Here is a 72,089-nt window from a genome sequence, read left to right on the forward strand (position 1 = left end):
GAGCTCACTGCAACACCTCACGCGAGGAGTTCCGCAGGGCAGCGTGATCAGCCCTCTACTCTTCTCGGCCGGGATGTCATCTGTTCCGGCGGCAGCCCATGCGGGGGGCACGGCGCGATACCCAGTCAACGTCGCCTTCTACGCGGACGACGTCGCGTTGCGGGTGATGGGCTTAGCGGCTGAGAGAGAATGAGGGCCGTGGCGGAGCTTCAGAGACGCTGGACAATGTCAACTTCCACCTCAGACAGCTCGGACTCGCAGTGTCGACCGACAAGACGATCGCAGTCATCAACGCTCCTCGCCCGAAAACATTCCGACCGGCACTGGTCATAGACAGGACACAAATAAGGCAAGAAAAGGAGATCATGTACCTGGGCCTCGTCCTCGACAGGAGGCTGACGTGGGGGCCAGCGGTGGCGAGCGTTATCCAGAGAATGCGGCGCCGCATAAACACCCTGCGGTCGCTCGCCGGCAGCACCTGGGGGGTATCCCAGAGCAAGATGCTCCAACTCCACCAGGGACTGGTGCTGTCGGTGCCACTGTACGCGCTGCCGCTGCTCAGCCTCGGCACCACAAGTAGCCAACCTCGAGACGGTCCACCGCATAGCACTCAGGATCTGCCTCGGGGTATCCAGGTCGACGGCGTCCATCCCGACGTACGCGGAAGCAGAAGGCAACACCGTCGGCAACCATCTCCAAATTCGCGCTCTCGGGCACCCCATCCGCATGTCCACCTGCGAGTCCGCGGCACTGCTGCTAGCTCGCATCGCAGAGAGGCCCGAGTCGCGCTTGGGGCAGCTCCTGTGCGTTCTGGGGACGTCGCCGGCCCCGCGCCGACGGTCACTCCCCTCCCTCCGCTGCAATCGGACCCCCACCAACTCACTGTCCAACTTCGGATCGACGGGCTGGGCACTCGGCGAAGAACGGCCGACGTCGCGGCAAAACAGCTGGCGGAGAACCACATCGAGTGACACTACCCCGGCTGGGCAAGAGTGTACAGTACACTGACGGCTCCGTGCGGCCGGGCGACGGTTCGTGGACGGCGGCCATCTTTGCGGAGAGAGCGGACCACGGCGCGGGCGAGCTGCTCACGTTCCACGCCACCAGCTCCACCACGGAGCTCGCGGCGCTCCTCCTCGCACTGCACCTGGTCCACCACAAAAGCCGAGGCCCGGACAGCTGGCTGCTGCGCTCCGACTCCCAGGCGGCCCTGGTGCAGCTGTACGGTCTCGAAGGGGCAAGTCCCCTCGCACGAAGGATCGCCGACGAAGCCCAGCTCCTCGGCAGCCTTGGCCACCGCTTGGCATTGCAATGGCAATTCACTGCGGGATTTCCGGAAACGAGCGCGCGGATGCCCTTGCGAAGCGGGTCCACGACGATCCCGAGTTTCTGGCCTCGGATGTGGGCCCCTTCGCCGACGCCAAGCTCCTCGTCGCACGGAAGGCCGCCACAAACCACGCGGACGAGAGGTACGCGGCCGGCGACCGTCCGGCGAAGCCCCCTCGGAACTGGGACCGCCCAACCGCCGCAGTCGTCCACAGGATTCGGACGAGATGCGCTCTGACACCGGCGAGAAAGCATCTCCTTCGCCCTGATGCCGACCCCGAATGCCCGACCTGCGGGATATGGTCGGACCTTGATCACCTCCTCCTGGACTGCCCGAAACATGCCGACGACCGGGCGGCCATGACAGCATCCTTCGCCGCGCTAGGTCAGTTCTGTAGTACAAGAGACGAAGTTATGCGACGCAGGAGCAACCGACGCGCAAAGATAGAGCACTCAGGGCCCTCCTTACCTTCCTGGAGGAGACAGGTCTTCTCTGGTCCCTATGGACCCAGCGCGACGATCAGCACCGCCCGACAAAGCTCGGCCAGGTAACCACGTCCACCTCGGCCATCATCCACCCAAAAAAAGTGAAAGATGGCCGGCGCGCGCGGCGGCGCGCCGCACGGCTTCTCTGTCACCTCCTCTCCCCTGGCGCGGCTGCCCCGTTGCTAGGGGACACTCGACGGGGCCGAACCGCCCGGGCGGAACGAGTGGTGTGCCCGCCATCCACCAGGTGGCGGCTTCTCCTTGGGAGACCTAGACATAGATTTAATAAAGTCATTGGGTTTTAGAGACAGCGAAGGGAGAGTGGATTTCAAGACTGTAGAGATTACCAAGCAAAGATTAAGGGAATGGTGGCAGAAATCGAGAGAAAACTAGGTATTTTCTTATTCACTGATGGCAAGGGGGTTTCATAGCCTCACTTTCTTTGCACTGCGGAGTGAATATAGATTTCACATTTAAATATTCTAAGCTTAAATGGTAAAACAAAATGGCTAGGTGGCGTAAGCTACCGCCCGATCCAAAGGGCTCAGCCGTTTTCATCCATCCATCCATCCAACCTCCCTTCGCTCTCACCAGGAAGCGCTGGCAGCGCCGACGCCCGCCGGGGTCTCGGCACGGCTGCGTATTTTCGGCACCGAATTGAATCACAAGGGGCGTGGCCAGTGATGTGACGGACCTCAAAATAATGTTATGTCAGGATTTTTGTTATTCTGACGTCCGTGACGTCAAAATGGTTTATATTTGTTGTTATTTTGACCAAAAAAAAATGGCGTGCTTTGCATGTTTCTGTACCGGCGGCTAGAGAGCTTCGTCGCGCACTTTATTATATAAAATTATGGAAATAGACGCGATCTCCTTAGTCCTGTGTTCAACGCCCGGAGAAGCATCGTGCCTCGCGTGCCGTCGTCGAACGAAAGCTGAGTGGTTTGCGTTTTGCTATGATGGTGATCTCTTCGTTCCACGCGTCCGAGCTATTTCTTCGTTTCAAATCTATTATTTGGCGCCGCTGCCTACATTGTTGAAGCCGGCTCTCACGATTAAAACACGCATCGCAGAAAGCTGAAAGCCCCCCGAAGGACCAGCTGGATGACTTGCGAGCTAAACCTAATTCAACAAAACCATTTGATCCGAGAGAATAATGTGTTTGATCTTACATCCCATGTCAACAAAGAACTGCGCTGTCTATCTTCGTCCCTACATGTTTTATTCTTTCGTGTTTTTCAAATCTTTACCAACCCGCGTCCGATCGAAGGCCCCGATCACAACAAATGGTTGGTCGTGCTCCGGTGGCCCTAAGTTACGTCAAGCAACGTCATATTCTGAAACTGTTAAATTCAATCTCCACCTCAAGTTTCACATTCTGGTGCACTTGCAGCTTCCTGCACCCCTGGAGGTTTCCTGCGATCGTACCCTGTATATCATGGATTTCTCGCCGTACGCGAGTGCTCTCAAAGGCGTGGGTTGTGTGGAGAAAAGGCACAGGCCCGAGCACATGACAGTGAAAAGCGGTGAAGCTTGCAATTTAAGGTTATTATTATAATGCAATTAAATGCAAAGGTGCAAGCGAGCTATAGAAGAATGACGAATATAATCCCAGGAGAAGGGGGACAAAGGACAAACACAAACACACGGTCGCGCGCCAGTCACCTAGCTGTGTTTGGAGATTTGTGTTTGTCCTTTGTCCCTCTTGTTCCCCTTCTCCAGGGAATATCTTCGTCATTCTTGTCCAGCTCGCTTGCACCTTTGCATTTTAAAAATGTTGGAAGACTCAATGATGTGGTCAGTCATTCATGTTACTTTTTCTACACGCACGTCCAGCCTAAGTTTACGTAAAGCCCCAATTGCCACTTAGCAACGGAAATAATTTGTGCGACAGACTAGGCGGCAGCATTGTGGAAGCAAACTACCTGATTATATATGCCATGCTTAGAGACTACATTTTATGACAGGTTATGAATTCAGTGGCAAATGCCCCCCAAAAGAATCTACATCAACACCGCCAGCCAATTGCTGCCGTCAGCTGTTGTGACGTCGCGTCCAGCAAAGAAACAACAAACTAGTATTTTTTTTTTTTTTTTTGAAATGGCAGGTCTTTGTTGTTGATGCCACATAGCACGTCGACGCTCAAAGCAATTCTTCCGCTCTTGACCTCTCCGGTTTCACCTTGCGAAGTCGTGATGGTGTCTGCTTTTGTTTGCGGTATTTCTCGTGTGTCGATGGAGAAGGCAGCGGTTGTATCGCCAAGGAAGTAGCAATCAATCTGTGCATTCGCTCCAGTGACACAGTGTTACAAACCGGACTTTGCCCTTCGCCAAGGGCAAAGTCTAATGACTGGCCCTACAGTTGCCAGCATCGTGCAGCCGTGAATGCGTAACTTTTCCGAATGCTTTCATGCTTTCGTCTGTATACAGTGACAAAATGACTCGCTGAATGCGAAACGCCATACAGCCAACTGCAGTAGGCTCATTAATTCAAACTGCAGGAAGTCACAGGTTTTAGTTTGAATTATCAGTAGTTTGAATTATCAGAAATTCATCTAAACATGATACTAGACGATATTATGATTTGTTACATGGATAGCTACTCATACAAAGCAGACTTTTGCCAGTTTCCTTTACATAGGCCTTATTATAAGCAAGTACAGGCATAACACATTGGTGAAAGAGCTGTGACGTTAAATTTATTTATCCGGCCAAAAAGTTGTCGATTGTGGACTGTTTAGACAGTACATTCGATCTCAAAACAAAATTTTCAATACCTGCCAATGCAAGTAGCTTTTTACGGGACTCTTCCTTTGCAGACAGAAACATCCGGAGCTGAGCGATGCGCTCAAAGCTGTGGCTGTGACAGTTGGTAGCAAGTCATCCCTTTCTTCATCGTCATCTTCACTCACTGCTGCACTGTGCTGGCATTACTTCCTGTACTATGTCATCTAATGAGTCATCACGACAAACACACGCATCGTCGTCAACACTAGCATGTTCCGCCAGCTCAGCGTTCACATTATGTGCTTGAAGGCCAGAAAGCATGACGCCATTGAGCTGGTCCTTATCCTCAATGTCGCCTTGGTCATCATTGCTAGTGTTGAAGCACATAATATGAACGCTGCTTTCCGCTAATGTGTTCCCGCTTGAGCCCCATTGAGTGCACTGCAGAGAAGCAACACTCGCAAAAGCAAGCTCCGCAGGTATCCCAGGCAGCACAAAATGAACGGACGGGCAATGGCTGAAGCATTTTGGCCAGTCACATTTCCTCCGGCCTAAGGCCGGTCAAACTACTATACCCGAACATGGCTGTGGGCCTTGGCCAAAGACTTGAGGGGACTGGCTGTTGGAGGGTGGCCGATGACCTATAACAGGACACAAGCCGAAGGCTAGCAAATAAAGACCGGCCAAAGACTTTGGTATGGACAGAGGCCAAAGGTTAGCATCCGTGCACTGGCCAATGCCATGTAGCTGAAAGCAAGCCGAAGTTGCGCAACAGGACATTGGCCAATCACCTGCGATTGAAAGCTGGCCGGAGTTTAGCAAATGGAGGCCGGCCGAAGACTTGTGTCAGGACACAGGCTGAAGGTTAGCATCTGGGCACTGGCCAATGCCGTGTGGCCGAAAGCAAGCCGAAGTTTAGCAACAGGGCATCGGCCGGTGTCCTGTGATCAGAGGCAGGCCGGAGTTAAGCAACTGGGCATTAGCCGTACATTAGATGTCAGGTGCTAGGCGAAGAAGTTTGACCGGGCACAGGCCGATGACATGCAGCTGGACTCAGACCGATCCCTCGCAACTAATCATAGGCCGTACCTTTGCGATTGGGTGCTGGCCCTACAGCCGAGGTCGCACATTAGTGAGCGACTTGCAGTTAGGTGTTAGCCTTGCAATTAACTCATGGACGCACTGCAGAACATGAGCCTGTGCCTGACATTTTGCCTGCACACTTTGCGGTAGCTGTGGATGCTGTATCAGTTAAGATCAACCACTTGAGATCAAACGTCGGGATGCACAAACTCACTGAGAACTGGTTTGTATTGTTAAAACAAAAAAGGCTGAGGATTTTCTGGGACTATTTTTATTTAACCTTTTCCATTTCTTCATCCTGCTTCTTGCTTCGCCCACCATCACGGTCGACAAATGACCACAGCCATCTCTTTGCGATATCTTGAACCGTCGCCTCGCTAAAGTCCGTATACTTCGCCTTGCTGGCAGCTGAGAAAATAAAAAGCATTGAGTTTAGACATAAAATTGCAGTCAACAACGTTTATTGAACTCGCAAAAACTCTCTACCAGTCTGACATACTAAGTAATTCGATATAGACCGACACAATGTTTACTAACAAGCCCGCGTTCGCCCACACCAGGTGTGGGCACTGCGCACGCGCAGCAACCGAATTCGAGTGAACTGAGGCTTCTGCGCATGCGCAGTGCCGTCGACAGCACCACCGCAGCTGCGTGACGTCAGGGAGGCGTGTGTGTCTATAAAAGTTCTAATGATTTTGACAACAAACAAGAACGCCACATTTAGGAAAGTTGTTTGCTCTCAAAGGAGCGTCTGTATGCCATAAGGGACGCGTCACGCGGATAGTCAGTGGCCGTTTCTTCATTTTTCAAGGTCTCACCCGCTCACCCTCTCCCCATACCCTTTACAGAAGAGAATTTTTTCTTCTCTTCCGGGTGGTCGACACGGCCTCTTGAAAGAGAAAAGCCAGCTTGCTCTACAAGCTGGCTTTTTTTTATTTCAAGCGGCCTCATAGCCAGCAGGCGCACTGGGGGAAAGCCAGCTCTGCAAGCTGGCTTTCCCTCAAGGGCTTGTCTGCATTGAGTGAAAGCCAGCTTGCAGAGCAAAACTGCGCTCTTGGTAGTTCAATCTACACATGGGTGGCACGCGACGTCATTCAAAAAGCGCTACAATGACCACCAGGGAGGAAGGCAAGAAGAAGCTCGCCTCTTATCAGGGCCCCCTTTTGTGCCTCCCAAATTTGCCCAGTCGTTCCTATTCTCCCCCCAGAAGATTATAGAAGATTAGCCCGTCACTCAAGATTCTTACAAAAGAAGCTTCCCTCTCCTCCTCTTACATAGAGGCCAAAAATATGTGACGTGACGTCAGTGTAACCCATGTATTGGGAGACACCGCAATTTTCGCCCGATGTAACCGCATTTCTCGCTATGCATTTTCATTGCAGCTACGAGTCTGTTCAGAAATAGTTTGATACAATTGATAGTTCGAATTAACTGGGTTTGATATAATCGAGTTTGACAGTAGTGAGAGACAATGTCATGGACAATCGTGTGATACAAAAACAGGCTGAAGTTGCTTCGCTTTGCTGGATATACATTGCAAGTAAAAAAATGAAATGGTGACCATTGTTATGTGCAATGTTCATGTGACCTTTCATAGGCGTGCATTATAATTCTAAACACTTGTATTAAAAATTTAATACGCAACCCCAATTTCGTTAGCCAGAATTGAACAAAATCTGCAGTTATTATCAACTGCAAGAAACTCCGTCAATGATCATTTCTGATCATTTCTAGATTTCTGAAAATTAACTCTCTCGTTCAGAAGAGCCTACCCTTGACTGAGTTTAATAGATTATTAACTTTTATACTGTTCAATGACCATGCAATGTGTGATGTAACTTCTGAAACTCGATCTTCAAAGCCACTTAACAGTGGGGCGAGGCTTTGAAAGTCATGCTGATAGAATGGGACTAGCATAAAATTGTCAGAAATAATAAGGCCTGTGAAATTTCCAAGAAATGTGGATATATTTTGGTTATGCATGATAAAATAAAACAGTGCAAGAAGATATAAAAGGAAGAGACACACCGGATAGAACAGAGCGCTCTGTTCTATTTGATCTTCCTTCCTTTTATAGCTTCTTGCACTGTTTCCAAACACAAAGAAATGCTACTTTTGACTTCTCAACTGTGTTGCCAAGATGTAAAAAAATATATAGTTATCAATCAATTGCATTACTAAAGTGGAGCCCACAAACATGCCACCATTTTTACACATGCACTTATTTGGCAGAAGGGAATGATCTTGTTCACTTGCATTTGGCAGCTTTAAAACAGGTAAAATTTGGTGGCTCTTCAAATAAGCCAAGGACAAGTGCAAAATATCGCACAATAATGGTGTGCTAGAAAGCATTTGAAAACAATGTCATTTTCCTCCGCCAAGAAAGCATGTATTCAAGATGGTGGCATGGCACCCGGCTGGTGCCCCTTGCACATGCAGAGGGCACCAGCACGAGCACCACACACATGAAGGTGACTTTGGCAGGTTTGCAATTGCACATGCTTGCTGGTAAGAGCGAAGAAATAATGGCGGCGAGTTGCCCTGCTTGCAATCGTCTACAGGTCAGCACAGTAGAACATGAGTAATGCGTCTTTCAGGGGACTGCGGTAAACGAAATGTATGCTCAGGGAAAACCCAACTAAGACTGTATCAATCCGGTTCTAATCTACCACACACCAATTAGTCTTAGCTTCTCACTTGTGGGAATAAGATGCAGAAAATTGGTTACTAAGTAGTTGCCAGGTCATTACTCACTCAGAAATTCTAGTTTTGCAGGCACCTCCTCTCTTATTCCCCCCCCTAAAGCATTTTGACCTGCTTCAAATATGCTGGCACATGGGCCAGCACAAGGCAGACAGACCACGAGTGCTGCATCAGCATTCGGCTGGGGTTCGTGTTCTCACTGATCAGACCAAGAACTAGAGATGAAGCAAACATTTTCCAAACCTGAGGTCTGAAGAATTCAAAGATGTTAAACCTTTCTAACTTTGGCACTAAAAAATATAACACTGAACCTATCATGTCGAAAAATTCGTCGAACTTCGAACCCGTGAAGTCCAAAAGTTTGACGAAGCTTAAACTTTTGATCTGAGGAACTTCTAACGAAACAGGATTCAATCGGTACCTACATGTTCAGAACACATAGCAATTGCTTCAACTGTGCAGATAACAATTGCTGTCGCAGGAGACTGACTCACAGCTCAAAGAGGCAAGCTAAGTGGCCGAGTGCCGACCTGCCCAGCAAATGCAGCAAGCTATCTGGTGGTAGCAACAGCTGTACCCATCTCTGTTTTCCGCAAGCTTTGTTTAAACTCAGTTAAACAGAGCTCACACATCAGAAAATTAAGAAATCACTCGAAACTGAAACTGGGACCCTCGTGCGATTTGAAGACTTCTAACTTTACAAACTTATACTTGGAACAAAACTCTTAATCTTCGAATAATTCTAACTTAAACCAAGAAATTTCAAATCTTCAAATATTTTAGAAACAAAATTGCAAAAAAGAAAGAGGAAACTGTTGAACTTTACTTTTATCAACATTGAAAGCAACTTTGCAAATTCAAACCATGGCAATGTTCGAAAGTTGTTCACTTTGCAACCCTTTCTAACTCTACCAAGGACCCTGCCGAATGCAGATGCGGCACTCGTGTTCAATTTGTGCACTGCACTGGTCTACCTATGCGCTGACAAATTTGAAGCATGCAGGCCTTGAGATTTCAGATGTTGTCTAGACCCCCTGGTGGCAACCAGTTCATCAAAGAATGTCTCACCGACAAATTGCTTTGTCGATGAAGACTGTCTGTTTCAGCAACACATCTTGCCACATTTCATAGATAGCTTCCTTTTCATGACAGCCTTGAAATTGATTTTTGTTAACATGAATATCGCCAGACCTCTTTAGGATCGAAGCTCGGCCAACAGCGCCCCATATCCGCCCTTTTGATTGCTAGCATAGCTTTCTAAAAAGGCTCACTGCAAGTTCAAGCCCAAGAATAGATTTATTATCCCCTTGCAAAGGAAGGGGTGACTGCACAAAGCGCGGCCTGTTTGGAATTGTAGCTTGCTGTCACGGTGCCAATCAAACATCGCAACAGTAAAGGTTGCGCAATGAGTGTTGATAAAATGTGCACTTATGAAAAAGTTGTTCATCAAACATGCATAGATAAAACGATAGCACCATGGGCTTCCTTCTGAAATTGCAAGGTATTAATATGAGGTTACTAATGTTGCTTCCTCCAAGAAAAGTTTGAACTAGTAGCTAGCCACGGCTGGCATTCCGCATCGACTGCTATCTGTGGACTGGATGCCGTGAAATTACAAAATTACCTATCTTTGGTGGTGCATGCAGAGTTGCAGAAATTATTAAAAAGCAAGCAACGACATCACACTTCAGCCAATCCCGATCCTCTGTTTACGTGCTCTTTAACAAGCCAAGATGTCATAAATGTTCTCACCCCTTCGGAGAATTTCCCTGTATCCAGGTTGTGGTAGACGCGGCTCTCTTCAGCCCTGTAGGGAGCAGAAAAAAAAGACGTCCTCAAGTAAGCAGGAGTGCACAAGAGATAAAACCAAGAGCAAAATTGAATGTGTTCTGAAAGTGGGACCAGCTGTATTAGCTTGAGATATTTCATAATGAGCCCGAACTAACCTGATACATGATAAGCTGGCAGGACTGAACCTGAAGTAGACGACATTCAAACACGAAAAAAGAGAGATGCTTAGACCGAATCAGAAAGAGTGAAACTGTTTTGTAGATAAAGAAAACAATGCTACAAAAACTATAGGTATGTTAGCAGTGTTTTTTACACTGTAGCCTTTGCAATGGCTCCCCGAAACAAAGGTAGGACTTATGAGATCTTACCCAGATTTCTGACACTTCTCTGGCAATCCATTAAAAGGAATGCAGGACTGACTCTCAATTCATGCAGACTGCTTTTGTAATATCCTACCGCAAGAATGCACAACTCTGATGACAAAAATGCTTATATTGAGGCCACATCTGTGGCCTCAGGCCTAGAGCCTAGAATAGGCCATATTGCTCAAACCAAAGCTAGAGCATATCTAAGCACCATGTTCCCAAATGTTCTCGTGTTAGAGGTATGGTGAACAACTAAGGCACTTTTTTTATTTCTTATTTCAGAGTGCCATTTTCCGAGCTACCTAGAACAGCGAACAAAAAGCTCAATCGCATGGTCGTCTGAAATAAAAGCTTTTATAAATTTGTTTTTAGAGCCTTTTCAAAAGTTTGTACCAACACCCGGCCACCATTGCTTGCTCACATACTCTGAGCATGTAATGGACACGGCAGTTGCGTCAGCGTTCGGCGTGAACTTAGGTCATATTGCAAATGAGCGCTCTGTCAGAGTTCGTCGAGGACTCGGATCCAATCACAGGCTTCGTGATTGGATTCGAGTCCTCGCCGTGTCGATTGTACCACGTAAGTGAAAATAGATTATGTATATAATATTTGAAAGTATGAAAGATTGAGCCCGACAAAGTCAGAAATCAAAGACCACCAACAAGGCATTATATACTACTGGCATTTCTTGGGGACCCCATGGTCAACACCTGTTCACTTCATGGCTGAGAGAACTACCCTGGGCGCAGGCTGGGGACATTTTTGTCTGGAAGCTTCGTTGGACAGCTAGTGCACTAGTACCCGAGTTACACGGGCGCTCTCAGCTGCCATTGAGTCCAACGACAGTCGAGTCCATCGCGATAAGCCAAAGTTACACGGCAGCGCCAACCGTCATTGAGCCGCTAATGACAGTTGAGTTCGACTGAGCTCCCCCACCTCAGTTCAACCGAACGGACTTCCCCAACGGAGGTAAATTGGCACCTGTTCGCGGGACCGCTGCCAGCAACCATTGTTTGTGAGGCACTTACTGTTTCGGAATTCAGGGGGAGGCGTCTAGAAAGAATCGTAGCAGCAAAATTCTCGGGAAGGAATAAATTTAGGCGTCCGAGCTGCCAGTGATAGCACCCGGCTAGCCGGCAAGATTCCAAACGAGCAAAAATGGCGGAGGAACCTGCTGCATAAATAGACAAATAGTAGTGGGGTACCCATCATAGCGGGCAGTAGCTTGTACCACCTAGCCTAAAATATGTGCAACCTAGCCCTGAATCTGTTTTGGTACTCGTGTAAATGCCGCTAAAAAGCAACAAGGTATCAAACATTTAGTATGATCTACTTAAAATAAATAAAACGTGTGTCTCCGAGTCAATTACTATAAAAATTTGACTGATCACACGGCTCAAGAACCAGTTTCGTGCTAGCTTTAACTGGGTTCTAGAGAGTTGAGTTGAGTTGAGTTGAGTTCAGTCAAAGGTAAGGCCGATAAATGTCTTAGACTCAACGATAGTTGAAAGTGTACGTGTAACTAGGGTAACTAGGGGACTGGCTTCCCTTAGAGAAAACTAATACGTTTGAAACACGTTCAAATGAATTTCGAATGCATTTAAGTGTATTTTTTATTTTCAAATACATTAAAATATACACTACAATATATTTTTAAAAATGTATTTATAAAAATACGTTAAAATATGCGTACTTAAATATACTCCAAGAACATTTAAATGCATTATTGAAGATGTTAGTATATTAGAAATGCATTTCAATATATTTTTTTCAACATGAATTAAAATCGCTCGGTATTAAAATATATTTCTGAAACTATATTTAAATATACTTATTAAAATGCATTTTTGTAAATGAGAACTAAATTTATGCAGATATGTTTTTATACCCCCCACCCCCCTTCCAAAAAAAAGTTTACTTACTTTTGCCATGTGCCCCAATCAAGTCGTGCTGTCTTAATTTAGCCTAAGGCAACAGCACGGACACCCTTCGGGTTTTAATGCGTGGCACCATAGCAATTGGTTAAATTTTTCTTCCGTCCTCTAATTGTATTTAAAATGCACATACTGTATAGTGGAACTATAAGTACCATTTATTTTGTGTCTAGCTCGAACATGAGTACAGGGATTATATATTGGAAAAACACTGACCATAAAATAGTGAATTTTGTGCTGCAAACATAGTACAAGACTTTTTTTTAAATCCTTAATTGGCTTGTGTTGTTTGAGCAATTACAATTATTTACAAGTAAAAATGCACACACCTTAATTTTTGGTTAAAGCGTAGTAGCATTTTTGAAAAAAAAAGAAGAAAAAATTAGTGTTCAAAAATAAATATCCAGGACAATTCTAAAGCTCTGATTTAGAATCAATAATCCCAACAACAAACAGTAATCATGAAATGTTTATTGAATCTTTGAAGGAAGACAATGATAGAGTAATGATATCAAATTTGAACACAAAAAACCACAATAGGCAGAAAATAACGCTTAGTGTACAAGACGGCATCTTTTTCCAATTATGTACAATGCAAAAGTTTCGTCACCAATAATCGAGCTGGCCAGTACACACAGGCACCACAGAACATAATAAACATATCAATTCACTCACAAGCAAAATTATTTGACACATGAAGGTACAAAGAGGAATCCACTTAGTCGATAACTGAAAACCTTATAAGTTGATAAGTATTATAAAATATTTACATACTTTTTAAAACTACAGTCATGATATACACACAAACAAGAAAGGCAACTACACAGTCACACTGTAAGTCTTCACGACCAGTTGTATAATTTCAACATGTAGAGCAAAAAGGAGGAAGGCAGACAAGCTCATTCCTTACAGACAGATGTTTGAGAAAACTGCGAGCGGGATATTGACACGAGCTCATGAGCTTTCTTACGACGCCTCTGATGAGAAAGCTGAAAAGATGCCTACACAGTAAAACCCCAAGTCCTAAATTCCTACGACTCTCGCACCAGTAGGAGGGTTTATATACTAGCCAAGGTGCTCGCAATATGACGGAAGCTTATAACAGCGAGGGTATTTGTGTGACCAGGATTTCGGTTGCACATCAAAATATTCTGTGGAGGGCTCCCATCAAACACAGCAAGTGCTTGAATAATTCCAACTGAGCCATCCTGCAGCTGAGCGGCACAGTTTACCCTTTTGGGCATCCTGTATGTTTCCGACAGAGAATTCCATTGTTCTGGAACCTGTTGTAAAAAGTAATATGTTGTGGTAGGAATCCCAGGTGGTCTTCTAATGTAACTTCCAGCCTGATATCGGTACCAAAGAAACTCTGTCGCCGGTATACGACTACCTCCCCAGAAAGCGCCACCCCAGTCCTATACCCACGGTCTGAAGGCGGACCATCCTCTGAAAAAAAGGCCCTTCCTTCTGGTGCCTGGATTCTGTCCGACCAGAGAGAAAGGGGCTACCACCAAGCAAAGGTACGAGCAATCTTCTCAGCGAAACACTGTGTGCCAGAGTAGTAGTTCAGTAGAACCGTGTTCCGCCCTTCAAAAGGAAAACAAGAGGTCGCCCACAGCGGGCCCCAGGCTTCCACCGAGTCAGTTAGGTGAAGCAGCTGGTGAACGTTGTACGACATGTTCGCCGTGCCATACAACGCACCCATCTGCAACACAAACTTCTCCAGCAGAGCCCATGCCTCGTGGAGGTTTCGGTCTGTGATTTCCTCTTGAAGTAGCATGACAAAACTGTAAAATGCTTAAAAAACTGGCGTGGTAAAATAGGCTTCAGTACAACATACACATAGAAGAGCAAGAGGGCTCGCAACTCTGATGCCTTCCAGTAGGCCCTGTCCTCGAACTCCCTCGGGGTGCGGGTGACTTCTGTCGGAGCAGAGACGGCTAGCAGCAAGCTCCTTAGTTGTGACACCTTTGTTCCAATGTACCAAGGACAGCCGTGATTCTCACTTTCAAGCCACAACCGAAGCAGCTGTCGCATGACGCCAAGGCAAGCGCAATGCTGGTAGTCCGGAATGAAGCCGTCAACTACATCAAACCGAGGAAGGGTCATTGCAACACAGGGGCCTTTCACTCCATTAACAGGCACTACAGAAGTGCCCTCTTTTGCCTCTCCTGAATGCTTCAGAGCAGTTCTCTGCTCTGGAACTGGATCTAAGTACCCATAAGTGGATCCTCCCGGGTGGTAGCACCAACCGCAGCCATGAAAACCGTTGAACTGTTTACAGTTTCGCACTGCACACCGAGCAACGGCGTCCACAGGGCATGCTGCTGCAAAGACTCTTACATTAACTGCCACTCCCTGCTTTATACAGCGAAATTCTGCAGAGAGCTCCTTCAGCTCCTCTGCAAAAGGTGTCTGAAAGGTGGTCATATTAGGTTTAGAAAAACCAAACCAGAGCGCAGGCATCAGCATGTTATGCTTACGCACTGCAGGGTCCAACTGCAGGATCTTGCATTGTACAGGCCAAATGTCGAAACTAGACTTTTCGAATACCCTGATCCCATCAGTGTTCCACAACAGAGAAATATCGTGACTGGAAAAATTAGATGAAATTCTTGCATGCTCAATGCCACCCGCCACGACTCTAATTGTGCCCCCTCTGGTGTTTTGTGGAAGCCACTTGAGGTTTTGCTGTGCAAGAATGCGCTCAATCTGCTCCTTTAAAGGCATCACGAGAAAAAAAGGGCAGGAAACCAAATCAACATCTCGCTCACAGTTTTCACAGCGAGCCTGACTCTCACAGTTTGCTTTTCCCAAGCACCCCAAACAAGTGAGGCAGTAGAAGTGCTTCTGTGCACCAGGCACGTCAGCCCCCAAAGCCTTTAAAAGTAGGTAGTTTGATCATACCTTTCCTGGGGTGATTACATTTTGCATATCCAGCAAATCTGCTATACCTTGATCGCTAACTTTGTGGCGCATCACGCAGGCCATCAGCAGGGCCGCAATCTCTGTCCTCTCATCAGCAAATGGCGAAGTTCATTGGAGCTCCATCAGGATGTGGGTCCTAAAAAAAGTATCAAAACAATCATCCACACACCTCCGCGACAAAAAAATTCTTGTTTGTATTGAATTTCAACAAAGTGCACCTATATGCCACCATGAAATAGCTTGATTAATTAAAACTGAATCACTGTGGCATTTATTTCCTAGTGATTTTCTATGTGTGAATAACCAAACATCTGCACTTTGGTTGCTACAGGCTACAGTCCAGGAAAAAGTCTAATATGCATGAATGCCCATTCAGATAGAATTAAGTGTATGGGTTATACTCACAGGGTAGGCTGATTGCATTGCCAATTAATCATGTCTGAGTAACAGGCTTAAGTTGAGCTAACAGAATACATGTCATTACAAAGAAGTCAGTTTGAACATGAGAAACAGAGAGAGGGAACATACGTATGTTAATTTCCTCTGTATGTGTTTGCCTCGTGTTCAAGCTGAAATTGTTGCAATGTCAGAGTAAATAATATTCTAGGTTTGCAGATCAGTGTAAATACTGTTTTGTCTTTGAAGGATATTCAGAAGTATTTCTTGCTGCTAAGGAAGCACAGATGTATCGGTGACTTGCAATTATATCTTAATGTAAACTTCCTCAAGACACATTTATTTAGGATTTAGTTTAAAGAGGGGGAGGAAGAGTTGGGAAGGGGGAGGGGCTCAATCCTTTTGCGTACTTTGGCCAGGCACTGTTCTGTTCCGGCATATTCGTTTGCCTCTGGGTTGTTACACTGCTTCTCAATCCGTCACGTTCCACCGACATACGCGTTTTGCTCAGCAGCGTGCTCTGCAGTGAGGGTGTTCACTAAAACGTGCCGACACGCGAAATGGTGACCATATCAAGAAATCGTTCCCATTTTTTTCTGTTATCTCTACTCAAAGCTTGACGAGCTTTAATTAGAGTGCTTAAAGCATGTAGAAAAAAACAAAAAAAAACACCTGCATTTATTGGTCGGACATGCCCTAACACTGAATGATACAGCAACGAGACCGCCTTAGCTAGCAGCGCGTCGCCGCGTAGTGAGTGAACGAACATGCCATAAAATTACCAGTGCCGGGCCAGAGCATGCAAAAGAAACTTGCCAGCACAGATGTCGGCAGCAGTTGCCACAGCAACGCGTTCCTGCTGGCCCACCCCTCCCATGGTATCCAAATTTTTGCTACCATTTGTATTATAGTCTGCATACCACCCTGTGCTGTTCCACACCTACTGGGTAAAAAATGTTGAACCGAAACCAGAGGAACAACACAGAGAAATCTGGTATCAAGTGTCTTTTAAACAAGAGTATTTTTTGTGTTTCTGTGGTTAAGACACGTGTTTTTGGACTTTGTGTTAATGAAAATGTCCCTTGGCCAGCTTATCGGTTCTCGAACATTTTAAATTATTTGTCATCATTGCACATGACTGAGAAAATGACAAGATGGGGAGCCGTAAAAGGTTTGTTCTAGAACAAAAAAAAGAAGTCGAATTGAAGTCCTAAATTTTTCTGACAGATGGGCCCTTATAAGATTGTTTCAATAAAATTTCTAGGCATCCAAAAAAAAAAAAACGCTTAGCAACCAATCAACAATGCTTACTTGGTTATCTCCCGTCTCTTCTCTTCTAAAGCGTCGGTGTCTGGATCACTTGCTACAGATGGAGGTCTTGAGACTTCTTCCTGATGTGATAAAATAGGAATTCATGAGACCAACAGACCTACATGGTTGAATACAATAGGGCATTCTTATAGTTTTTTTTCCTAGTTATTAAAGCAGGCCGCAATGTTACCACCCCAATAAAATTAGTAAAAAGCTTGTTGATAAAATGTGCTTTCAAAAGAAAAACTAAATGAGAAAAATGTAACATAATAAAACATTTTTTTCCCATTAATTTTTTTCTTCTGCCCTTTCTAGGCTTTATACCCCTGCTTCCCTTCTCTCCCCCTTATGTGGGTTCCCCTTTGCCTGCTACAAGTATTGAACAGGCAAAGAAGTGTCATTGAGATAAATGCTGCTGCGAGTTGAGAATTCTCATTCTATTTCATACTTTTCTTAAATTTTTTTTAGCTTTATTACCATTTTGGCTAGCTATTTTGTAACAGTTTATGATATTTAAAACACACATCATGATCTGTCACACTTCATGAAGACTAAACAGCAGTGAGTCCTCGCCACTACACAAGAGCACTCTTTTCTGCAGTGCATATTCCAAATGGACCGATGCTCACAAACCCAATATTCGCTGAGTATTACAATCACTCGTTTTTATGAAATGATCACTTGATGTTTCCTACTCCTGCACAGATTGCATTCCGACAAAAACAGTAGTTTTTGCACCAACACTAGAATGCATGAGTGGCGTCTGCTACAAAACAGGGAAACTGAGAGTGGCACAATAACTACTTGTAAGTCCTGCCTTCTATGCCAAATGAAATCATATGCAAACCATGTACACACATTTTTATGCATGTTCAGTATGATATGAGCTGATCTGTTCTTGTAAAATCCACAAAACTGAAGATATTCAGGTTTGCTATGCACAGAAGTGTGAAACACTTAAAACGTAGCCTCGAAGGATACACTATCCCTGTATACTTCTAAATCACAATATATGTAATCTAACCAGGTTTATACGAAAAATAAAACCGATCAAATCAATCTGTGTCAGTACAGTAGTCCCAAGGGTCACAATCTTACTTGTGCACCTCTCAGCTCTTCCACGGGACACCCATTCACATCTGTACCTATAGCCAAGGCACGCTCTGGTTCAACCTGGTTTTATAAAGGAAAAGCTGATCGGTTCAAGTTTTTCTTGTGAACATAACATGCGCATCCTGTGCTTTTGTATGTGACAGTTTTTGTGCAAGGACACTTAGGTTCAGAGGTTGCACTGCCTTTAAAGGGGCCCTGCAATCCTAATTAAGCGTCGACTTTTTTTGCAGTTTCCACATCTCTTGTGTTTCAAGCAACCCAGCAGGTACGGAGAGAGTAACTAAATATGAGTGCGTCATATTTTAACCGGACGACGCAGAAGCCTCCTTCACCTACGGGGGCACCCCGTGGTACTGAACGCGCGCAGCATGTGACAGCATCGCGACATTGTCGGTTTTGGACAGCTCCTGCCTTACGACCGGTCAGAGCCACTAAAAGCCGTTTATTTTTTTAGTCGAAATACAAAATATAAGTGGCGCGAACCATTTGAATTACTTACGGTCATCGACATACTTGCCAGCAAGCGGTGGAAAAGGCGGCGCATACTAGGAACTGGTAGTGGGATCGGGCACTGACGCGCACCACGCATTGCTGTGAGCGGTGAGCGTAGAAAGGTCCCGGATATATGCGGCGGCGTTGCAGTCGTATGGGCTTGAGGATCCAACCAGCCGAGCGTTCCAAAGGCCTGCAAGCAGGTTTGGTGGTTTGGCAGCGCGAAGTGGCTCCCTTTCTGAACTGATCTTTACCCCGTGTTTGTGGTCGTTTGTGGCCAATGAAGTATCATTCCGAATTAGCGTTTAGTCGCGCAGCAAATGCAATGCGAGCCGCCCCGGCCGCTCGTTTCATACAGCTATCCAGAGCATGCTTTAGTGGTACCCTCTCAAGCCGTCGACATGGAAGCCGGCAGCCGTGAGCACTCGCTGAGCTCACTACCCCTTCTCTAGTTCACGGCCACTCAAGCCAGAACCTACGAAGTCATGAAGGAAGTCATTTTTTGCTTCTTTTTGTAATTTTAATTTGCCTATAACTTTTAAAACAGGGTGTCCAACCAAAATGTTTTTCATTCCGGTTTTTGTTCCAGTTCAGGGAAAGCGGTTCAGCTCCGGTTCAACTCCGGATTGATAAAATAAAGGTTCAAACCGGTTTGAATCAGTTTGTACTCATATGCTACAAAAACATTTAACGACAGCTTGTTCGCATGCATAGTTTATCTTTTATCCCAAAAGATAAGCTATGCATGTTTTATACAAGTGTTACATATAAAAAGCAAAGGCTAACATTACTGTGTGGATCGAACGCGCTAGTGCTGGGGCATTTCGGGGTGTAGGTAAAAGCGCAGTTCAATGTCAGGCAACCGACCGAAGAAGCAGGACGTCGTCAAGCATATCCGGGGAAAGATGGCACCTTTGAGACGATAGAACAAACTTCAGTGCAGAAAACGCTCGCTCCACGCTGACCTGGGCAGCAGGCACTCTCAGGGCTACTTGCTCCAATCCGCAAAGTTCTGGATGGCGTTCCCGTCATTCCTTCCAAAACTGTAACACGTTAGCGCGCCTTGAAAGCCGCCGCTCCTTGTCTAGCATTTCCAGGAGCAATGCCATATCAAGTGGTTCACCTTAGTTAAACATATAAAATAACGCAAAAAAGACAAGAAGAAGTATACAGGACAAGAGCTATTAAGTGGGCTACTGGTACCGCGAATGTGCACACCAGCCTCAACCTTTCTTTCCTTGAGGAGCACTTCCGGTGTGTCTTCCGGATCTTCTGAAGCCGCTGCAGTTTTCAGAAGGAGTAGAACCTTGCTCGCATTGCAGAGCTGTGATCCGCCTCCAAGTCTTTGTCAAATGCAACGTGGCTTGGCACTTTTGCTCAGGGGGGAGAAGAAGGCGGTAGCGGGGATCCATGTACACTGCTCCACAGAAACATCCGTGTCAAGAAGTTGTCGCTCCCTCTTTTCTATTGACTGGACAAAGGCCTTGGCTAACGGCGAGGATATCTTGGAAGTGTCCATGAAATATGTCAGCCATGCTCCGTAGAAACCTCCTACAGTGATCTGTTCCTCCTGCAATGTCTTCGTCGCCACTTCTGCAAGCGAAGAGATACTGCGAGCATTTCAACTTCCGCCCAAACGTCTTCAGTCGACCCGGAGCTCTCTTCTTTTCAGAACAACCCTCCAGCGCTCTCTCTCTCTCTTGCTCCCCCTCGCTTGTGCAACGAAGGCCAGTTAACAATAATTGTGTAAATGTGCTATTTTTATTTTAAAAATAAGATGGATTGACATTGTGGTGCCCCTTAACTCTATACCACTTACTGAGTCACGTGCGTAGTGACGACCATTGACGGGCATTAGGGGACTCTGAGACATCTGGTCTTGTTTTGAAGATCGCTGTCGGCAGCAGCGGAGGAAGGGAAAGAATACTTTTGTTGACTTCGGGTAAATGGCACCACTAAAACTTGGAGTGATAAAAGTGAATTATACGAGACCTTTTTCTATTTATTTACGTTCAGACGACAACACTTATAAAAATTTAGCCCTTATAAAACAGATACTTGCTCAACTTGAGAATTCGATACACTGACACCTAAAGCGCGACACAACCGTAGTACCTGTGGTTGTCACACGCGGTTGCAGGTTGAAAATTTTTCCCCATTTTCCTTTGCAATTATTCAGCCCAGTCTCAACATTTCGAGAGAACACGGCCTGTTTTCTCTTACCTGTGCTAAGGTAAACAAAATAAAAGTAACACGCTGCAGATTCTTTCAATATTAAAATTGTTTCATGACCCCTTTAACTCGATGAGACAATGACCTGATGTCTGCCTGACCATTAATTTCCTTTTGACCTGTGATCATCACAGTAAAATCTTATGCAGTGCGTGAGACATATCTGAGCGGGCCCGATGTGCACCATCATTGCCGAGTTCCTGGCTTTCAAGTCAATAAATAAAAGATATTTACTGAAGTAATGCCCTCAAAGCAATATGTATTTGTGAAACTTGACACCCCTGCTAAGTCTTGTCGTCACGACCAGTCGCATAGTAGGACCGGTCTGCCCTGTCGTCACCCGCATGTTTTTGGGGCAGAAAATCTTCACCCCTGTTTTCTGTGTCATGCAATGGCAAACAAATATATTTGGTTTTATGTGACGTTGGCCACTGCTTGACAAGTGAGCACAGCTCCTGCCTGAAGTCGATGTTGCAAAGCAGACAACACACTATTTTCTCGACTGCGGGGTGACCCGAGGCGGGTGCAAAATGCTTGTGGGCGGAGCTTCTATTGTATTTTTAAGCTACACTCAACAGTTTCCTCCTCATGTCTATCTGTGTGTACATCTCTTTATAGGTGTTTTCAATGAAGTTGCCATACATCATCGCATTTCATTCAACAAGTGAATTCACAAATGCATGCAGTTCTGGGTCTGAAGGAATGTGTCCAAATTGAAGGAGGAAAGTTCTTAAGGCGGTGTTTTTACGCCCAACAGGGTGCCGAGAATAAATAAATTACCCATGTATAAGGGTAACGACAAACAGTGGTTTATATGTGTCAGTGCTGTTTTGGCATACATCTAAGCGTTCCAGTTTTTTTTTTCTATTGTAGCAATAACTCCTGCTTTTGTACCTGGCACGAGTCCTGAGCCTCTCCTGAGAGCATTTCCCAGTCAGTCCCGTGGGCACCCTTTAACTGAAGAAATCAAGCTTAGGCATCAGCCAACTTCACTAATATACAGTAAGCTGCAGCAGCGATCCATTCGCGAAGTGAGTTATTGTTACTTCGGTCAAGAGTCAGCGCATTTTCGTTTGCTTATTTGACATTATGCTAAAGTTCCGCAGAGAGACTTCTCGGCATTGAGAAATTTTTCATCAGCTTGTGAGTCCACGACTGGGCAATATTTTGGTGTTTTGCACCAACAAAAAAATAAAATATCTGCGGTCTGTTTTGTTTTTTTAGTACTTTTTTTTTATTTATTGGTAGATGTAATTTTGCTTGCGGCAGCAGAACGGGCTGAAATTTCAGAGAGTGCGGGTTGTCGATTCTTTAGTTTGTGAAAGAGCAAACACTTGCAACTTATGCCTGTGTTCCGAGCACTTTGCGCTACAAACTTATTATGTAGGAGACAATTTACACATTAACGGACTTCGTCTTTTTATATCGGCAAATTACATTTTGTAGCAGACGATTGTTCGTTGGTGTTAGCAAATAGATCCATCTCCTAACAATATTTCAGCTCGATCCGCGAGAGTCAGCTTGCGTTCACCAGGGAACCAGGGACGAAAACTGGATGTGCTGTCAGCTCGATTACTGATCCTATCAAAAGCTCTCGTAGTGCTGCAGATGTTGGTATCACAAGTGCTAGTTCCATTACGCACAGTGAGCTAACCGCAATGGTACGCGAATACCGGTCACACACACACACACAAATATTTACTTCTCTGGCGTGTAGTTCTCGGTCGCCGGCAAAAACAGTCTCTTCCGAAGCCTCGTCATATTCTGGGGAGTTGGCGACATCAGAAGTTCCAACCTCAGGAAAGGCTGCAGATGACCCAGCAGCGGACATTTGCATTCTTCGTCGCCGATATGGTTTTTTCGTGCAGAGCCACATCTTGCTCAAGGTCCCGTTTGTACCTGGAAGGCATGGTTGCGCGTCCTTCCCTCCGATACGGGATGCCAGGGCAGAGCGGCATCGTAAAAAGAAATTAGAGCGTCCCTATTGCACTGGCTGCACGCGCGAAAACGGACTATGCAGCAATTAACAACGGCATTTGCGGTGCTGGCACGTTACTTTGGTCTTTATATCTAGGCGGGGTGTCCAGAGACGACAGAGTCCAGAGCCATGGCCGGGTCTAGGCGTATATTAATCTGTGATACGCATAGCGCGACTACCTCCTATATTGTAACGGTAAATTGCGCCACGTGACGGGTGTGTTTTTTTTATAATTAAGAATATAACTTTTTGAAAAATTAAAGCAAGAGCGGAGACCAGGGGCTTTATCTAGACACTTGGAAAACACGTCGGCGAATAATTCGGCGGCATTGATTGGCCGGCACCGCGCTTGACCTTGGCTACGTCCAATCACAGTGGTGGTATTCTTCGCCGCCTTTTTCACCAAGTGATTAGAGCCCCAGCAAACAATAGTTTGTCTCACCTTTAACATGCATTTGCAATGGTTACGTCCGCATGCAACTGAAACATGGGCGTACCAACCGGGGGACAAGGAAGGCGCATGCCTCCCCCACCCAGTTCTCAGAGAGGGAGGGGGGGGGGGCAAGACACGTGTTTTGCCCCCCCTGAAACAGCCGCCACTGGGCAGGGCAAATACTGTCCGTCGGCGCCCAAGAGATACCACGGGCACCACCCCCCGACCCGGGGGTCTGGTTCGTCCTTCCCACTTAAAGACAGGTTGTTACGCCACTGAACCGAAACGACCGAACCGATCACAAAATAACAACAGCCGTGACTCATGGATTGCTTTGCGAAGCTACCCCTTGCGTCACTTGCCATGCTGTGTATATTATAGGGTCAACAGGATTTGGGGGGGGGGGGGGGGGCTGAAGCCCCAAAAGGGTGTCCTTTATGGAGACCTCATTGCTGCACTGCTGAAACATCCATTTCAGCGAAACCCCTTGTACGCCATTTTATCGACACCGGTTTAGCAAAACCCCTATTGAAGAAATGACGCCGACCTCGACGAACCTTCTTTTAGCTAACTTCCCCTGATGTTCGAAGTTAATCTGAGAAGGCAGGCAAGCGGTTAATGGAAGAACATGTACGTATACATCATAAACCTGTGAGCGTGGGTTGTTATGTCTACCCCGATATGCTTGTCTAGCTTCCTGAAACTAAGCCTGGCGGTTCCCACCAGGCTTGGTGCAATAGATTGAGCCTGAGGTTACAATCCGTTTTCCCCGAGCAGAAAAACCCAAGGTGTGATCGCGCTCAGCGCAGTTTGTTTTCGGCGTAGCTTGCCGAATCGTCAACTTCAGGGATTTTACGTAGTGTTGGCACGTTAGTATTAACCCATACCAATCCTGGGGGGCTATGTTGCACGTTTTGGACTCCCAGGCGACTAGGGAGAAGGAAGTGACGTAGGTGTGAATGAAAGTATCTTATACTTCGTTTCAGCTTCGGTCCAGACGCAGCCGATGCTACAAGCGCGAGCATGTGGCCCAGAACAGTGCTTGCACTGCACGACCGCGCGTGCTTGGCAGGGATGCTGAAAGCCCGGAGCTCGGGCTTGTAGCTTTGGCTGCGTCTGGACCGAAGCTGAAACGAAGTATAGCAGCACCACGCAACGCGTCATCAGCGACTCCACCAATCAACATCCAAAGAGCGTTGTTGACGACGTCACTTCCTTCCCCATAGTCTCCAAAACGTGCAACATAGCCCCTGGAGACTCATTCGCTAAAACGGCATTCAACCGAACTTCATGGACCAAGTTATATCTTGCGCGGTACATATTTCACGTGCACCTGGGTAATCCCTACTGAGTACAAATCACGTGGTATTATTACTAAATGTCTGTCGAGTTGGCAGCAACCCTATTTTGTGCACCTGTCTTTCTTCCCACGTTGCTGAAACAATTGTTTGGCGGCCTTCCTTGTACTTCAGGAAGGCTGTGAGCGTCTGGAAACTGTGCTACGCTACGCTTCGCAGAGATTTGTAGTAGTATGAGTTATTTTTTATCGTATGTTTATCGTCGTAAACAGCAAGGCGACTGTAGGTACTTGAAAAAAAGAAAACACAGAAAGAATAAACACTGAAGACAAGAAGAGTCTATTTTTATAAATCGTTATAAGCAAAAAATGTTGACCCATAACAAATTTTACGATTTTTAACGCAAATAAGTCGGATGGAGCCCAACGCCCAACCAACAACAATCTTGGTTGGGTTGATGGCAACGTTGGGTCGTGGCTAACGTTAAGAGCCAATCCAATCCACATCAATCCACAATCTCTGGTTGTGGGTCTTTTGTCTACCTCTGTTGCGTTCGTTTTTCGCTTGGGACGTTCGAACTTCGAAGTGTCCGCGTTACGATGGACAAGTTCGCCCTGTACAGGTTTCCGGACGAGAGCCTTTCAGTTGAGTCAGTAAAACTCATTCAAAACTTCGACCCAGTAGTGAAGCACAATTCAAAAACGTGGCCCACTTACACCGGGCCAACCCAGAAGAACAATTGGGTAAAAGTGAACTGGCCGAACGAAGACAAGAACAAACGGGCTACAGGGACAACGAAGCTGCTGGCAGCTCAGATCGTGAAGTTCAGCCGTAAGTATGGATTTCAAGTTAACTTTGTAATGTAGATATTACAGCGAAGGCTACGAACCCGTGCTAGCGCGTGCGCCGTGCACTGAAACGGGCATTTCTAGCGCGAGCGCTTTGTCAGCTAAAACTTTATCCAAGCTGCAACGGCCTCGTGCCTGTAGCCCTCGCTTCATATTCGGCTTAAAGGAATACTGAACCAAACAATTTAGTGTCCATAATAAGTGGCGCACGTTCTTTTCACGAGCCAGCAGCCTCCGATGTGCGCGAGTACACGCACCGAAATTGACATCATAGTCCCCCGTTCGCGCTTAAGATGACAGTGAAATGTATCGGCTTCTGGCCAAAGGAGAATAAAGACAGGCTTTCCATCTCTACGAGTGCAAGCTACATGGTTGTTAGATCAATTAATCGCTTACCATTTACACCAGACTCACTGGAGATGAAAAGCTAGTCTTTATTCTCCTTTTCCCTGGAGCCCACACATTTCACTGTCATCTTAAGCGTGAATGGGGGACTAGGACGTCAATTTCGTTGCGTGTGCTCGCGCACAGCGGGGGCTGCTGGCTTGTGGAAGGATCGTGCCCCACTTATTATAGACACTGAACTGATTGGTTCAGCATCCCTTTAAAGGCCTGCTGACATATATCACTGCGCTAAAGACAATTGCAAGCATGACTCGCCAACGGGTGCTCCATGTGTGCAAGCACATGCAGCTTGCGCGTAAACTTGGCTTTAGCAAGTTTGCAATTGAGCGGCCAGTCGTCGTGCGCTAGCAATTGTTTATAAACACTGCACTGACACTGCGCCAAGCTCATGCTGACAGGAGCGTTCCCGGTTTGTATGGCACTGTCAAATGTTTCCGATGGCAGATAGTAAACAGCTGACGACACGGGAACAGCGGTGTATCGGCATTCCACAGCATGTGGGAACCGAACTTAAAGACCGACGACCAGTTCGCGCTTTCCACTTTTCGCCCGCTTCCTCCTCTCCCTCCTACCCTTTCCACCCACGCCCGCCCCTCTTGGTCCCTTCTTTCCATCCTTCGCTTCCCTCGCCCGAATGCGTGGAGAGGAGGGTCTTCTGCCTTGCAGAATCTTGAGTCTGGTCGTCGGCCTTTAAGGGGGCCAATTCATGATTTATGATCTTCGCATGTTGGGGGTCCCCATCGTTTTGTCGCTCGTGGTCATCTTTTTATGGACATATGTTTCGTTGAAACTGCAATGTTCCTCGACACAGCAGCTCCTGCAACATTTCGTTGACAACAACCTTTTTTAAAATCAGATCTGGAAGTTGTTAAAGGCTAGTGTGTGATTCACTGAAACATGTTTACCAATCCTTCGAGACCCTCCTTTCTCTTGCCCTATAAACCAGACGAGATGCAAACAAAAAAAATTGTTGGGAAAACACAATGTTGTGTTCGACGAAACGTTGCATGGTGTGTCGACGAAATAAAGACGGAAAGACTTTCAATGAAACAAACTTTAGGCAAAGTGTCTCGTATTGATAAAACATTGTTTGACGAACAGATTGCCACCGGTCTTTAGCTTTACATATATGTAGAATGCACCAACCGACATATCTCACTGAAGTGTAGGTCAGGAACATCTGACCAATTCTTTTTTAGCATACATCGGACTTTGTTGTATTCATTTGCCTTTGCGAATTTACACGCTTCAGAGTTACACTTGAAAAAAAAATGCAAGACAAAAGCGGGGAAACCTGTCCGTACTGTCCATCAGTTCATCCATCCACCCGTCAATCAAACGAAGCTGCGAAAATTAAAGTTAAACTAAAAAAGAAATAAAGCTTTGAAGCGTTTTTTTAGATGTGTTGCTATATATCATTAGCTCGCTTGGGTAGACCGGAGTTACTTCATAGTTTACTCAGTCTATTGGGCAAGAGATCGAACTATGAGGGGGCGCTCTGGCCCGTTTGTTGTCTCCTCTCTCGGTGTTCACTCAACACAAGGCCTGTGCACATGCGCGCAGGCCTTATGGGCATGTCCGTGTCACCTTCTTCAATGGAGCGTGGGGCACGGTGTAATGTAAAAATACTAACAATAAACGAACTGACGTTAAGTGCCGGATATCTCGCGAATGCAGTCGTCAGAGAATGCGAGCTTGACCCACTTCGGCTTTTAGGCTGAGCTGGGGACCTGGGCATCGTGCATGCTGCGTTGTTCATGCAGCCCGGAGTGGTAACAAACGAGCCCGTCCTCCCCTTCACCGGAGAACACAAACTTCAGCCGAACGCTGGGTCATTGTATTTGTTGTCCCCATCTGTGTAGTTCTAAAGTTAACCGCTTGGGGCCTCATGGTCTGATCTCAATATACTTCGACAGGTTGTCATGTGGCATCTCAGAGCTGTTACCCAAAATATTGCAAGATTTTCTAGTCACAAGGTATGAAGCCTATACTGTGAAGCGAGATTGAGCATATTTCAGAACACTGCCCATATGATTGTGGGTCAGCCAGATCGAATGAAGTGTCGATGGTCAAACTTTCAGAATGTGTTGGGGCTTTTGTTTTGTTCCCTCATTGAGTTTATCTCAGGGCACTTGCTAAAGTCAAGGATGCTTGCAAGTATTTTTGAAGCTGCACACAACCGAGTTTTCATGCTTCGTCAAGTTGGAAAAAGCTGAAAAGTTTAGATTCTGTGCGACTTGCGCCTGTGATGTGAGCATGTCTCAAGAAAGCAAAAACGCAAGTACTAACACTACCTTAGTTCCGCCGAAAGGCAGAGAAACATAAAGTGTTGTCTTCAAACTAACTGTGGAGATAACATGATTTGTGTAGAAGGTTTTCTTTTGTTATTTTGTCTTCTCAATGTCTACATTGCAGGTGCATTCCAAAACATCACACACTCTGGAAGAACATGCCTGCTGCACCATGCATGCACAATGTATTGGAGTGTACTAAAGCGTCCAATATGAGCCGAAATGGCATGATGTGTGCTACGCGGTACGTTAGCGCCGCCCATCGCATTGCTCCGCAAACACTCACTCATGCACGCTAAGGCTGAGGTAAATACCCCTTAAGCTTGTTGCACTGCTTCACAGTTCTGGCTGTCTGCTACCAAAAATTGTGTGTCCACGAGACCGCCATCAAGGTGCATCAGGGTGTCATGTATTCCTCTGTGCACAGGATGCGACTAGTGAGGGTTCTAGTTTTGGTGTACTGCAGAGCTTGTTTCCAGAAAGCCTGCAATAGGTTTGTGTTGCATCATTTATAGCCTCTACGGTCCTAAAACGAAGGGTTGTGCTGATGTGCCCAGACTGTCTGGGTTTGATCACTGCTTTGCTAGTTTCAATTTGAACTGACATCATGCCGGTGTGCGGCAGTGTATCCTTGCGGTGTCATATATGTTAAAGTCCTCGGGCTATACCTCGTTACACCTTCCAATGAGTCTTGGCAGATGCTACAAGCTAGCCCAGTGAATCCAGCCCTACGAATATATCGCATTGCTATGCACCCCATGTGTTGTCGTGTCCTTCGAAGGTCACGTGACATTCACGAGGCGTGGGATTGGCTTCAACGGCTCATAGCATCCGCTGCGGTCTACCGGAAAGTTAAACGGAACGTGACAGTCCTACTACACTGGATATATGCGAGATGCAAGTAAAACAACTGATCTGATAATGCAACCATAAAATAGCATCCTATGAACATAGGACTGCGTGGCACCCCCATCCGTCGTGACGGTGGTCCCCTGGTCCCGCGTTTTTGGTAGCAGACGGCCAGAACTGTGGAGCGGCGCAGAGAGCACCTCAAACTTATCCCTTGCGCACGCAGTAGGAACTGTTGAACCGTGGTACATGAATGGTAATTTGAAAGATGTGTCGATGCCATGTATAGATAGGAATAGGTTTTTTCGGGTTGGGAGAAGCCTTTAATATGTGTTTATTCTTATTAGCGGTGCGCAGCGACCTGGATATCATCCTTGATAGGATGCTCTTGGAAAACGAAACTGAGGACCACGGCGCAGCAAAACCACCAGTCAAGGTAAATGTCTTTTTTTTTTGTTTTTCTCAACAGGTGCATTAAAGGTGTTTAAGAGTTCTCTTGCACCTGCCTTTCATTTTATGCCGTGTCCAAAGTCTATGGCATTATACTTAGAGCTGTGCGGGTACCAAAAGTGTGTCCAATGCTTCTATGAAGTCTGAATCTTGTGAAGACACCTGCACCATTAGTGCATAAAGAAAAAAGAAGAAAAGCTTTCCATAGAACGACACATTTATTTGCTAACTAAAAAGCCTGTTACCGTAGGGGTTAGAGGCAAACCATATCATTGACTTTTGTCAAATGCAACGTGAAAAAATTGCTGCTGTAGATCTAAGCGTAATTGATTCAAGACTGGCTATGCTGAGTATGTTGCTCTGTTAATAACCAACTAGAATGCACTGACATTTCTGGTTGCATAATATTTTACACAAAATACACTTCACTGATTGATAGGATGTTTATATAGATTTAGTTATTCTGACTTCATATAATCAATCAATGCTGTGGTTATCTGCAGGAAATCAGAACTTGTTTGTTAAATTAGGCAGTTTCTGAAATGGGTTTTCATAACATCGAGTTCTTACTGTATTTCTCTTTGCACCTTAGAAAGCTGGTAAACGGAAGGCAGCGACGATTGAGGACCGGATCCTGCAGCGAATCAGGTTGGAGCTTGCTCAAGAGGTAATAGACCACTTTTACCGGACTTTGATTAAGTTCAGTTGGAGTAGTTACTTGAGCCAACTGTGCATGGATGAGGTTACTTAGGTTTTGTTTGCCGAGAGGCTGCTGGGTCAAAAGAAGGTGTTGCTAAAATAATCAGTATGATCCTTTCACCAGCATAGTTCAAGGAAGACTTAGTAAGGTCTTTCGTGTCTTGAACGCTTATTAAAACAGTCTCTGCTACCCAGGGGACCGTTGCACTGCACGCGCAGGATCCGTCCTCCGTTGTTGCTGACCTTCCGGGCACCGAGACAGAAGCCGTCGCCGCGAAGGCAGCAACCAAGGAAGCCGAAGCCAGGGCCGCCAAGGCCGATGCGAGGGCAGCTGAGGCCGAGGCGAGGGCAGCCATAGCTGCAACCAAGGTGGCGAACGCTGAGGCCGAGGTGGCCAAGGCGAAGGTCGAGGTGGCTGAGGCCAAGGCCAAGGTCGCCGAGGCGGAAGCGAGAACTGGGGCGGCAGAAGCAAGGGTGTTGTTTGTTGTAGACACACTGTGCCCTCTACTTGAATGTATGAATCAGTATAAGTGTGGGATGTGAAGTAAAAAACTGGCCCCTTCCTCTTTAAATTGACAGTCCAGTCACCGGGAGACTCAGTGCCTCGGCCTGGCCTGTTTCAAGTGCCCAGTTTTTTTTTTTTTACAGTAATAAGGTTTTACCAATTAAGTCCAAGGAACTTAATTTTTGAGCAGTTCTAAATTTAAAGTGTGCACTATGCATTCCCACGTATAAAGTGTGCCATGAAAGGGTTTTTCTGGCTCTTTGACCTCCTCTTAAAATAAGCCCAGATACCGAAAATATGTGACATGCATTAGTTTGTCTCTTGATGAATTAGCGATTTGCAGAATAAGTAAAAGCCTTTTTAGCTTTTTACCAGAATAAGCAACCATATGATTTGATGTGTTATAGGCTGCTATTTAATCCACAAGCTGGGATTAATGAGGGGCACTGGCTAGAGATTTAACTTCTGAACTATTCAAGTGGTTGGAATGAAATTTGCAGGGGAGATTTAACATCAGATGTATGTCTATTGTGCAAACTTTCAGCTCTCTAGGACAGTTTTACCTGCATAAGAAGATGTGTCACTTTTTGTTAAGAAATCTATGATATCCAAATGAAGCTATTAAGCACCATTTTAACCGCCTGAATATAAAGTGTGGGATGTGGGACTTCGGGCTAACTATTTTTTATAACTCAAATGTAAATATTTCAGGAAGAGTTATTTCCTCAAAATATAAGATGCACATCTGTCCTATTTCAATTTTTCGAAAACAGTTTTTTTTTTCTGAACGAGAACTTCAACTTAAAGAATAATGAAATAGATAACACAATTCCCCAGTATATTTCAGTTCATCTTGATTGTGGTATCAAAATACTTTTACCTTTGAGCAAAAGATTCCTTCGTATGAAATTTGCTGCAAAAAGTGGAACTGAGAAAAATGCATTCAAACATTTAACTCCTTTACTTTGTTACTGTGTCACAATGCGTTACAAATATTTTATATCAACCTAACTATTTGGCATATGGTTATTAAATTTAGTGTAAGGGTGTATGATTAGTTTCTAAAACCAAAAACCTCAAATTTGAAAAATGATTTAAATTTTTTTTTTAATTTATGCTTATGTCCCTCTTTCACATAAAGAGCACATGCTGTGCCACTGATGCTTAGATAATTTAAAACCAGTTATTGAGATTGTTTATGTGGCCAAATGGGAAATTCTTTGAGCATGGTGCAATTTGAGCTGTTTTCACAGGCCTAGTCCAACTTCCTTTTTCAGAAATATACAGGCTGATTCAGTCCCCATTAAAAGCACTTTCTTCAACGAGAAAGCCTGAGCTTGATGAATGAATTGCCGGTTATGCTTATTGTGCTTGCTAGAGCATGAAGCTACAGCGGCTCTTTTGTTTATACGGGTTGTGACTTTTACCGCCTAGCAACATTTGTAGCGGATTTAGCCAACACGGCTTCTCCAATGCGCTATCCAGCATGGCTGCGCACTGCGGCATTATATTTACTGTTCAATGTTGTCAGACTTGGCCAGCTTTTTTACACTTTCCCTGACGATTTGCTGGCCTTAATCATTGTCAATTCAAGCTTTCCTCTGCTGGTAGACACCCTGCAGCGGTACACTGCTCTGGTATCAACACAGCACAGGGCTAGGATATTCGCTTCAATTAATGCTATTCTTTCGTTCTACAGGGATGCCAGGACTCTTAGAGGCCATGCAGTCAAGGTTGGAGGCCGCTCCTGCGGTTGTGAATGCTGGGGTACCCGAGGATGTAGGCCCTCCTGTAAGTCTAGATGGAGTAGTTACTTACCTAATGAATGCACATTTTTTTTCTGAAAAAAATCTATACGAATTTGGAGCACATTATGCAGGATAATATTTAACGCAAATATTTTGTAACAGCGAAATGGGATATAAAATAGGTTGATAACTGGATTGCTGTATTGGAAAAAAATGTGATCTTTATGATAGAAAAAAGAAAATCGGGTTCATGCACACACCACATTTTTTTGGGACTTTGTGTGCTGTGTGTATGTTTTTGTCTCTGATTGAGTGAGTGCTTGCTATTGTGGGACGTTTATGCACTGTGAAGTACAAGTTATGGAAAACCAACTAGCCCAAGCTTCGATGTTAACAAGCTTTGGGACTTGCCTCAGATCACGACTTGGCGCGGTCCTGGCGAACTCCCTTTAGAAACAATGCATTAAAGGTTTGGATTGCACGACGTGCAAAACACCAATCCCATGTCGTACATCTACTGCGACCATCCTTTCTTTTTTTTCTTTTTGCTTTGCATTGTTTTGTTGGGAAAAACAGACCAAATTTGAAAACAAAACTCTGCATGCTGCGTCGGCTTCCTCCTCCTTCCCCGAAAAACTGTTCTATCGGTCACCGCGGCTCTCTTCATTCCATCTCCTTTGCTGGCGATGTTGCTTTTCTTTGTTTTCCGTACTCCACTTTCTTTTAACAATAGCACGTTTCTTTGCTTTCCCGCGACATGTCCCGCTTTGCTCTCGCGCTCCTCTCTGAGCATTCATTCTTTCTTCGCTCAGTCGTGCTGCTCCATTTGCGTTCTGTCGTCCCATGTGATCTCGCTTGGCGGGTCGTGCCGAGCATTTAGAAAGCGAAAAAGGCATAGAGTTTCGGTTGTATACTCTGCCTACAAGTTCCACGTGCTCTGCAGAAGTTTACATGCTCCTAAATGGCGGAGGGCCTTGACCAGATGGCCTCATCATGACTTGTGTACCACGTCAATTGCCAAATACATCAGCGCCTTCTGCGACACAGTGTCGTTCAATGAAGTCGTCAAAATGGGAACTACCCGATCCCGATACTTAGGACAAAGATGAGTGTCGCGGGCTCTGAGCTGCGTGTGTTGACATGTGGAAATTTCATGTTTGATGGCATTCGGAAGTTTGCGTATGTCCAAGAGGGCGTTGCTAATTTGTTTCTGAAGAATGCAAATTACTAATCACTTTTTTTTTTTAATTTGGTAAAGTGCCAATACAATTTTATCAGTGCCTTTACCCCACCATGCTTTTCTTTTCTTTTGATTTATTTAAAGGCTTTGTTTCCTTTTCGTCTAACGGGCTATTAGCTTAGAGGTATAGTGGAACCCCGATTATTGGACTTTCAGGGGACTGTGCAAAAGGGTCTTTTAATCCGTGAGAATCCCAATAACAATAATTACGACTTTGGGGCTCGGCCCCGCAGGACTGAAATATATGTAACTTCTATATTTATCTCTAAGCTAAATAGTCCGCTGAGCGAAAAGGGAACAAAGCCTTCAAGTGATTGAAATGAACTTTGCAGGGGAGATTTAACATAAGATGTAGGTGGATTGTGCAAACTTTTAGCTCTTTACGACAATTTTAAGTATCTGCATAAGATGTGCCACTTTTCGTTAAGAAATCTATGATATGCAAATGAAGCTATTGAGCACCGTTTTGATTGCTTGAATGTAAAGTGGGGGATGAGGTACTTCAAGCTATCCAGTCTTTCAAACTCAAATGTAAATATTTCAGGAAGAGTTATTACTTAAGAAAATTAGATGCATATATGTCTATGTAAATTTTTGAAAACATAATTTTTTCTCTATGAGGACTTCAACTTAAAACAAAATGAAGTAGATAACCTGAATCCCCAGTATATTTCAGTTCATCTTGATTGTGGTATCAGAATACTTTTACCTTCGAACAAAAGATTCCTTCGTATCAAATAGCAGCAAAAAGTGGAACTGAGAAGAAGGCATTCAAACATTGAGCTCCTTCACTTTGTTACTGCCTCACAACGTGTTGAAAATATTTTATATCAATGTAACTATTTAGGTTGATGTCCCCCTTAAGTAAAAAGTTCTATTACAGGAAAATATTTTTACTGAGAACTTCGAAACGCATGCCTCGTATGTCATATGTATTTCCTTTCTATCGCAGATGCGGTTTGGCACCATCATTTTGGCGGAGCACAGACTGCGGCGGCTGAGCTCCACCCCGTCCATATACACGCAGGAGCTCGCCGCCATGGTGTTCGGCTGCGACACCCTGGCCAACAGCTGTCTGAGGGGCTCCCTGGCAGGGGGTGGAAAGGAAGTTCTGTGCAAGGACGCTGTGAGCGACATCATCGGTGAGGGTGTTTGTACTAAGCACGTCGTTGCTTTGTCGTTGCTTTGCGATCTGCGCGCTAGGAATTGTGGGAGAGACTGTCCCTCGCCTGGCCGCTCTGCCTTGAGATCACATTGCCTTGTCGCTTGCCTCCTCTTAATCTGTTTTTCCATTCCATTACCTATTTTTATCTATTCCAGTGTATTTTTTATTGCTTCTAAGTATTTTTGTTCTGTTCTGCGCGCAATATTTCTTACATATATATAGTATTTGTGTCTTTATTTTCCTTTTTCGATTGGAGTGCCGACGGTCAACATGCCGCTTTGCGCGTCGTTCCCCAGGCGAGTACTACCGTTGCTACAAATTCCTATCGGCTATCGCGCTGTTAGCTGTTCATTTTGGTTCAATTTGACCCACGTGCAGTCGAGAGGAGCCGTTTATGAACACCCGCGCACATGTCATCGGGGTAGGCAGAGGTCTGAATCAACAATCGCGACGCGAGAGCCGAGTGCACTTTGTTTTGGCCGTCCGCGCTTGCTCCGTTGACTCGCACTGTAGCGTATGCCTTTGAGTGCCGCTTACTTGACCAACATACAGCACGCCGCTTTGTCGCCACAGATCATTTGTCCGAATGCTTGAGAAGCTGAGGCATATGCAACACTGCGGCGCCTGACAACTGCGCGCAGCGGTGCGAGCCTTTTGCAAGCGCCGGTGGCCCAACGTCGCGGCTTGTATGCACTTATGGTATCCCTTCTTAATCTATCTGCCAAGCGGTTGTCAGTTGCAAACACCCTTTTTCAAGTGCTAACAACGGTGCGCCACTGCGTGCAGTTGTCAGCCACCGCAGGGTTGGATATGCCGAACGGTGTTACGGTTTTGCAGATATTGGGACAAATGATTCGCTGCAACAAGGCAGCGTGCTGTATGTTGGTCAAGTAAGCGGCACTCGAAGGCATATGCTACAGTGCGAGTCAACGGAGTGAGCATGGGCGGCCAAATCACAGCGCACTCGGCTCTCGCATCGCGATTGTTAATTCAGAGCTCTGCCTACCCCTATGACATGTGTGCAGGTGTTCATAAACGGCTCCTCTCGACTGCACGCGGGTCATATTGAACCAAAATGAACAGCTAACAGCGCGAAAGGAATCAGTAACAACTGTAGTACTCACCCAGGGAACGACGCAAGAAGCGGTGTGTTGTCCGTCGGCACTCCCGTCGAAAAAGGCAAAATAAAGACACAAATACTATGTATATGCAAGAAATATCCCACGCAGAAGATAATAGAAACACTTAGAAGCAATACAAAGTACACTGGAATGGATAAAAATAGGTAATGGAATCGAAAAACAGAAGATTAAGAGGAGACAAGCGACAAGGCAATGCAATCTCAAGGCAGAGGGGTCAGGCGAGGGACAGCCTCTCCCACAATTCCTTGCGCGTGGGTCGGGGCACTTGGGAAAGTTGCAAATCGTCTATTGTCTGTAGTTCCTTCAGAACTGCAGGAAGCGTAAAACACAGACTGACTCTTCCAAGCCATGGCAAAAGCAGAAAGTGATGAAATAAGAGACTTTGTCGTAACTAGCCCATACCTCTTGGTCAGAGTATATGTGAATGTCTTCTATATATCTCACAATCTTTAGCCTTTTTTGGCAGCAGGAACAAGTTGTCAAACATTTTGGTGCATACGAAGCGAGGTCTTCGGTGTCGCTAACCAAGTCGTCGCTCTATCAAAGGACTTGAAAGAATGAAACGAGATACGGTGACTTGGTGTTTTTGACAAGTTTTCTTGGGGAGTTTGAGGATGGTGGCAAGCCAAGCGGCTGGCGAAGAAGGAAAGAACGAGGCGAAGTAGGCTTAGAGTATTAGGTCATGATCACAGCCTACGAAGCTGCACAATCTCCTGACGGTGCAGCTGGTGCAACATAGCACTGGTGTTGTGCGCCTCAAAAGCTCACAGGTAGACGTACGCAGCCACACTCCACGACCAGGCGAGCGGGAAGCGTCTGCCAACGCTGCACAATGCAGTTTGTCGCGAGCCAGACCTATGTCACATATAAGTTTACATTTTATAGATAGGAAGAAACTTTAATGTCTATTTTCTAGATCAGGGGTTCTCAAACTGGGTTCTGGGGAACACACGGGTTCCACGAGCTGTTCTCATGGGTTCCGCGAACACTCAAATTGCAACCCCCCTCCCCCGATGCTGCAGGCTGCACGGCAGGACTATGCAAAGCGCCTTCATCTCACTTTGTACTGACATCGCGATTGATATGATGGGGATATATGGGAAGCAACTCAAGCAAAATTGCCTACAATTGTGCATCTGTTTCTTCTCGGTCGGCAAATATAGAGGGGGGGGGGGGGAGGGGAGGGTTCCGCGGCAGTTTTTGAGGCTTCCTGGGGCTCCGCGAGACTAAAAAGTTTGAAAACCCCTGTTCTAGATAACTGGCATGTGTAACAATTTATGACCCTTGGCAGGCCCCTTTACTATTCAGAAGAGGCAAATGCACAATTGATTCATCACATTGCTTTAAGGGTGTGTGAATAGTGGTTTGAATGAAACAGCGAAGCGCCATGCCAAGCTTTTACTTTGTTAAAAAAAAAACAGTGGTCTGCACTTTCAATAGACTACTTCCATAGATTTCTGACTTCATGTATTGCATTCTGGGATCCTAAGGGCTAGTAGTCAAGTGCGTATGGAATTCGCTTCCCACTAAATCCCACAATGCATAATGTAGCATTACGCCTAGACCAGGTGCTTAGAGTTTTGGAATACGTCTATTGCACTGTGAAACTGAAAAGTGATGGCAACCTATTCAATTTGAACCAGTATTTTTCACACTCCTACATAGTGTTTTTTTTTAAGAACTGAAAAGCCTGTTTTTGTTAACTTGTTGCTTGTTTTCTTCTTTTCTAGCCCACGTGGTGGCCAAATTTCCAGACCAGACGGAGTCAAGTGTCCGCGCTTACTTACGGCGCAAATGTAATAATGCTTCGTCAGCACTAAAGAAGAATGGAGGCGGGTCCCAGGCCAGACTGTTCGAGGATGCCTGCGACTAAGGAACCTCCATTCTTCTTTAGTGCTGTAAAAACTGCCCTCGTATTCTCTTGTTTGCTTTTCTGCACCACACTCAGGACAGTCATTCATTCTGATTCACAGAGAGAGCTCGGTGAATCAGGTGGACGAAAATATGATTACACATAAAATTGAAGTCTGTGGCAGGACACTGGGCATGATGTTTTGCATTGTGCAACGTCCCACCTCGGACTTCAATTTTAGATCTAATCATATTTTCGGCCACATCATTCGCCAAGCTCTTTCTGTAAATTGCGGTGATTGGCTATCCTGAGGGTTGTGCGGAAAAGAAGACAAATGAAAACTCTGGATATATTAAGGGCGGACACAAGCTTAAATTTAAAATATTTGAGAAAAAACACACTTTTCAAGTTTGAGGTTTTCGGTTTTAGGAACCACCCTTACATTAAATTTGATAACCATATGCAAACAGTTAAGTTGATATAAGATATTTTCAACAAGTAAAGGAGTTCAATGTTTGAATGCATTTCCTTGGTTCCACTTTTTGCTACAAATTTCATACGTTCGGAATCCTTTGTTCGAAGGTAAAGATATTCTGATACCACAATCAAGATGAAGTGAAATATACTGGGGAATTGGGTTATCTACTTTATTATTTTTTTAAGTTGAAGTCCTCATTGAGAAATAAAACTGTTTTTAAAAATTGACATAGGACATTGAAATTGACATGCATCTCATAGTTTGCGGTAATCACTCTTCCTGAAATATTTACAGTTGAGTTATAAAAACTAGATACTGCAAAGTTCCACATCCCCCACTTTCTATTCAACCAGGGATAATGATCCCTAATAGCTTTATTTGCATATCATAGATTTCTTAATGAAGAGTGACATATCTTTTTAGGCAGGTATATTAAATTGTCCTAGAGAGCTGAAAGGTTTCACATTACACATACACCTTTTGTTAAATCTCCGCCAATTTCATTCCTATCATTTGAGTACAGTTCAGAAGTTAAGTCTCTAGACAGTGTCCCTCCTTCAAAGTCCTTAGTGTATGGCAGTTTCTTTAGAAGGTGTTTTATGGTGGTGTCTATTTGAATAAATAAATTATGAAACTTTACTATGCCTGAGTCCGAGTTCAATGAGTGAGCACTTTTCAGTGCATTTGCTTAATATAGAACATATTCCTTTTGTAGTGCTAAAATGTATTTTAATGCATTTGGGAAGCAATATTTAAATATATTTTAATGCATTTGGGAAGCAATATTTAAATATATTTTATATCTACGTAAAGTGTGCTCCAATACATTTCCAGAACACATTTAAATGCAATTGGGAAATACATTTAATGCGTTTAATATATGTATTTCAAGTACATAATATATTTAAAACACATTAAAATGCATTTGGGAAATATATTTAAATAAATTTCAGGTGTGCATTTTAAATGCATTTAAATACATTTTTTTGCTATTTTTTTAATACGTCTGGAGTATATCTTAGTATATTTAAATGCATTTCCAGTGTGGTCAAAAGAATATGAAATAATACGTGTATTAAATGCATTTTGAAATGCATTTAAGTACGGTCTTTTTTTGCTAAGGGTTGCAAGGTTTCAAGGACAAGCAATTCTAACTGATGTGGTACAGTCTGCAGCAATATGAAATACCTGCTCGGAGCGCATGGCCGAGGCGGTGGCCGAAAGGGGTGCAGTACATGATTCGGACAGTTCCATGTTGCTCAGAGGGGAGGCTCGCTCAAGGCTGAACCATTGTTGGTTGTTTCGGGCACTGCACAAAATTTTCCATCCAGAATTAAATGTTGCTAACTGACAGCTTTTAGCTGTCAGTGTACATCTTTCGTGCTTTCATTCTTTCAATTTTAACTACTGAATTTTACAATGTGCTTGCACTAACCAGACTGACCTACACTCAGTGATAAATCAAAATCAAAGAGCGAGGAAAACAAAGGTGTGAAAGGAGAAAACAGATGGGGTGTTGAAAGTGAGAGGACAAAAACCTCCTCTTCTACCTTCAGTCTGCTTTCTCCTATCCAGCCTTCGTTTCCCTTGCCCTTTGTTACTGACCTGTTACTGACTATAACTATTTAGCAATTTTACAATTGCATAAGGCGCTAAAGTTATTCATGCAAGTTTTGATTCACATTGTATAATAATTTATAATGAACAGCCTTATACCGGGACACACTCTTTCTCTTGAGGCATCGTCCGAAGAGTCGCTGTCCATATGGCCAGCAGGCCTCCTAGCCCTTTCCTGTCTTGGGGCTACATCCGGTCCGTCAGTCCAAAATGGGTGCTCAGGCAGCTGCGACCAGATGGTTTGAAGCGTGCTGCAGTGTGGCTGCATGAGAAACGATCATCTCAATTATACGCTCAATTAAAAAAAAAATCGCCAACCTAATGTAGGAGTGAAGAATCTTCACTGGGTGATTCGACCAAGTCAGTGTAATCTGTTCTTTCTCTAAAATTGCATTGAGGACCTGCTGTTTTTGCTTGTAAGGTGGCCAGTAGGAGACGACTTGCTCAAGCTTCCTCACCAGCCAACACTCCGAGACGACGTATGCGCTCCCTTCATCTAAAGTGCACGACGTGGTAGCTATAGAGAAAAAGTGTGGAATATGCATTCTACCAGAATATTAGAACCTATTTTAGACAGCTTGGGCAATGTTGGGGGCCCCGCCAGCAACCACTAACAAACCACTGCAAGATTTGTTTATTTTTGGATGGAGAAATCCGCTAAACAAATTTTAAAAAAAGGTACTTACAAATGCAGGTTTCTGATACAAGCATAATGCACTAAACTCACAAAAAACTGTAGCAGAGATCCAAAATAAATACATCTAGCAAAACAGGCACGTCTAACTTTAAGCGAGACGCAAAACGTCTGCACTTGACCCGCAGCGCGTGGCATCTTTTCGCCGCACGATTTGAAAAAGGAGCTCACTGTCACTCACGAGACGCGACCACAGACTGAACAGTGAATACGCTACACTTAGGAGCGAAGCAAGAGATCTGTTTAGGGCATAGGTTCATGATGATGTTGTTCAATTGATGTCGTGATGCTTCTGCTATCTATTTCAAGCCAAAATAAGAAGTCTTTAGCCACTTCACTGTCAGCCCCTGTTAATGTTGACACAGCAAGGCTGGGGTGCAAAGACCAGGCACATAGCCAGGGGGGGGGGGGGGGGGGGGACCATGGGGCCCCCCCGCAATCTTCCATTTTCCTGGGACCTCCTCCCCCCCCCCCCCCTCATACAGCATTTTGTCATGGGCGGGCGCGCTCCTCCTCTCCTGCTCCTGCTCCTCCTCCTCCCTTTCCCCCCCCCAACAAAAAAATTCTGGCTACGTGCCAAGCGAAGGCCCCTGTCGAAACTTCACTGCCCAACTACTCAGCTGCTTTGTAGTAACGCAAATGAACTTCTGCACGAGAAACACCAATCGAAAGTTAGACATGATGATTGAAAAACTGAGACTGTGTTTAAAAAATGGAAGAGATGCTCTCTGTCACTTTGTCTTTCTACTATGGTGCCTGGAACGCGTCTCCGACTGGTGTGTTTACCGTGTCCAAAAAAGTGGTCCCTCGATTTATGCCTGATGACGTCATAAAAGTGTCATGCTGTCGCTGGTCGCGAACCTGGTGGCGTCCCAATAGTTGTGGTGTATGTGGCGACGCCTGTTCTGCTGCAGGTCGCTCTCCACTGTGACAGTCCACGGAAGCTACAGCAGCTGCAAGTTGGGACGCCGTGACGACAGCGACACTCGCGTTCGCTTCTGCTTTTCGCCAGCATTTCTATGGCCAACCGCCAGGATCGCGACAGTCAACTGCATGACACTCCGGCTTCTGTGACGTCATCTGTTGCCACTTCGGGACCACTTTTGATGTATGGGCGGGATAGGACGCTAAACACACCAGTCGTAGACGCGATCCAGGCACCATACTTCCTACATCACGTTTTTCCGCTTTCCAACCACAGACTCAGGTTTTCAATCGTCATGTATAACTTACACCAGCTCGCCCGCACTTTAACCGTTTTTTCATTGAAAGTTAGAAATGAGCGAACTTCTGGGCGAGATCGAAACAATCGAAAGCTAACATTTTTGTAACGAGCAGCTGCAGACTGCCGCCGAAAAGCGGCGCGAGTGCAGTGCTGGGGAGTGGGTTAAGACACGCCTCCGTTATTCACTCAAATGGCGTTGTTCGCTAAAACGTCATTCACGCATATGATATTATCAATTACCAGTAAAAAATCAATTATAAAAAAAACATTATCAGTAAAATATTAATTAATAAAAAAATCAATTATCGGTTTAAATAAAAAATAAAATTTATTTATTTTCAGCGATAATTGTCAAGAAGAAAATGTGTAAATATCGCAAAAAGCTATCAATTACCACTAAAAAATCAATTATAAAAAAAGCATTATCACTAAAACAATAAGTATTAAAAAAAATCAATTATCGGTGGAAAAAAATAATAAAATATATATTCATTTTCAGCGATAATTGTCTAAAAGAAAATGTGCAAATATCGCAAAAAGCTTGACAAAAAAAGAAAAAAAAAGTATATTCACTGGGGATCGAACCCGGAACTTCTGCGTGAGAAGCGGACACTCTACCACTGAGCTACTGCCGGCTCGAAGATTTTTTTTTTTTTTTTGTAAGCAGAAATTTATTTACAGTTATCTACAGAACACTATACTATGTACAAGTGGTTCACTCACTTGGAATATGATACAAACTATTTACATACTGTCACTGAAGACCGCATAGCATTTGAGTCATCCGTACACTTTTCACCAACCAGATTACGCTGTTGGCATAGGTATCCATTCTGCATAGCTTGCCCTGCAAGCTAGGGAGCTTGCTTTATATGATGTCCGGGGAACGGCTAAGATTAGTTACAACTTCTTTCCATTCCGTATCTTCACAAACTTTAACCATCCGTTGGCCCACTGGTATAGCTATGTTCTTGAAATTTACCCATGAAGGCTTTGCAACCCCTCCTTCCGTGTCAACCTTTCTGGTTTTCCATAGACTGTAAAGCCCTAGAACGACAAGCGTGTCTAGCACACTGTCTAGTTGCTCTGAAAAATGTAAATAGCGAAGAATTTTCTTTTCCACCTCGAAATCTTTCCTTAATGTCCTTTTGAAAACATCCCAAAAGAAAAACGCGTCTACACAAATTACAAAAGCATGTGTAAATGTCTCGGTAGTCTTGCAAAGTCTGCAATCCAGGGACCATGCTTCCTCAATGCCTCTGGACTCAAGCCACTCCTTCACCGGCACAGTTCGCGAATGGAAGCGAAAGAAGAATGTCTTGCATTTTGGCGGAATAGGCATTCTCTTAATTCTTTTCATTAGGTCCATATTACAGTTTTGAGGAGGGTCGAACGGGCTTAATCGATATATCGGTTCAGGGAACAACGTTCTTAATAGCTGCTTTACTAGACTTATTTTGGAGCATGACTCTAGAAAGGCCTTATCAAATCTATCTTTTAGGAAATCTAAGGTGTCTGCTACTTCCTTATAAAAACCCCGCAACTTTCCGATATTGTGCGAGACCTGCAATTTGTTCTTAGGTTCAATGTAGTTTGTCAAAAATAATTTCTTACAAATTTCAGGGAATGGGTGTTGTGGTTTCTGGAAGAACTTCCACCTGGCAATTAATTGCCTCACAAAAATATGACCTAGGCCAAGACCACCTTCTTCGATAGAACGAAATAAATTAGATCTTCTCATCGGTTCATAGGAAGACCTCCAAATAAATGTGGCGAATATCCTATTGAACATATTGACCGTCGTCCTTGAACAGTGTAGGACCTGGAGGAGGTTCGTCAGTTTTGACAAGAAAAAGATGTTGCAAACGGCAGCTCGACCAAAGATCGAAAGGTACCTCGTGTTCCACATGCGCGCAGCCGTTTTAACACTCATTCCAACATTGTCCCACATAGACTTTGGGTTGTCCATAGCACTTAAAGGTACCCCTAAAAGTTGCGGTTTGCTTGTTGACCATGTAATGTCTACTAATCTAGATGGCATTGTCCCCCACTCCCCACACCAGGAGCCACAACTTTTGTCATTGTTAATGGCAGCACCAGACGTGGCACAGAAGTCTGAAACACATGACATTTAGTTTACTATGCTAGGTTTATCGGAACACACCAGCACCAGATCGTCTGCATATGCGAGAATTTTCACCTCGCAACCGTGGAGACGAAAACCTTGAACCGTGTTGTTGTTTATGATGCTTCTGCAGAGTGGTTCCAAATACAAGTCGAAGAGTAATGGTGAGAGGGGGCAACCCTGACGCACTGAGCGTTGAACCTGAATGGTCTTTGTGAGAGATCCGTTCATAACCAACTTAGTCGTAATATCATTGTAACAAAGTCCCACGCCTCTCTCAATTGTTTCGCCTACTTTTATATGTTTCAGAAGAGCAAAAAGGAAAGGATGTTCCACCCTGTCAAAAGCTTTTGAAAGATCAATTTGCAAGATTGCAGCTGTTTCACAAGTTCTTTCGCATATTTCTAATATAGACCGTACAATATGAAGGTTTGTCTGGTTATTTCTTCCTTTTATGGAGCAAGTTTGGTGGTCTCCTACAATCGAGGATATCACATTTTGCGATCGAGCAGCGAGCAGGCGGGCGAATATTTTATAGTCACAATTTAGTAAGCTAATTGGTCTGTAGCCACCAATCTGCTGTAGCTTGTCTGGATCTTTCGACTTCGGAATAAGTATTGTATGTGCTTTTCGGAACGATGGCGGTAAGACACCTTTTTTATATGATTCGTTGAATAGACGAAGAAGTAGTGGAGCAAGTTGTTTTTTCCATTTCTTAAAGAAACTTGCCGGCAGACCATCCAGACCGGGAGTCTTTCGACTTTTCATCTCAACGATGTTAGTTTCAATTTCTTCAACCGTCAGGACCACATTTAGGCTCATGGTCACATCACTATGCAGGGTGGGTACTGTAGATATTATTTCCTCTTGTCTTGGGTGTGTAGGACTGGACTTTTGTGAAAAAAGGAATTCGCAGTGAGATACGAAAGCGTGTTCGATATCCTTTTCATCAGTCAGGAGCGTCCCATTTTCGTGTAGGAGGAAGACTAATTTCTTTTTGGCGCACTCTCTTTCCCCGTGTAAATATTTTTTGTTGGTTGTTCTGCTTCAATTACTTGCAGAGTTGGTGTTCTTGCAGCAGCACTTTCATAACGTCTCGTGTCATGATCTTGAAGTTTTTTTTTTATGTTTTTAATCTCTTTTTTGTATTGCCCAGGATGGAGACACTCAAGTTGTAGTAGGTATAGCATGTCGCGATTCAGGCGTCTTTCTTCAGCTTTCTCGTAGAATCTTGTGACTGAGGAAATTTCGATGGCCATTTTTCTTATTTCAAGTTAAATGACTCCCATTTCTGGCACCACCCATCTTTCGTCAGTGTGAGTTCATCTATCATTTTCTTTACCCTTTCTTTGAAGTCCTCATTATCAAGCAACCTTTCATTCATCTTCCAGAGTGACCATGGCTGTGACTTATGCTTTACTTGTTTCTTTTTGGAGCCTACGTTTACCTTAACCATGCAGTGATCTGAGAAGAAAAATGGATCACTTTGTAGTTGCTTAGCGAATTGCTTACTGATCCTGAAACATAGATTCGATCTAAGCGTGCGTGCGATGACCCTTGGAAGTGCGTGTGTTTAAGAGAGCTATCTATTGTCGATGAATCAAACATGTCGCAATCGCAAATAGTAGCTTTTAGGATATCTGTACTGTGGTCTTCCATTTTCCTAGTAGGTGTTCTGTCTCTAACATTCAAGACAAGTTAAAATCACCTAGTAGAATTACGTTAAACCTAGTGTCAGCATGTATTCGCACTTGACTAAATAATAATTCTCTCTGCTTCACATCATTGTAGGCATACACTATAATGATGTGCCAAGGAAGGTTGTAAATAAGTACGTTAGCGACTAAAAGTCTACCGGCATCTGCGCTTTCAAGTACGCTGCACATCCTGTACTGGAGGTCTTTTTTAAACAAAATAGCACATCCGGCCGAATAATCAATTGCTGGACAGTGGAATACATCATAGCAATTCATCCATAAACTATTAGCCGAAAACAAGGAATTGTTCTCTGAAACTTTAGTTTCTTGCAGGGTTACTATATCACAGTCATAGGGCTCTAGAAGGCGAAAAAGTTGGTACTGTTTTTTGGTTGAGTTGATTCCCCGGACATTGAGGGTAGAAATACTAAATGGGCTTGCCTGGGCGGTGCCACCAATTACTCTAGTCGTGTTTAGGGTTAGCTTCCGGCCGGGCTAGGTTTGTTTTCGCTCGGTCTTTAAATTTGGGCTTTCCTCTTTGTTCTTGTAAATCCAAGGTTTTCTGTGGCTCTTGTGTTACTGACAAGTCAACTGCGGGTGTTGCAGGCTCGGCAGGAGTATGTCGTTCAGTTGCCGTCAGTTTGGGTTTTTTGCATACCCAATCGTCTTTCGTCTCAGTCTCTATGGCTTTTGGTTGTTGTGTCGCTTGCTTTCTGGAGTCCTTACTCTTCTTCGGTGGGACGTCGTCATCGAGGTTTGCTTGTAACCCTTGGACCGGGCATGCCTCCTTATCGACGTTGGGAGCTTGTTCCGCAGATAGTTGTTCTGAAACCTCAGCATTGGACGTAGTAACCTCTCTGTGCGTTTCAGGGGGGTCTTGAGGGGAGAAATCATCATTGTTGCACATCTCCTCTACGTCCATGATGTGTTCGTTGTCGTCAGCTTCCGGCGATGACTTTCCTAGAAGCTTCGATGCATACGTAACCACGCATCCCTCGCTCTCGTGCCCATAACGCCAGCAGTTATGGCATTGTGGGGTGCGACACTGTCTGCGAATATGACCGATGGATTTACATCGTAGACAGAGAGGAGGTCGTCCAGGGATGACCACTAGCATGTTCACCCCAAAGATGGTCAAGGTATGCGGTACCTTATCCACCGTGAGGTGTTATTTTAAGACCAGTGTCACCACACGTGTCAGCGTTTCTGTTTCTTCAAGGTCTGAAAACCGCCAACTCTCTCTTTTGATGTCCTTGACCGTGCCAAACGGCTCAAGTACTTTCTTGATTTCGCTGTCTGGCAGAGGAATTGGAAGCCATAGAAGCTTCAGCTTTATCTCTTCCTTGCAGGGGTCAATAATAAGGCATCTTTTTTGTTTAACGAGTAGCTCCTCACATGCCTTGATCTTGACTTTGGCAGCTCCATTTGCAAAGACTGCCATCCAAACGTGACTTATTTGGTATGGGCCCAAGCCTATTAGGTCTTTCCGATCAATGATCGAAAAAAGCACATCCTTGAAGTCTGTTGCTTTGTACGGACGTCCGGTCATATCAGCACGAAGAAATAAAGAATTGGCGACAAGCATACCTGAAGGTAGTCGAGGAAGAATGATCCTATACTCCTGGGAGCTTTCCGCTGCCCGTTGAGAAACCCGGCCACCAAGTGCCGTCGAACTGCTCCCATCGGAGCTCATCTTGCTTCGCTCACGAAGAGCCACGTTGCGAGTGTTTCGGTACCCGGGACGAACCCGGGTCCCTAAAATTAATTATGACTGAGGACAAGCAAAAAAGGCGGCCTCACTTACTGACACTTCGTCGTCTTCCCCGGCTTGAAGATTTCTACTCTTACAGTTCGTGTTATGCAAGAAACAACATGCCAGTTCGGCGTTCGCGACAGTTTTTCTTCGTAGGTTTGTCATGACGGTTGCCGGCAAAATCTCCACTTCCTATTAACAATCATACAATCATGTGGCTGCAGCAGAATCTAAAAAGTGCACAAGAGCCGCTGACATGCCGCTGACATGCCGCCGACCGCCTGATTTTGCAATGACAAGCCAGTGGCCCGAGCTTCCCCGACCTTGCGAACCAAGCGGGCTGCGACGACAGCGTCATCACGCTCGCACGAACGGACGGGGCCGCCTTTCCGAAGCACCGCTAATGCAGAGCTTGTCAACTGAGCCGTTACTACTAACCCTGTGCCCATTGTGTTCCAATCACTTTGCAAAACAAAACACCGAGTAGAAAATGGACTTACTCCTTGATCAGCGTATTCATGGCCTCTTGTCTCTGGACGCCGCCGCGTGCTATCTTGGGTGGCTTGAAATGTGCGGAAACCGATAACAAAGCTTCTCAAATCGTCGAACCTTGAACGCCTTGAACCGCTTGAAGTTGAACTATTCCTGATGAGTCCACCATCAGCCAGCTGCACCGGCCATTGTACCGGCATCAGCGCGACACGATCGAGTAGATGGGTGAATAATAAAATTATAAGTTCACTTTTTGCAATGGGAGGTAGTTCGCGCCACCTGGCGGACAACTATCACCGCGCAGGGAATCTAGTCAGATTTTCGGGGATTAGGACGAACATGAATATATTTTAATTAAAGCACCCGTCACTCCTCTTTTATGCAAGAGAGTCGCCAGTTTTCGTGTTCACCCTACGCAGTCGGTGTACAGGGTATTCCAAGGAAGGTATGCATAAACAAGTAATGGTGAAACTGGCGGAACTTGCTGCGACGAGATCACTTCCGGTTCACCTGCTTCATCTGTATGTTTACTCGGTGAGCAGGGATGAGCAGCGCCCTTTTTTTTTAGTTTTTCTCGTTGGAAAATCGGAAAAGGTTTGTCGAAGACCGGACAATTGACCTTGGACCGGACCTAAGATAGATCGGTTTATGTTTCTGGACCTTACGGAGCCAAGAAGAAGCACCGCATCTCGTTTTATTTGGCCTCCGTAGCCAAAGTTACGTAACCCTATGTGACGGGTCAGTGGAAATCTGTGTACACGTGAGACATTCAACGAAGTTAGACGCCCACAAATCAACCGAGGCATCGGCATGTGATTGTTTTGTGTTTTTCGTGCACGGGAGAGCGTGTGTGAGAACTGCATCGCATCGTCAACTGCGCGGCGTCGCGGTGAGTGTTCGAGCTGGGCAAACTACGCTACGCCTGTCGGACGTAGTTGAAGGAAGGTGCGCAGGATGGTGCAACTGGTGCTCGATCGTGCCGTGGAAGAAGCAAGCGGTGCGTTTTCGACGACGTGTAGAGATATCGTGATTGGGACCAAGCCGTCGCACTGTGTATAGTACGGTTGTGCCGTTCGTTCCCCTCAAAAAGCTAGCGGCGTGTTTTCGACGACGAGTGGAGGTCTCGTGATTGTGACAACGTCGGCCTACCACGGCGGGAAGTGTGATTCGTTAGATAAAGTTCTTTCGTTGTCTCGAAGAGTCGGATATGTGTTTTCCTCCATTTTTTCACCCAATATTTTTAACCATGGCTTAGTTAGGAGAGCTTTTTTTTTGTTTGTTTGTTTTTTGCTCTGCACGCGCTGCCATTAGCCCAATGTGCTTCTTTTGTAGCCATTTGACGACGTCCTTACTGCTACCAGTCACCTTGAGGTTTCCTCAGGTGGAAAGAGACCCGACTTCTGACCGTGATTTCACCCAATATTTTGTGACTGTAGCTTATATAATTTAGTTTTTAAGTCATAGAACTTTTCTGTTATATTTGATATAGCAATACTGCCAGCCAGGTTTTGGTTATGAAATGCATGTGCTTATTGTGTGTTTGTTTTCAGGTTTTCTGGTTTTATCTTGGCCACAAATCTGTGACTAAAGAAAAGCTGTTGTTATGAAGAATTTTCTAATTGGCAAAAGAATACCAGAGAAAGCTTTTTTTCATATTCTGGTTCATTTTTGTTGTGTACAACAAGTCCAGAATTCACTGCTCTGTTAAAGGCACAGTCATTTTTTAATGTTTTCGCATTTTGTACATATAATTTGTGTTCAAATAATAAAATATAATTTTTATCCAAATGAAGTTTCCTGAGCAAATTTTATAGTATGGAATGCGCCACGGCCTGGATTCCTCAAGTGTTAATCCCTTCTCCCAGTCTTACCTGGCCTGGGCAAACATGTAGCCACCTACATGTGACCAGACTTAATATTTGCAGAACAAGCGGAAGTCATTGCTTACCAAGCCTGTGGCTTGTATACTTTTGTCTCTGCTGGGCAATGTAATGCCAGAGAGGATTGGTAGTCCTGAATAAAAGCAGCACTCTGCATACCCATGTTCTATGGGACACTTTTTTTCTTTTGTTGACCAATTTGAAACAAGCCAAATAGGTTGACCATCTTTCGGATTGGTGGCCTAAAATAAAAGGAGCGGTCAGTACCCAGTCTTCTACCCGACAGTTTTTTTTCATCATTGAATAAGTTACTGCCAGTCAACACTGGTCGGACATGTGCTGAGGATGTTTTTAGGACTGGTGGCCGGGGATAAAAAGTGTGGTCAGTAGCCAGGCTTCTACTGAACACTTTTTTGTCTACGTTGACCAAGTTGCTGCCGGTCAACATTGGCCGGAAAGGTGCTCAGGACATTTTTAGGACTGGTGGCCGGGGATGAAAAGAGTAGTGAGTCCCAGGCCTCTACCGGACACTTTTTTGTCTTCGTTGACCAGGTTGCTGCCAGTCAACATTGACCAGACAGATGCTGAGGATGTTTTTAGGACTGGTGGAAGGGGATGAAAAGAGTAGTGAGTCCCAGGCTTCTACCGGACACTTTTTTGTCTTCCTTGACCAGGTTGCTGCCAGTCAACATTGACCGGACAGGTGCTGAGGATGTTTTTAGGACTGGTGGCCGGGGATGAAAAGAGTGATCAGTACTCTGCCTTCTACCGGGCACTTTTTTGTCTTCATTGACCAAGTTCATGGCGGTGAACATTGGCCGGATGAGTGCTGGTCACCTTTTTGAGGCGGGTGACCAGGGAGGAAACAAAGACCTGGTGGCCAAGCCCTTCCCGAACATAATTTGGTGTTTGGTTGCCAATGGAAAAACTAAGACTCTGTGGCCGGAGACTTAATAGTGATCTTTTGGGGACCTTTGGCCAGCTGCTTTCCAGTGGCCGGACTGGCCAGGCAGGTGCCGAGCAAAAATCACGCATTGGCCAGTGTCGGGCCAAAATTTTGTGCTGCCTGGGATTGCTTCTCCGCAGTGCACCGGTGCTTGGAAGAGGCGCACTCAACGAGGCCGCGAGAGCAAAAGAGTATGAATTAAGCGAAAATGCCGTTTGAATTAAGCGACTTATAAATACATTAACAATGTAGCGGGACAACCAAAATTTTCAGATCTGTTTGAATTAACCGGAAGTATGAAATATCCGAGTTTGAATTATCGCGAGCCTATTGTATCAATTACTTTCTGCAGCAACATTGCACTTAACATCGCAATAAAGTGATTTTAGGCTACCGTAAAATACCGGGCAAGCGCCCACTCAAAATTTAGAGATAGTCGCGAAAAAATGGGTAATGGGCATTTGTCTGGTCATCAATTTTACATATAAATGCACTGTGCATACTTTTTCTTATCTTAGAAATTTGGATATGGGCGCTTAATGTGCAATGGGCGGATGCGCGGTATTCTACGATAAATTCATTTTTTCGGACTGCTCGATTAATCTGAGCTTTGCGTGATCCCCGTCGAGTATGAAATATCGGTCGGTGACTATCAAACTTAAACACAATGGTTACACACCACAGGTCCCGAGGACCAGGACATTAATCAGCTGGCTTTCACCTCGTCCTAGGCAGCAGCGGAACACGATGGGCGGGACCCTGGGTCACTGCATCGGCCGGCTCATGGGTGCCCTACCGTACCCTGCACTGCACTGCGTGTGGCTTAACTGGCCAAGCAGAGGGTCATTGCATAACTTTTATGAGGCGTCGCTAGCTTTTGTAAGTATATATTTTGGACACTCATGTCTGGTAATGTACTTTTGTATTCTGCAGCAGAACACATTTGGTGGCGGTTCAGACTAGCCAATGAGGCCATTTTGAAACGGAACACATTTAGTGGCGGCTCAGTTTCTGACTCGACGGTCTTGCAGCAGTGTCTAGACTCGGCACAAACCTCTGTACTTCATTGTCAGGGCTAGTGTAATTTCTGCAATGCTGTCAAAGCAACTTCTGTACGAGAACAAGATGCAAGACGAAGCCACATGCTCGTGCCCAGTGTACGACTACATGTACTCATCACCACTCGTGCCCATGCATAGTTCACTTCGGCGTTGCCACTCCACGCGTCCATGCACTCGCTGCACCTTGAGGATAAAGTGTGCACCAAAATGCACTCCTGTCATGCATCACTCACGAGTGCAGACAACTGGTGTTTTTCCGCCATAAGAGACGGGAGGACCGAAAAAAAAGGAAGCACGTCCTTATGGGCAAATAAATCGGACGCGAGTTGGGCTATTTATTCTGTCAAGCAAGCAATCAACAACCTCTGCTTGATTTGCAAGTTTTCTGTCATTTTGTTGCCGCACAGACGTTGAAATACATTAGTGGATGTATAATGGTTCAGAACAAACGTCGGCTACCGCGAGATCTCTGTCGCCATCCGTGCGGGGGTGGAAAGTTGGGACGTTAGTCGACAAACCTCGCCCGCCCCCTGTCCATCACCTGACCCCATTCTGTGAATGTGGCTATATGTGAGGAAGCGTGATCATGTGGGCAAAAGATTCAAGTGCTGCTGGCCCAAAGAGCACATAGTGTCCACAGCACTGTTAGCTTAGGGGTGCACGGAGGATAGTTGTGCATAGTACTGCGGAAGCCACAGGCCAGAGAAGGGTGGGGGGGGGGGGGCGGGATTGACAACTTTTGTCCGAATGTTGAGCGAAGAGCATCAAGGGCTAATTTTCTAGGGGAAGATTGGTGATATGCGGGTACAAAAGTAAGGGTCCAAGCACAATGAGCAAGAGCGGAGTTCCTGCTTTCTCTCCTCTGGAACTGCTAGCGGTATACTAGCTTTAGGTCTACCCACTAGTCATTCCAACCAGGGCTTTGTGTTCTGTTGTCCCCACACTCTCTCGTGTCCTCCTCTCCCTCAGTGTTTTGGTACATACTCACGTGCTCTGCATCATGGAAAGATCTTTTTTTTCTTTTTTTTTTGTGGGGGGGGGGGGGGGGTGAGTTGTGTTTCTTTTTCAGGTTAAGGCCCGTTCACACAGTTGCGTTCGGAGCGACCATTACGCTTACGAACGAATGCAAACGGTTGGAACGACGAGTTACCATAGCAATGAAGCGCCAAACGGTCGTTTCGTTCATGTTCGTTTCCAACGCAAGGAGTTGAGCCGGGCTGAACTTTTTTCATCGTTTTTATCACCTGAGAAAGGTGATTACTGTTAACAATCCTGAACGTTCGCAATGTCTCGCTTGCAACGTCTATCTGATCACAAAATTATATTTCTACGTTGCTGTATCGGTGCTAAGATTACATCACCTTTTATAATCGTAGAAAAGGGGTGTGGCGAGATTTGTACTGTTGGCAAAGTCGTCTAATAAAAGGGGTGATCGTGCAAGACGGGGTACTGCATCTTTTTCTTTTTTTTTAATGCGCGGCCCTGCAAGCGTATCTTGAGAAATAAAAGAAAATAGTTTTTGGTCAGAGAAGACGGTCTGTCTATTTTCTGTTACGGAAGTGAGTGGCAGCGGGTCGCCTTTTTTTAGAGGCACTGCCGAAATATGTGACAGCGGTGGAGAGGCGGTCGCCGTGCTGCCGACGCACTGCCCTTTTTGCATGGGTTGCAGGAGTGTACGCGCTGCGCAGAGCGGTCGTTCCGGTCACAACGGACGCAGTCGTGGATAAAGGGTTCATGTCAGATGTCTGAACCAGCCCTTACACAGCTATTGTAGGCGCACAGCAGAGCTTCGTGACTGTACGCCGTAGCCAAAACCTCCGGCTGCTCCGGTGGACCTCGCGTCGGGCAGGAAACCGTCCGCCATGTTTCTAAGCGTAGCTGGGTTGCTTACTATTCGCTAGGAGGAAGAGCTGAAGCTCGTTTCTCACTGGCTGTTGATTCGTGTGGTTGCATGCGGTTGCATGTGTGTGTACACGTCGCGCACAGTTGTCGTTGAAGCCGCAGCGGTTGCATACGTTCGTAAGCTTGGTGGTCGCTCCGAACGCAACTGTGTGAACGGGCCTTTAACTTTTTCTTAATGAAAAATCAACATACTCCAGCTTTTCTTAGGAAGAAATGATTAGTTTTTGGTGACATAACAAATATTAGGTCAACAAAACACATCTGGGCTACATTTTGCCCGTGAAATAGGTATCTCCTTGCAAACTCACCCTTCTCCCCCTTCCCACCCAGCCTGACCTATAAATTCGCCCCTGCCCTTCATTGCCCTGCATGTTCTGGTCAGATATTGTTTGTGTTGACCTGATGGACTCCTTTGTTCCCAGCATTCATCACAGGTGTCAAACCGTCCTGAATCATGGACGAAGCCTTGCAAGACTGCACTCTTAGGCCGTCTTTTCCGGTGGATCGGGTCTTGCCATGTTCCCTTCTTGTGGGTTCCTGTCGTAATAAATAAATTGTATCTTTTTCTGATGACGGTGCATACGTACTGGTACATGTCACAAAAAGAGTGTGGTGAATCCATGCCACGGATTACTGTGAAACATGCGAGAAGGTAATTATACAAAAGATGAAGCTCTAAAACGTTTGATGGAAAGAAGATAGAAATCCCCGTTTAATTTTTTTTGCCACCTTAACATGCTACGTCCAAAGTATTTCAGCCTATCGTGGCATTGGCTTTTGACCATCCACTTTCAAGGAAAGGCTATCAGCAAGAAGGGTTCCGAAGTCTTTTCTGTTTGCATTAATTACTGAGAAAGTTTTAGGCGGAGCGCAGGTTTGTCTGCTTTTTTGCAGGGGTTGTGGAGACGTCGAAATGCACAGCTCCGATTGGAGGATGGTGGGTACACAATGCTAGCTGTCTTCAGGTCTACCCACTATCCTTCAATCAGAGCTCTGCATTCTGACATCTGCACAACCCCTGCAAAAGAAACGGACGAACTTGCACTCCCCTAGACATTGTCAAGTAGATTTCAACACGTCTAAATGCTTAAGCTTTACACTATTTTGCCACCATGATTTTAATGAGGTTTTGCTATGGGAAGTATGTTTTCCAGAGAGTTTGCAGTTGCCGTACATATATTTAAAGAAAAAGGACATTGACTACATTTGTCCTCAGATTTTTTACAGAACACACATCGCTATCACTATAACTTTTTATTTGGGTGGATAGCACTTGTGTTGAGATGTTTTACTTCCGCATGTCCAAAAAGCATCCTTGCCGGGCAGCTGTCAACAGTCTAGTGACGAGCCGAAGCGGGACGGTAATGTTGGAGCTATGAAACAGAATAGTACCCAGGGTTAAATATTTATTTGTTTGCTGGTCTGCTAGGCATCACTGAGGTGCTTCACTTCGCTCTGTGCCTTTATTTTATGCTGATAGAATGTGCTGCACCTACAACTACTGCTTAGTTGCACTCGTGCAGGGGTCTATGATAGTTGACCAAACACCATCCCATAGAAGCATGTTTCCAAGTACGGGCACATTTTATTTAAGCTCAATTTACAGCAACATCAATATTGAAAAAGGATTGCCGTTCAGTGAATCTTTTCGATGGGCATAAGCAAACCTGGAAGCACTTAAATGCTAGTGTGATTTACTGAGGCATGTTTGCCTATGCTTTGAGCACTCACTCTTCTCTCTTAGGTTGTAAACCAGGCAAAACGTAAAAGTATTCTTGCGAAAACAGCAGGGTTGCGACGTGCACAAAAACATGTCTATCATACTCTGAATGTGCTGGCCGCCCAAGCGAGTGATTCGCTGACTGGCTCAGCTTCACGGTCGGCCAAGGCAGAGCTAGCAGTCGAGTTCGGTGAATTGTATTTTTCTGAAAACAAATTTCCTCAAAGGAGGTTTGTCGCCATTTTCTCTAAACTGTCTTTTTGAAAGGGTTCAATAAAATGGGAATTTCTGAACCGGTGCTTGAGAAAATAGGTGCCTCCGCTCAGGCCCTACACACAGTTGTTCTTTGATCTATCAGTTGACGAGCTCCACAGAAAAGCAGCGTTCAAAAACAGTTCTCTGTTGCTGGCAAGCAAGCAGGTAAAGGTAGATAACGTTCCTAGCACCATAGTGTCAATGCCTCCACGGTCAACAAAGAACATTTTTGGAACGACACTCTTTTTGCATTAAGTGCTTTGAAGAGCTTATGTTTACTGTAAGAACCAGAATAAAATAACTTTCCACCGCAGGTAATGTGCATCCAACCTTCCACCAGATCTGTCCATAGGACGGGCCTATAGTGTAGCAGGTGCCATTGAGTGGATTTGCCGCAAAAAGGCGTCGGGCGTTTTCCGAAGCTTGTCAACTGACCTAGATCTAAGAACATATGTACACACATTGCTACCATTGCCAAGCGAGTCCAGACATTGTTGGAGATCTGCTGTGTTTGCTGAGAAATGTTTTTACAATGTTCACACTTTTGTAGCGTGAGCTACACTGGCCGAGGTTGTGCAGTTTCGCGTGGCTCGCATAATGCGCCGTGCTGCCAAGCGCGAGGAGCAATGACGTCACACGGCGCACAGCTGGCGGGCCGAAGCCACCGCCGCCACCGCGCCTTTACTGTCTCCGCATTCCAGAGGAGTGACGTCATAGCCGCGGCAGACGCACTGGCGCCGCCGCGTGCCCAGCTGTGAGCCTGCATTGTGCACTAGCCAAGTCTCACGCTGCACCGGAGCCGCTTGGTAGAGCCTCTCAATTTGTGCGCATAAGCTCACGCTACATATATCCTGGCATAGCCAAACTAATTTTCAGTAATACTGACTAACATGTCAGCAAACAAGGAAGTTGATACCGAAATGTTGAAAGCAATAAAGGTATTAAATCTAGGCTGTTCTTGGGGTGGAGATTTTATGCCTTGTTTTATTGTTAAGAACAGCACTGATTTTGTTTGCCCCATCATTGAAGCATGCATATCACCCGAGAAATCTGATCTTCCATCGTTGTGGAGAAAGTTTACTGTATTACCAGTAAAGGTGGCTGGTGACATGTCTAGGGTGGACAATCATTGACCCATTTCCCTACTACTAAAAATAGGAAGTTCGCAGGGACGCCAAACTCAAGCACTGCCTGGTGGCATTTGCAAAGAAAAGGGTCTTTACAAAAAACGTTTTGGTACAGTTCATTTACTTTTGCTTTGGCAATCATTTGGTATAGTGCGGTGGGCAATCGTTGCAGGTGATACCTGAGCTTCGCTGGCCAACTATCTTTACAGCGTGAATAGGAACCCCAATTTTTTATTTTGTCTTGCTTTGTGAAATGTTGTCTGATACTTATATTTACTACCGATCTGCATGCCATCATGATGTGCACAACTTCTGCACATTATTTTATATATGCACCGTCGAGGAAAGGAATCGGCGTTAGCACTGGTGCACATCGAGTATGTAGAGGTCTCCAAGACAGACAAGGGTTGAGAGGCCAATTATTTATGACACTGGAAATTTGCTTAAAGGGGCCCTGCAATCATATTTAAGCGTCTACCTTTTATGCGGTTTCCACGTCTCTTGGGGTTCAGGCAAGCCAGCGGGCACGGAAAGAGTAGCTAAATATCGGTGCGCCATATATTAACCGGACGACACGGAAACCTCCTCCACCGACGAGGGCGACCCGCGGTACCGAACGCGCGCAAAATCTGACGTCTTTGGTCCTGGGCTTACTACTGGTCAGAGCCGCTAAAAACTTATTTTTGGTCGTAATACAAAATATAAGTGGTGCGAACCGTTTCAGTTATTTATAAAAGTAGTTTTTTTTTCACTATTATAGATGAAAAAAAGAAAGAAATGCAGTTTATAAAGTACGGAAACAAGAAATGACCCGTCAACATACCCGCCACCAAACGGTGGAAAAGGCGGTGCATACTAGAAAGGAGTAGTGGGATAAGGCGCCGACACGGAAAAATCCCGGATGTACGCGGTGGCGCTGGAGTCGTATGGACAGGAGGATACGACTGGCTCCGAGTGTTCCGAAGGCCTTCGGCGAGAGGCTTTTTCTTGCGGTTTGGTCGTTTCGCGGTATGGCAGCGCGAAGTAGCTCCCATTCTGAACTGATCTTTACCCCGTGTTTGCTGTCGTTTGTGTGGCCAATGAAGTGTCATGCCGAATTAGTGTTTAATCGCGCAGCAAACGCAATGAAAGCCGCTTTGGCTGCCCGCTGCATACAGCCTATCCAGAGCATGCTTTAGTGGCGCCCTCTGGCGCCGTCGACACAGAGTGCGGCGGCCGTGTGCGCTCGATGAGCTCACTATTTCTCCTCTAGTTCACGGCCACACAAGCCAGGACCTACGACGTCATGAAGGAGGTATATTTTTTTATTGTTTTTGTAATTCTAAATTGCCTATAACTTTTAAAATAAGGCGAATTTCGCGAAATGAAAAGATTCACTAGGTTACTACGTTAAGTGCGCTCAGGTTAGGTGCAAATTAAAAAAACAGTAAAAAGTCCTTGCAGGGCCCCCTTAAGTGTTAGTTGTGCAATAAAGAGCACAAGGTATATTTACACATTTATGATCTTAAAGACTGCAAATATAGACAATGCAAGTAGTAACTTTGTGTTTCTTGAAAGCAGCAAGCTCTGCCTTCATAACTAATCCAAAAGTAGTTTTTGATTATATGCAGGAACCATGATTGTAGTAAAAACATTTGCTTGATCTATTTATGAATTTAAATAAACTACCGTAAAATCCCGAGAGATGCCCCACCCCCGAAAGATAGACCACCCCTATTTTTGGCTTGATTTGCTATTTTTTTTCAAACACCGAAAGATACCCCCAGACTCCTAATAATAGTAGTATTGGGGTCAATGACGATCTCGGCGTAAATACGGCTAGTTAGCTATGGCGGAATAGAAGCGAACATTGCTAGCTGGGAAGTAGTTATCTTTGCTTCGTTGCCCCTCGCCACCATAATAAGCTTGAAAGGAAGATGACCTAAAAATAGTAGTGTTTTAAAATTTTCTTCATTGTACACCGAAAGTTAGGCCACTCCATATTTTCACCTGATTCGCTCTTGATGTTAGGTGGGTTATCTCTCGGGATTTTACGGTACACAAATAATTTGTTTAGACACACAGGGCTGGCTCTCGGAGTGAAAAATGTGTCAAAGAAAACTTGAGTGCCTGACAAAAGTGCGCGAGGCACATAATATGCGACAGTGAAAAGAGACCGTCATCATGTGGTCAAGCATTTAGTGATTCTTCAAACCATTCTGTTTTTCTTTTGTCTCTAACCTCCTGAAGAAGGTTAGTCTGGCCGTTACACAATGCAAAACGATTTCAAAGGCTTTGTTACGCAGGGCTTCTTGCAGTTTATTAATAGGGCAAACATCAGTTTCAATATCCCTGCCAAGAAGTAAAAACAACATGTAACTAACACTTTCGACATAGCCATTAACACACAAACTGTCACTGTCAAAATCTAAGGCTCATTGGCATCCAGGGCTCACCAGCACAGTTAGTCCAGGCTGCTGGCACGCAAGGCATCTGGCATCATGGCAAGCTCGGCTGGCGTGGGTGGCTTACAGCAGAGCCGTGTATACAGAGAGTTTGGTCTATGGGAGGCATGGGCAGAGCCAGAACGTGTACCAGGCGCAGAAAGTGGGCTAGACATGCTCCCTTGGCCAACCAAAAGCCTAAAATCCTTTAGCGGTGGTAGCAAGAAACTGTTTTGGTCCAATGTATATGTTGGTATAAGGTCTTAATAACCGCGTAAGAGTGAAGTGTAGTAACCCTTTATGGTTCAAAATAGGGTGCACGTGATGTTTCGATCATGATCATTCAGAAAGATGTAAGAAACGAATGCGCCACTCAACTCTGTATTGCTTGGACAGAGTGTGACCGCTCGGACGGCAGATTCCCGGCCCTCGGCGCTTGGCGTGTGGATTATGTCGATCGTTTCGCTAGTCACACTCTTCCAGAATGATTGAAACATCACGTGCACCATATTTTTAGTCACCGAGAGTTAATCCGAAGCACTTGTGAGGTTTGTTTCTCGCGACCACCGCCAGGTATTATTTTCGGCTTATGGTTGGCCACATTCGAATTTCTGAAGATGCCCTGGAACACGCCCAGCCCGCTTTCGGCCAATGGCGCCTCCTCGTTTGTCTCTTTTACTTCCCAACAAATGGCCAAACTCTCTACATATACGGCTCTGGGTTACAGGTGCGGTCCTCTCGTCGAGTGAACAGGGTCAGCTCTGGTTGTGGCCCCAACCGGCAGCCACCGCCAGAAAAGTCAAGTGTCGTGCTTTTGTCTGCAATCAAATCTCGGCCCAAGATCACAGGCACCACAAATTCACAGGGTTGATTCTGTTCCTGTTAAGCTGCATTTGCGGCATCCGGGTTCCTCCAGGTGAGGATGCTGAGCCAGAGGGTAATTGTAAGCGTGTGCACATATTGAGGCTTACCTCTTGCTTTCGGGAGTTTAAAGCAAAGTCTCCTGTAAGAGAGATAATGGCCCCACCATCCAAAAGCATGACGGCATACCGATGGGATCAGTGTCACTCCCTCACTGCTCCCAGGGACGGTAACGGCCATAGGTCACTGGGTGTTTGGGTTCAGCGTCTCTGCTGGTTTCTTTGGCCATTCGTCGCCACGGCGTTCCACCTTTGCTTGTTTGTAGCTTCCGCCAGTCACTGCTTTTAAAGATGGTCAGGCTGCTCACACTCGTGGCAATGGACTGACGACAGGTGCCTGCCTAGGTTCTCACGTACCAAGGTTTCCTTTGGACCGCCTCGCATCTGAAGTTGCTCTCTGCAGTGAGTGCAGATAACAAAGAATCCATCAGGTCGATGAGAGCACCAGGAGACACAAAGACGCAAGGCAACGCACGACACTTGAGCAATGAAAGGGAAGTCGGCGGCTGAATTCGCTGAACCGCCTGTGCTAAAAGTGCGAGCTAGTGCAATTGCTTAGGATCACGTGGTACGAGCGCTCCTGCAGCGGGTGCTCCAGACATGGCAATGAAGGCTACTCCCTCACCGCTTGAATGGCCTTCGCAGCTATTCTATGCAAGGGTGATAATCGGTCGTATTACACACAGGTACAGCTCCAGAAAGGTGTGTGCAAAAAAATTACTGCGGCTGGTCTCTGTCGCCTCCGGTACACGTAATCTTCATTTGCAGCAAGAGTGACGTTAAAGCAAGGGTGCAGGCGTGCTGGGTGAATATAGACATTTTAACCCTAGAGAGCGGGGACAAGGAGGACAACACGACACAGATCTCCAAACCAACTCCGAGCTGCATAATTCTTTTCTCACATCACGCACAGCTCTAAAATCACGACTATTAGTCCTAAACGAACTGTCACCAATGGTACTTAACCTTTTCACAGATTGGTCTATAAAGGCTGACCTTTCATCGTCAGATGAGATTTTGTGTGCTACCTCATGAATATATGCTACCATGTCTATTCTTGAGGGTTTTGCGTTCAAACAAAACTTGGGGCTTTTTTCTAAGACACGGGAACCCGAGGCAGACAAGCGTACATCACAAGGATTACTAATCTGACTCCTTTCGAAACCCGGTGCGCTACGGGAGGTCCAATGAGGCTGCTCGCTGAAGATGTAGAACGAAGGTCTAAAGGTTGGGTACTTTAGCTCCGCGAAACTTTTAACAGTTGGGTTCTTTTCGACAACCAAAGGCGATGATAGGAGTCTTGTTTCAGTCGATACCAAGCCTTGAAGTTCAGCGAGTAGGTGAAGTTCTCTCCGTGGCCAGCAACCCACAGCTTAGTTGACGCTTCATGAACGAACTTAAGTTGATCACACTTGAGAATTCTTCTCTTAAAACGCAACTGAAGGTTTGCTGAAGTCAGATTTCTGAAGTCAGAACCTCCACCACATCGTTTCCGTTGTGCAAGGCTGAAGTAGCTTGCGTCCGACTCCATGTCCGCAGCACGACGACCAAGCTGACATAAAACAAAGAGCGCATGCAACTCGAGGTCTCTCGGATACATTAGGGAAAGAACAGAAGTAGATATTGGGACAATGTCTGCATTAGATAGAAGTAAGGAAATTAAAGCAAGGGCGCAGGCGAGCTGGTAGACTACAGACATTTTAACCCTGGAGGGTAGGTCGGGCAACACTCCAAACCAACTCAGAGCTACATAATTATTTTCTTAGCACCGTTCGAAATTCGAAAATGAAAGACGCTTACCCACTGATGTTCCTGAGAACGCGACGAGCACAGCCTGCACGTGGACAACACACACCAGTGCGTACACCACCGAGTCGGCCGAGTGGCCGAGTCCGCCGAGCGCCCGATCGACGTCGCACGTCATTTTTTTTTTAGGGGAGGAGGGGGGGGGGGGGGTGAAAAAAAGAACAAATATAAACCACTGTGACGTCACGGACGTCAAAATAACTTATTTTGACGTCCGTGACGTCAGTGGCCACGACCCTTGTTTTTCAAATCGGCGCCGAAAATACGCAGCCTCTCGGCACAGCAAGGAAGTATCTAGTGGGACACGTTGCAATATTGGTGAAGCCCATTCATAAAAAGTTTAAACGATTTTGTGCCCAGCGTGACCGCAGATCTCTGGTGATTGGTGCGCGTGACATGTCACGTGTGAGATGGATGGTTGATTTTAGGACTCCTTACATGCTTGCCTCCGTCCAGTATGTTTTATCAGATCGAAGGCTGGACTGGTGTATTCTAGTACCCCATAGTTAGACCAAGGCTAGCTACGGTCACGTGATGTGGTCACGTTGGCATGGTAAGTGAGGAGAGTAAGGAGCAAAATGAGAAAGAGGCGAGGCGTCGAGGGAGCATGGCTTGTGGCGGCAACGCGGGCGACCGTCATGCCCTCTCCTACCCTTCTATCCTCCATGCGGCGCAGCGGCGCTCTTCCCGCGCCCACCTGTGTTTTCGGGCTGAGGAAATTTCTACGGGCGGTCAACGACCAGGGCGGGGCCCTACGGCCGCGCGGCGTCGCGCCCCTGACGATCGCGTCTTCGAGCGCCCGCCAAGCGCCCGACGTTCGCGCCCGGACTCCCGCAAGGAGTGACATCAGTGGGCCCTCTCACCTCACGCCGTGGTCGCCCCCGACAATCGCTTGATTGCCGGACACCGCGCCGTGCCAGCCCCCAGCGCTGGAACCCCAAGTCCCCCCTCCTTGTATCTCCCGGCCACCCGATATTCGGCACTCGATTCGATGCCCGATACAGCGAGATTAATACCCTTGCGCTCCCCCGGCTTCGCCCACTTCCTCCCCCTCTATAAACAATCTCCCGCCCCCCAACTTTTCTCCCCCCTCCCACCGAGAGCCAGTGACAAACGCGCCCGGTGCGCATCCACAGTTGCCGCGCGTAAACGGAGTTTGGTTTGAATGAAGAAACCCAACCAACGTGCCTTAAGAGGAAGCGCTCCTCCAAGCCCCATAGAGAATACACGCGATTTTCTGCCATTTTACGAAAATTGTCATTTAATAACCGTTACTCCGATTGATTCAAACTTTTTAGCTATAAAAAGATTGATTTTTGGTCCAACTATCCCTCAGAGCATATTTTCAATAAAAACATTTATTATATTCTATATTAAATCGTGAAATCGGTCGGAATCGGCTGTTTTGACATGTTTACGTTAGAACGCGTTTTTAAAAACCTGCGAATTTTTAACTACAAATGTGTCTGGTGGCATATCTCCGGAATTTCACACGGAATTCAATTATACTAAAATTATAGCTGTAAGTACATCCGTTCCTTACCTACATCGAAAAAACTGAACCAAGGTGTTGTGGCTTGTTTTCCTCGTTTAGACGGTCCAGACTAGTTCGACGAGCGCCGCGTGAGGGCGCCACGGAACCGCCATGCGCGCTGCTCAGATTTTTTATTACTCCGCGCGCATGCGCTCTTCAGTAACGCGCTTGTGGTAGTGCAGAGACGGCAAGACCCGTCCAGACAGAGTGGTTTTGTTTCTCGGGGTGTTGGTGTGTCAGGCGGAAAGCTCTGCGTGTTTTCATAATTAGAAAGGCCGTTCTCCCAGCTGTGGGTCCAAAGAGGTATAAATAATGGCAAGAGAAAGGTCTCAAAGTCGCAAATAGAGTTTGCACGTAAGCGACCCTCTGCTGAAACTACGGATGGTGAGGTTTCAGGTGAGGTTGAGTCATCGCGTCGTAGCGCTGCGAGAAGGAATTGACTCGGGGTGTTGAAGATGCCGCTTGGGAGGCCATGCGATAGGCAGGAGTGGCCTGTTGCGAGATCGACGCCGAAGGCTATCCGCTTGTGACCGTCGTTGCAGACTGTGCATGGTGAAAGCGATCGTACAGGAACGAGAACAACGCTCCTTCTGGCATGGTATGTACTACATTTCTTCCTCTAAAAGGGCTGCGAATTTTGATCATACAATATACATTTCTTTCTAGCACGTTAGGAAGAAATCCGAAGCATGTTTTTCTCGCCGCGAAATTACAATATATATTGTCGAACGCTTAGTGTCTGTCGCTAGGCTGCATTTGGGCGGAGGCTGAGCATTTGGCAATGCGTAGTTTCTTTTTATGAGGAGATGACCGTGGTTAGAATCCCTCTCTGTTGTATGTGTATTTCTGTAAATGCAAGATTTGTTTCGGCAAGGGTCCGTCGATTTCTCACGAAGCACTGGAAACAGTTATGCTTTTTGTGCGCCTGTTCCAGTGATCGCTGTTTTATGTACTATAGTACATTCCGAATATGCGCGGTGCCATGCAATCAGTTGGTCAGACGACGTTTTAGAAAGCTCGTTTCTTCGAAGCTGCACTTTTTCAACGATAAATCGTTTTATCGGAAATAGCCGGCGTTCGTTTCATCGATACACCTTGTGACGTTTCGTCTAGTTTTCCTATTATGTGCATGCATGTGCGTGCATGCATATATGTGTTTGCCTGCCTACGCGTGAGTATATATACCCGCATGTCTGTGTGCGTGTTATTATACGTGCATGTGCGTGCGTGTTTGCATGCGTGGGCGTTTACCTGCTCATAAGTGCGCGCGCCTGTGCGAGTGCGCGCGTGCATGCGCGTGTGCAATTCGTGCGTATGTGTGCGCGGGTGTGCTTCTGCGTGCGTACGTGAATTTGCATCCGTGCCTGCGCGTGCATCCGCGTACCTGTGTTCGCGCATGCGTATGAGTGCCTAATTCGTGCGTGCTTGAGCGGGCGCGTGCATACTTGGGCGAACGTGCGCCCAAGTACGCACGTTGTCGGACTTTACGGGAAAGTTTCGAGAAAGTCGAACCTGGTCGAACTCGAACGTCGGCTGGTTCGCAACACCTTTAGTAGTCACGTTGCGGACGGTTGGTGATTGGCCGCTGATAACTTCACCGTGACTTTTTGCTTTATGCTTAGCGGCATTTTTTTATATTTTTCTTCGTGCGATTGTAATCTTTGGCGATGAAACTCTCTGTACCCTTTCTTTGTGACGTATGAAACGATCTCGAACGCGTCGAACAACAGCGACGCTTGCGTTCGTTCTCGGCACTATTAGGCAAGGAGGTTACAAGTATTTATATGATGTCAGACTGCCTTTTGATGCCGAGTCACGACACAAAAGTATGGCCACCGAAGGCAAACGCAGTTATCCCTTTGGCGAGTTTGCGTTGTTTTTTATTTTTCACAACTCTCGCGAATCAAAGTTTTGCTTTATCGTTTGGCGGTCATGTTTGTGGGCGATGACTCAGCACGTCAATAGACCCTAAAACCGTTCATGGTGTTTTTCTCTGCTTTTATTTTTTAGATTCAACGATTCTGCTGCAGTGTGGAACGAACTACACGAAAGTGCTCAATCTTCTACGAAGTCTTCCGAGGAGCAGAACGTGTGGGGATCAGGACTATTGGAAGATATGTTCTCAAGTGATGAAAAACTGCCTGGTCGCCAATCATTAGAAATTGTCTATGAAATACGATAAGAAACAGTCAGTGTCGTGAATTTGTGACCAGTTGTGATGAAGTAACGAAGGTATATGCCGGTAGTTTGCCATATATGTATTCGATTATGTATTTATTTTTAAAGTACCTAACATAGAGTGTTTTTACTTAACTGGAACGCGTTTTTCTTTTAAAAGAAGGCGAGGCATTTACATTAGTACCGTGTTCACTGTGCCTTTAGGGGGCTCGGCGAACATTACATGGGAGATCACTAGCTAGGTGGGTACATAATTAAAATCTGCTAATCAAGTTTCCCACGAGCGTGTTTATAGCTCGTGTTGCAATTATATATTTAAAGTCACTAGAGGGTAAATAAATTTGGACGTATTGCTAAAACTCAAAGGGATCTTAAGTATCTAGGTTTTCAGTTTTCTATGGGCAAAACATAATTGGCTCGTTTGGCCACGGGAATCGCAGTACCGCTATTTCTACATATTTGAATAAAGCAATCACTCGCTAACACATCATACAAAATAAATAGCGTGTTAATTGCAAACACAATGTTTATATTGAAAAATAATATTCCGGAGCGCCTCTCGCGGCACAGATCATTTCAAAGTGTTTTATCAATGTCATTTATGTAATACAGTATCGTGAGAAATATATTGTGTAATTAAAAAAAATATTTATTTTATATTGACAGTGCTACTTCCGAACTCTCCACGCCGGTCCGTTTGTAAGGACGGATTTTGAAGTAATGTCTTGTGATTGTCTTTGTCGCCTCGTATCCTATGTGTTTGTACTTGAGAAGTCTTTATTTGAATCTACGGTCTGTGCATTCAACCAGTGCAGTTTCGCTTATTTTGCTCGAGTTATTAAATTTGCATTTGTTTTCTTCCCTTTAGTTGTCTCTGTGCGCCGCTTTTTTTACTCACATGGACACATATACAGGGTGATCCTCGAATCAGCTGGGATCCCTTCAACCGTCGCCGCGGACCACAGTTTGAGAACCGCTGGACTAAGATGTGCTAAATATCTCGAATTAATTCCGTGATTCGTCATGTTGCAATTGCTGTTTTAGAGACAATATGGGCGGCTTTATCTCGGCAGTGTGCTTTGAAACGTATTTAAATTTATCCTACTCGGAGTTCGTATTAGTATCGTTTGGAAGAGCAAGGCTGATCAATTTTTACGACTCGTTATAGCATGAATGAACTGGTTTAGAAATAGTTACTGAATAGTGAGAGCGTCTCGTGAATTTTACTATGGGGAGGGGATCGGAAATATTGGGCAGGAGATCGAACTATAAGGAGTATTCACTGGACGCCATATTTGTTTGAGCTGTCTAGAGCGCATGCTCAGAACGAGCCCATATCAATAGGTTGCTAAGACCGGCAATCTTGATGGTTTGAAATGCACGTTCCAAAAAGCTCTCCATCAGCACGCGCTCAGCAGTCGCGCACACAGCTATGGCGGCCAGTGAATACTTCCTATAGAGTGCGCTTTATTGAGCTTGTTGTCCCCACAGCCCGATGTTTACTAACGCAGGACAACAATCCAATTGAAGGTCGCCTAGCACGGGCTGTGCACGAGCGCTTCGGTCTGACCAGTGCTTTGGTCGAGCGAGGAAAGGCCTTCGAATCGTCATCTGCGATATCTTTGACCAAAAAACAAACAAGAAAATTCGGTTTGTTGTCCCCACAGCTGAAGCGTATCGCTAGAGGCGTGACTGTTCGATCTCCTCCACAATTGTCTAGATTCTTGTCCACACAGTTAGTTGTTTATTTTGAGAGCATACACGTTGCTTGCCTTCTATACAATTTAAGAACGACCACCACTTTAGGCGGTGCGGTTACGAGCCCGTTGCTTCGGCCATTGCTTTATTCGCACGAGGAATCGTTCTCTATAGCACGAGTTCGTGCGTCTCATATGCACCGAATCGTTCTTTTAGATTTCCTTTGAAAAATACACAAGCACTTTACATTTGTCCACACACGGTCCGCGTGTGTGGACAACAAATATGGCTTCGATCGGCGCTCTGGGTGCGCGAGCTGCCGTAGCTTTGACTGCATTGCTAACAGAAGCTGTCCCCGATTTAGAAATTCTGTCACTTGCATGTGACGTCACACCGCGATGCACCGGAGAGTCTGCCAAACAATAGGGAGTTCTAGTAGACCGCGTCCGCCGTCCCGCTAAGCTTACCGAAGCTTACCGCGTGCCTTTATCCTTGGCTGCAGAATTTCGGGTCTCGTTCCCGGTCGTGCTTCCGGTCGCGGTAAGCGTAGCGGACGCGGTCTACTACAACTCCCTATTCTCTGTGGTCTCTTCGGTCAGCCGCTCAGTTCCTGCGCGGTTTGATTAGAGAGTTGTATTAGACCGTGTCCGCTATTTCGCTAAGTTTACGGCGACCGGAAACGAGGCCCGAATTTCTGCAGCCAAGGCTAGCGGCGCGCGATCGTTTCCGGTTATGGTTAGCGTCACTACATGAGTTATATTAAGCTTACGTAAGCTTAGCGCGACGGCGGACGCTGTCTATTGCAACGTTTCTTCTACTCGGTGTCGGAAAAAAAAACACGATATATTGGGGCGGAACGAAAACGTAATCGAAACGTTATTTATTATTTTGTTCCGGAGTGAAACCGAAAAATGTTCTTATCGGTTTTCGGTTCAAGGGGAAAGTTTAGGGCCGGCTTGCTAGAACCAGCGTCTCATATAGGACTGCCTAATCCGTCACAAAAAAGCGCTGCTAAAGCTTATGCACGAGCGGAGTGGCACGTGAAGTCTAGTCTCAAACGTTGGCGCGCCCCAGGCTTTGCAGTGCTTTCTTCGTCTAAGATAAGACAGTCTCGTTCGAGGCGCTGCTTCTAGCAAGCCGACCCAGGTATTTCAGTATTCGTTTCACGCAGTGAAGCAAGAGACTGCCGTTGGTTTGCTGCCATAATTGAAGAGAAGACAATCAATCCTTCGCACCTGCGTCGAAGCTAAGCGAACAACCAGAGCAAAAACACTAAGACAAGAAATGTGCTCACATTTGGGGAAGAGCGAAAGGAACGACAACCGGACGCTTTGAAGCGGATGTGCATGGGCGCGACCATAATTGACCTTCATTTTTTCTTTCCTTTTATTCGGGTAGCTTCGCTCCACTACTTTATTTATTTATTTATTTGCATACGAACGTCGCCTGAAGAGGCATTATAGTAGGGAGGGGCACACACATAAAATGTGTACACTACAAACACAAGGTGAAACAATTATTCAAGAAGTAATGCACAACGGTAGTTAGAAGAAACATTGAATCTTTTGAAATAACAGCTGTGACAATGCCGTCTCAACAATGTCACTTGGCAGGTTATTCCAATCCTCAATGGACGGCGTGAAAAAAGAGCATTTGAAAACATCAGTTCTGCTGTGGAATGTACAAATGTTTCTTGAATTATCTCTTCTTTCTGATACATAGGCAGGCTCAGAAATATACATGGACCTACTAATTGCGCTATTGTTGTAAAACACTTTATGTAACATTTTGAGACGGAACAATTTCCGTCGTTGACTCAGAGGCATCCAATTTATAGACGATTTAAATTCAGTTATGCTAGCTCTAAGATCATAATTACCGATAACAAATCTCACAGCACGATTCGCAGCACCTTTTCGATTTGGCAGACCGCACATGAGAAAACTATAATGTCTCCTTCAAAGATGGGGGAGCGATCCTAAAATTACGTGTAACTAACATTGGCTCATGTGACTGTGCTAACACGAGGAGACAATGCCTTTCTAGACACCACGGTGTTCCTTTCACCGACGCAGGCTTTGTTTTGACTCATCATAGCTAGTTTTTGTGGCCCGGCCTCTTGGCAAGACTCGTGGTCAGTTATGGCGGCTCTAATTTACGCCCGTGAGCAAAGCGTCTATACTTCAACTCAAGTAGCCCTAGGTGTGCCAGCCACACAGGCCAGCGTGGAGCGGGCGTTCACGGCGCTGAAATTTATTTTATCGTGCCTGAGGTCGCGCATTTCCCCGAGCACACTTGATGACGTGCTGCTTCTGAGTTCATGCTCAGTGCTTTGATCATGATATATTCGCAAAGTTTTGCTCGCGCGAGAGTCTCGCTTTACTTTGGTTTTACCTTCTTGGGGGTTCGCTCGTCTTTACAGCACGGCTCATGGCCTCTGGCGAGGTCGGGGGACCCCAGATGGAGGCGAACGTGAACGCAAGCTATAACGCTACACTTTATTTACAGAACCCCGCGTTGGAAATGTTTTGTCTTGTGTATGTTTGCTTTTGGGATCTCTACTTCGGAGGTGGTTATGCTCTGTCTATGTATAACTTCTCTGCCTACGAATGTGCTTTCTATTGTTTATGGCTGCTCTTCTGAGCTTCGTTTGGAATGTGTTCTGTCTCGTGTATGCGCTTGTTTTTGGAGCGTTCGTATTTCCTTTGGACTCCGAGCCTTTTGATTGGGCTAAGACAAGAACTCTTGATTGGTCCTTACAAAACTTTCCGATTGGTGGACTGAAGGGCTCCAGAATGCTGCTGAATCCTATATAAGCGGCCACCGAAGCGCGACTTGGCTCCCGGACACCATGCCGTGAAGATCATCCTGCCTCTGGTGAGAAACCTGCACGTCCGACCCCCCTTCGGCTGTGGGGTCGTCCGCCCGCTAACTCGAAGACTTATTCCCTCACGAAGTTGATTTACATACCGGGTGTTTTTCTTTTTAATATTTTAGTTGCACCAAACGTATTACATGAAAAATAAAGAAGAATGGCATTAGAACGCTTTTAATTTTGCCATTAGCTTACTCGACTTGGGGGTCACTAAGCACAAGGTTGTTTCTGGAATTAGGTGGCTAATTAACAGAGATATTTAATTATCATTTATTTAACACTCTAAGACTTGCACACCATAAAGTAAACCGATTCGGAAGTCCAAGTGAGCTGGTGGATGTTCATCGTGATCCAAGGTAGTCTAATACCCGTGGCACACGGGCAACTCGAATGCCGGCCATTTACAACGAATGACTTTTGAACGATCGGCCAATCAGCGCGCGACACCCCGAGCGTGGGGCGTTCCACGCGCGACAGATCGCGAGCCGATTCGTCTGGCATTCGAGTTGTCCGTGTGGCATGGGTATGAGTGCTTGCATGCGCGCATATAAAGGCGCGTAAATGTAGACGGTCCGTTCACATTTTTCTCTTCCTTCCGTTTTCTTTTTTTTCTTTCATTACACTTTCAGGTTCTATGATAAAGACAATAAAATGTCTCTGTCAGTTACTTCAATATATCTGTATTCCTTTGCACAGTCCTGCCTTTTGCTTGCGGATACTTTGAAAGTCTCACTGGTTACCGAATTCCTGTTGCCCGCGAAAATGACAAAGAAATATGTGCAGAGAAAAGTGTTCCTTTGAAGCTTACAAAAAAAAAAAAAAAAACACGGTTGCAAAGCTTGCCCTAGGATCCCTGGAAATGGTCAGGGCCGCTCAAGATTTTACAACTGACAGCCGTCGAATTCGAAGTTGTTCGGATGAATCCGAATTCGCGATAGTTTCAACGGCTTGTGTTTACAGTTTCATAGCATTCATCCGAAAATTAGAGTCCCAATCTGAACCTAGGTTAGTGTCCACCACGTCCAATCACAGACCAGTTATACGCACGTGTGCATTAGCGCACTTTTCTTATACGCGCGTCGAAGTAATGTATTAGGTGACTGGCTCCTGATTGAACCTGTGGGCCGTAGCGTCGGCTGAGAATCATCCCAGGACGAGGCGTAATCATAGTGATAAATTATTCTCGTTGATAAAACTGAAGGATGTGAATGAGATGTAGTGTGCTTTTTGGTTGGTCGATGTTTCAGTGATTTTGCGTACATATAGCTGACCATAATCTCATGATTCGTGTCGCGCTAAAATCCCGGCTGGTGGATTGTGTTATGGAGTCGCCGACGCTAGCGAGCTCCAAAGTCCAAAGCGACCGAGAACGAGCGTTCGCGCGCAGCCCGAGATATAAACATCCTTTGGACCGATTCGCGCGTAACCTGAGCGCCCCGTACCAGAAGCGCCTTTCTTTTATTTCGTTTTATATTTAATAAACAAGACGTGAGTCTTCAGTCTGACTCCGGCAGGAAAGGTTGTCTCTGTGTGCACTTCGCCAAAGAACGTAAAACGAAGCCCTCCAGATTGCTGAAATCATCACTTTATCAACCCTTCTGAATCCACTGGGCACCCGCTTGCCAGTATTCGTTAGACCCACTGTGTCCGACCACATCCGATAATTGCCTCGAGCTTCGACACCAAGGCAGTTTTCGTCTGCAGGTTCAAGGCGATCTGAACCGATGATTTTATCTATACTTTATATCATATGGTATAGACATCAGCTATTTGCAGTGTTGTACAAGATACTCGACAAAAAGTATTTAATACAAGATACTAAATACCCAAGTAACAAAGTATTTAGAGTAGTATTCAAGTTAATTTTGCGCCAAACTATCTTGAGTTGAGTGCA

The 72,089-nt window shown here is 45.6% G+C and overlaps 1 protein-coding gene, 1 long non-coding RNA gene and 1 pseudogene across 2 annotated transcripts; 1 reads left to right on the forward strand and 2 right to left on the reverse strand.

Annotated features, from left to right (window-relative positions):
• Positions 1 to 13,376: 13,376 nt before the first annotated feature.
• LOC115316642 lies at positions 13,377 to 15,142 on the reverse strand (annotated as a pseudogene).
• A 55-nt stretch (positions 15,143 to 15,197) lies between these two features.
• On the reverse strand, positions 15,198 to 18,884 carry LOC120845410. The gene is made up of 3 exons (XR_005716649.1): positions 18,662 to 18,884; positions 17,050 to 17,129; positions 15,198 to 15,478 (listed from the first exon to the last, which is right to left on the reverse strand). It is a non-coding gene; the product is annotated as an uncharacterized LOC120845410 (long non-coding RNA).
• Positions 18,885 to 29,412: 10,528 nt separating this feature from the next.
• Positions 29,413 to 37,867, forward strand: LOC115314518. The gene is made up of 4 exons (XM_029973675.2): positions 29,413 to 29,424; positions 32,342 to 32,433; positions 34,583 to 34,772; positions 37,668 to 37,867. The coding sequence occupies exons 2-4, from the start codon at positions 32,344 to 32,346 to the stop codon at positions 37,808 to 37,810; spliced, it is 423 nt and encodes a 140-aa protein (XP_029829535.2). The 5' UTR covers positions 29,413 to 29,424; positions 32,342 to 32,343; the 3' UTR covers positions 37,811 to 37,867.
• The last annotated feature ends 34,222 nt before the right edge of the window (positions 37,868 to 72,089 follow it).

This window comes from Ixodes scapularis, unplaced genomic scaffold (assembly GCF_016920785.2).
Source record: "Ixodes scapularis isolate PalLabHiFi unplaced genomic scaffold, ASM1692078v2 ptg001158l_1___fragment_5__unscaffolded, whole genome shotgun sequence".
Classification (NCBI taxonomy): Eukaryota; Metazoa; Arthropoda; class Arachnida; order Ixodida; family Ixodidae; genus Ixodes; species Ixodes scapularis.

Bases quoted from the DNA above. Each gene is read 5' to 3' on its own strand.
- LOC115314518 (XM_029973675.2), top strand. From the start codon at position 32,344: ATGCCAGGACTCTTAGAGGCCATGCAGTCAAGGTTGGAGGCCGCTCCT. The intron at 32,434-34,582 runs GTAAGTCTAGAT...TTTCTATCGCAG, and splicing joins CCGAGGATGTAGGCCCTCCT to ATGCGGTTTGGCACCATCAT. The intron at 34,773-37,667 runs GTGAGGGTGTTT...CTTCTTTTCTAG, and splicing joins CGCTGTGAGCGACATCATCG to CCCACGTGGTGGCCAAATTT.